This window comes from Carassius carassius, chromosome 21 (genome assembly GCF_963082965.1).
Source record: "Carassius carassius chromosome 21, fCarCar2.1, whole genome shotgun sequence".
Classification (NCBI taxonomy): domain Eukaryota; kingdom Metazoa; phylum Chordata; class Actinopteri; order Cypriniformes; family Cyprinidae; genus Carassius; species Carassius carassius.
The window spans coordinates 30,960,806-31,032,894 of record NC_081775.1 but is presented as its reverse complement, the minus strand read 5'-3'; the positions used below and the strand labels follow the sequence as shown (position 1 = coordinate 31,032,894).

Below are 72,089 nucleotides of genomic sequence, written 5' to 3'. Positions count from 1 at the left end.
CGGTCTCGAGGCCCACGGAGGAGATGGAAGGATATAAAACTGGAGCGACGACACCAGTCGTCCGTGAGGGGCTGGTGCGCTGTTTTGTTTATTTTGTGATTATTAAAGTTTCATTTGATTGTCCGCCGGTTCCCTCCTCCTTCTTCCCGATGATTATTAGAGTTCATTACAATATATATATATATATATATATATATATATATATATATATATATACAGCCCGAATTCCGGAAAAGTTGGGACGTTTTTTAAATTTTAATAAAATGAAAACTAAAGGAATTTCAAATCACATGAGCCAATATTTTATTCACAATAGAACATAGATAACGTAGCAAATGTTTAAACTGAGAAATTTTACACTTTTATCCACTTAATTAGCTCATTTAAAATTTAATGCCTGCTACAGGTCTCAAAAAAGTTGGCACGGGGGCAACAAATGGCTAAAAAAGCAAGCAGTTTTGAAAAGATTCAGCTGGGAGAACATCTAGTGATTAATTAAGTTAATTGATATCAGGTCTGTAACATGATTAGCTATAAAAGCTTTGTCTTAGAGAAGCAGAGTCTCTCAGAAGTAAAGATGGGCAGAGGCTCTCCAATCTGTGAAAGACTGCATAAAAAAATTGTGGAAAACTTTAAAAACAATGTTCCTCAACGTCAAATTGCAAAGGCTTTGCAAATCTCATCATCTACAGTGCATAACATCATCAAAAGATTCAGAGGAACTGGAGAAATCTCTGTGCGTAAGGGACAAGGCCGGAGACCTTTATTGGATGCCCGTGGTCTTCGGGCTCTCAGACGACACTGCATCACTCATCGGCATGATTGTGTCAATGACATTACTAAATGGGCCCAGGAATACTTTCAGAAACCACTGTCGGTAAACACAATCCGCCGTGCCATCAGCAGATGCCAACTAAAGCTCTATCATGCAAAAAGGAAGCCATATGTGAACATGGTCCAGAAGCGCCGTCGTGTCCTGTGGGCCAAGGCTCATTTAAAATGGACTATTTCAAAGTGGAATAGTGTTTTATGGTCAGACGAGTCCAAATTTGACATTCTTGTTGGAAATCACGGACGCCGTGTCCTCCGGGCTAAAGAGGAGGGAGACCTTCCAGCATGTTATCAGCGTTCAGTTCAAAAGCCAGCATCTCTGATGGTGTGGGGGTGCATAAGTGCATACGGTATGGGCAGCTTGCATGTTTTGGAAGGCTCTGTGAATGCTGAAAGGTATATAAAGGTTTTAGAGCAACATATGCTTCCCTCCAAACAACGTCTATTTCAGGGAAGGCCTTGTTTATTTCAGCAGGACAATGCAAAACCACATACTGCAGCTATAACAACAGCATGGCTTCGTCGTAGAAGAGTCCGGGTGCTAACCTGGCCTGCCTGCAGTCCAGATCTTTCACCTATAGAGAACATTTGGCGCATCATTAAACGAAAAATACGTCAAAGACGACCACGAACTCTTCAGCAGCTGGAAATCTATATAAGGCAAGAATGGGACCAAATTCCAACAGCAAAACTCCAGCAACTCATAGCCTCAATGCCCAGACGTCTTCAAACTGTTTTGAAAAGAAAAGGAGATGCTACACCATGGTAAACATGCCCCGTCTCAACTATTTTGAGACCTGTAGCAGAAATCAAAATTGAAATGAGCTCATTTTGTGCATAAAATTGTAAACTTTCTCAGTTTAAACATTTGCTACGTTATCTATGTTCTATTGTGAATAAAATATTGGCTCATGTGATTTGAAAGTCTTTTAGTTTTCATTTTATTAAAATTTAAAAAACGTCCCAACTTTTCCGGAATTCGGGTTGTATATATATATCATTGCCAGGGTGAATGTCATGAAAAGCAGTTTGTTTCATATTTATTTAACATTAAAATAATCAGAATTTGTGGATTTAATATTTGAATTTCCATAATGCAAATGCAATGCTTAATTTTTCTAAAATCAGGTTTAATTTTCTTTGAGCCAAATATAGTTTATTTATTTTTAATTAATTTTATTATTTATTTATTTTTCTATTTACTCTTTATTTATTAATTATTATTATTATTATTATTAACCTTAAAATGTAATGTAAATCCCTTTGGATATAAGCATCTGCCAAAAGTATGAGTGTAAATATTAATTAATATTATTATTATTTGTTATAAATCAAATACCATGCGATTTTAATTGTTATAAAATCAGTGTTATTTTAATAGTATTAATATTATGGTATAGCATTCATTTCCATTATCGTTATTAAAGTACTAAATTAAATTAAAATGTGACTTTTTGCCTTTGCAACTATAGTTAAAATAAAATACGATTAAAATATGTTTTCTATTAAATTTTAAAAATCTCAGTTAACATTTTAAGTATACATGAAATAATTTTTCATGGTTTTAGTTAATGATGATAACCTTGAGGTATTATTTTCTATGTGCAAAATATTTATTTATTTATTGAACAACCAATGTTTTGGACAATCATCATGAAATTCACCATTTTGCTACAGTCTTGCTACCACCATCACGAGCAAACAATCCCATATTAATTCAGATTTTACGGTATGAACAATAACTACAGTAACTCAGGTAAATGTCTATAGGTTAGAAATCCTTGCTGTACTTTTTGGGGAAGTCGTGGCCTAATGGTTAGAGAGTCGGACTCCCAATCGAAAGGTTGTGAGTTCGAGTCCCGGGCTGGCAGGAATTGTGGGTGGGGGGAGTGCATGTACAGTTCTCTCTCCACCTTCAATACCACGACTTAGGTGCCCTTGAGCAAGGCAACTGCTCCCCGGGTGCCGCAGCATAAATGGCTGCCCACTGCTCCGGGTGTGTGTTCACAGTGTGTGTGTGTGTTCACTGCTCTGTGTGTGTGCACTTCGGATGGGTTAAATGCAGAGCACAAATTCTGAGTATGGGTCACCATACTTGGCTGAATGTCACTTCACTTTTTTTTTACTTTTTTTACTCCATTTCTGACTCTGCTGATGTTTGGGACACAGGAAGCAGTACCTGGAGACACAGGAAGTGGAGGCAGAGGAACAGGAAGTGCCGCTGAAGGCCAGTCAGCCGTCATCAGGTCAGAAACACACTTGAGTTCATCTGTAGATCAGATGTGAGAGCCAGCACAGAGCATGTGTTAAAGTGTCTCCTCTCTCTCTCTCTCTCTCTCTCTCTGTGTGTGTGTGTGTGTCAGTGTCTGCCCAGGGCCGATCTCAGCGCGCTCGAGCCCTCGCCGCTCGTCTGCTGGACGCTGTGCTGGATTTAGAGCGAGCGCATTCGTCCTTCCAGAGCCGAGAAGCAGACGAGAGCCTGAGCTCATAGAGACCTCGAACTCACTCGAACTGGAAAATCAGATTATGCAGTGTTTTCCAATCAAACTCCAGATATTGATGGATGTCAATGGAACGTATTTGTACTTTAAAGTGTCTTTATTATCTTGATGCTCTGGGATAATTGTATGTATTTAAAAATATATGTATATATCAATTTTATTATTTAAAATAACTGCTTTCTATTGAGATGTATTTTAAAATCTAAAATGTATGTGATTATTTTTGCTCAAGAAACATTTCTGATCATTATCAATGTTGAAAAGATTTGAAATTATGTTGTTCTTTTGAACTTTCTGTTCATCTGCGAGTCCTAAAAAATAAAATGCATCAGTTTCCACAAAAATATTGTGCAGCACGACTGTTTTCAGCATTGATAATAATCAGAAATGTTTCCTGAGCAGCAAATCATCATATTTTCATGATTTCTGAAGATCATGTGACACTGAAGACTGGAGGAATGATGCTGAAAATACAGCGGAGCATCACAGGAATAAATTAAACTTTAACACAGATTCACACAGAAAACAGATGTTTTGAATAGTAATAATATTTCTTTATTTTCTACTATATTTTTGATCAAATAAAAGCAGTCTTGGTGAGCAGAAAAGTGCATCCAGTGTATATATATATTTTAAGTAATAATAAAAACAAAAATGACAGAAACACAAAACATAATAACAAACTATTGATATGAAAGTGCAAAATACTATATATATATATAGGTGTGTGTATGTGTGTGTGTGTGTGTGTGTGTGTGTATATATATGCAGGTGAACTAGTTCTTGACCAAATGCATTCGATTAATATAGTAATTGTAATATTTAGCTGTCTTTAAACAGCTATTTTCTAAATGTTCTAGAAGTCTCACTGCTGAATCAGGTCAGCAGTGTGAAACTGAAACAAGGCCAGCCGCTGCTCGTGAGTTTGTGTTTGCTTCAGATGTTTTTATCAGTTCTCCGGTTGTGGCATTTGGTTCATTTAGGCTGGTTTATTTATATCTGTGGTTGTGTGAGCATGTATGTGCTGGAAAACAGCCGAACAGAGTTGATTTGTTGTGTTTTTGGCCAGATATATATTTAAAACATTTGTGCAGTAATTTGCATTTTTTGGTTTAACGCTCATTTTATTTGAGCATCTGCTGTGCCTGTTGACCATAAAACACATCTGCATCAAACTACTGTCGTATCTTTCTGTCAATCCAGTCTGACCTCAAATAATTCATACTGCATTACATTTATGATTGCATGAGCTCTGTGCTGTTCGTCTCCAGGGCTGGATGACAAAATCAATTTTTTAATTGACAGGAAATATTATTATTACCCGCTGGGAGTGAGAATGAAAAACGAAAGGAATCAGACGCAAACGGTTCATAACCAGTAACAAAGCAAGCTTCCAGCGACGAGTGAAAATACTGCATGACACAATCGCAAACAATCAGAGCAGATTTCATGCGGAATATACTCCTGCGATATTAACCCCTGAGTGACCATAAATCAAAACACTTAACAACTGACGGAACCAACCATATTTTGTTCAATATTTGTGAATAAATATTTGACTCTTATGTATAGGTCTGGTAACATTTTACTATAAGGTTCCATTTGTTAACTACATTTAACACTGAAAATACTTCTAAAGCAATTATTGATCGTAGGTCACATTAATTTGTGTGTGTTAATGTTTTAATGGACCCGAGATAACAAGACCTATCAATGAACAGTCAACAGAAAATTAATAAATGCTGTAACAAATGTATTGTAGTTTGTAACTATAATATGTATATATATATATAAGACTTTTCAGTTGCACATATATTTTTTGCTTTTATAAGCACTACCATTCAAAAGTTAGAGGTCAGTAAGATTTTTATGTATTTATTAATAACTTAGTTGCTTATTTGATTAAAAATGCAGTAAAAACAGTAATATTGTGCAATATTTGCAATATATGTTATTTATCTCCGTGATCAAAGCTGAATTTTCAGCATCTCCAGTGATCTTCATCCTAATATGCTCATTTCTGTTCAAGAAAACATTTCTGATTATTATCAATGTTGAACGCAGTTGTGCTACATAATATTTTTGTGGAAACTGTGATGCATTTTATTTTTCTTTTAGGATTCTTTGATGAAGTGTAAGTTCAAGAGAACAACATTTATTTGAAATAGAAATCTTTTGTAACATGATAAATGTCTTTAATGACACTTTTAATCATTTTAATGTGTCCTTGATGAATAAAAGCATTACAGTCTTTAAGCTTTGGAACAAATAACTGCTGATGAAACAGAAGAAATAAAGAGGCACTTAATTAACTAAAAGTCCAGTGAATTAAATCTGCTGCCTCACACAATCACTGGACATTAATAATGCCAACAACAGCCATACATCCCAGACCCAGACAAAAGAGATGAGAAGAAATACGAGCAGAAAGACCAAAGTCAAATCAATCTCCCTTTGTTGAAGGAGAGGGTTTATTTCACTGGAAACATGGAACAAGATCACAACAGATTCATTAAGACACGTATCATAAAAGCCCTTGTATTGTTTGATCAAACAATAATTCGTCTGATATTTGAAACCAATTCTCTTAATGTTCATGTTAATTCTATGATATGAGGAACGAATCCATGCTCTTTTATATGACTTCATACGAGAGGCCAAATGAAGAAAAAAATTAAAATAACATAACTCTGCCCCCAGAAACATACATTAACATCAACTGCTTCACCATTTACCGATGTCCTCTACATACAGTACACACCAAACGTTTGGAAACATTACTATTTTTAATGTTTTTGAAAGAAGTTTCTTCTGCTCATCAAGCCTGCATTTATTTGATCAAAAATACAGAAAAAAAATGTAATATTGTGATATATTATTACAATTTAAAATAATTGTTTTTAAATGTATTATACTTTAAATGATCCTTTATTTCTGTGATGCAAAGCTGAATTTTTAGGATCATTATCACATGATCCTTTAGAAATCATTCTAATATGATGATTGATTATCAAAGTTGGAAACAGTTCTGCTGCTTAATATTTTTTTTTCAGAACATGTGATACTTTTTTAGGATACTTTGATGAATAAAAAAAAAAGAAGAAGCTATGTTTTTAAAATATAAATATTTTGTAATAACAATATACACTACTGGTCAGTAGTTTTTTTTTTCTTTCTTCTTTTTAAATAAAATCAATACTTTTATTCAGCAAGGATGTGTTAAATTGATAAAAAGTGATAGTAAAGAAAATATATTATTTGAATATATATTATTAGAATTTTTTTTATTTTGAATAAATGCAGTTCTTTTTAACCTTTTATTGATCAAATATATGAGACAGCAGAACTGTTTCCAACACTCATAATAAATCAGAATATTAGAATGATTTCTAAATGATCATGTGATCGACTGATGTTACATGTGACACTGAAGGCTGGAGGAATGATGCTGAAAATTCAGCTTTGCATCACAGAAATAAATTATTTTTTTAAAGTATATTCAAATAGAAAACTATTATTTTAAGTTGTAATAATATTTCACAATATTAATGTTTTTTATGTATTTTTAATCAAATAAATGCAGGCTTGATGAGCAGAAGAAACTTCTTTCAAAAACATTAAAAATAGTAATGTTTCCAAACTTTTGGTCTGTACTGTATATATTCAGAAAGGTCTCTGAGAAGAGCAGGTTTGAGGTTGTGACACACTTAAATGTGTGCCAGCTACAAAATTATTCTCCTCAGAAAGCGTATTTCCTTCTGGGAAACAGCTTTTCTCGATCGTGCTATTTCAGTTCCATCAAATGCATTTCATTATAAAACGCTAATGAATCTGGGATGACTCGGATCAGCTCGTCAGTGGCTCTTTTTAGGTGCCATACGGTCTGAAATCACCTGACTGATTCGCTGTCTTCATGTGAGTCTCTTTCCTTATACTGCGATTCACGACCAAAGCCAAAAGCCACTTTAAACATAAACACAGACATGCATCTATTATGGCAAGCCGTTTTAACATTTAATCTGTAAAACATATTTTCTCACGCTTCTAGTATCTAATCCTTTAGGTGCTAGTTCTTATTCTTTAGCTGTTAGCACTTATTATTTAGGTACTAGTACCTTTTTAAAGGAAACTGATACTTATTCATTTGGTATTAAGCTTTTATTAATTAGATACTGGTAGTCATTTTAAGGCGTTTTAACACTTCATTTATAAAACATACTAGTATCGATTTTCATGCTACTAGTACCTTTTTTAGCTACTAGTATCCAATTCATTAGCTAACAGTACTTAATCTTTAGGTACTAGTACCTTTTTGAAAAAAACATACTGGTAGTCATTAAATAGATACTACTATCAATAATGGAATGCATTTTAACATTTAATTTTCTAAAACATACTAGTATCTATTTGACTGATACTTGTAACTATTTTGTTAGCTACTAGTATATATTCTATTAAGTATTATTACTTCTTTATTAGATACTAGCTCTTATGTATCAGATACTAATACTTATTTCATCAGTGACTAGTAACTATTCTTCTGTAGTGACACATTTTTACCACTGGCTTCTATAGGAATCTTTCCGAACTATTCAGTTCTGACTAGTATGTGTATAGTATTAATAAATAGTCATTAGATTATTATTAAGAATACATTAAAGTATTAATAAATACTGTTATTTTTCTTTAGGTACTAGTACCCTTTCAATAGATACCAGTAGTTATTCATTAGGTATTAGTTCTTATTTATTAGACACTAGTATTTTTTGTAATCATTACTAAAACAACTTTTATTATACTAGTTACAACTGATTTTTACTTGTCGTATATTATGATTAGTACTACTATCTAAAAATAAGTACTAGTATTTAATAAGTACTAGTACCTGATGAATAATTTCTAGTATCGAAAAATATTTAATAGTCACAATTGGAATATATTCTGCATTAAACAGAACTGAACAGTTGATATCTGAATGACAGATCCCATAGAATTTAATGGAAAAATCCAAAAACACAAAATGTGTTACTAGAAACAATAGAATAGTTACTAGTCAAAACTGAAAAAAGTACTAATATCTAATGAATAAGTACTAGTATCTTTTAAAAAGAGGTACAAGTATACATGTAAATGCAATTGCAGTTAGTGAAAATTACACAATGACAAAATATTGCACTAAATTAAAAGTTCAAATGATACAATAACGAAAAATCCAATATTGATGTTTAATTGATAATAGGGATGTCCAGATCCGATCACGTGATCGGAAATCGGGCCCGATCGTGTGGTTTCAGACTCGATCGGAATCGGACGTTACCTCCCGATCAGGACTTGGATATATATATATATATATTCTCATTAATTTTTAACACATCTTTTGTTATGCGGTGGCACAGAGTTAGACCCTTTTGACTCCACACAGAAACAGCAACGCGTGCGGCATGACATCACTTTGTTTTCAAGAGCTGGTGTGAATAAATATAGATTCAAACTCAAAGAGACATGATAGTTTGCGCATGACCTGATATTTCATTCGGACTCAGGATACAGCGAGATGAACATCACAGAGCGCTAAACTCTCCTGCAGTGTGTGTTTCATTCATACTCGAAGCCGGAGCGCGCTCTCGTGCTGATATCAGGAAACTCCTAATATGGACAAAAGCGTCCAGCTATGCTGTGGTGCTAACAGGAAAACAGAAACTTATGCAAACACGAAGACGTTAATATACGATCACGACAATAAATTGTTCTTCAAGTCATCTCCAGCAGGTGATAAATAAAGTATGAACAATGCAGTGCTGATTGACATAGTATTTATTACAGTATAGAAACTATTCTGCATTATTATGTGATAAACAGTGTTTGTAGTATATAAACAAATCATTATTATTTGTTATTGTCCAGCATTTATAGATTTCTAAGCCAATTAAAAGCTAGAAATTAGAGAAAAAATAAAGTTGCCTATACTACCAGTCAGAAGTTTTTGAACAGTAAGCTTGTTAATGTTTTTTTTTTTTTTTTTTTTTTTAAGAAGTCCCTTGTATTCACCAAGCCTGCATTTATTTGATCCAAAGTACAGCAAAACAGTAAGATTTTGAAATATTTTTACTAGCCTATTTAAAATAGCTGTTTTATATTTGAATATATTTCAAAATGTAATTTATTGAAGATCCTGGATCTGTTTTTTCGCTCTTCTTTATTCTTTTTTTATGTGTTATAGAAGTATCGGATCGGGACTCGGTATCGGCAGATACTCAAAATCAAATGACTCGGACTCGGACTCGAGGACAAAAAAACCTGATCGGGACATCCCTAATTGATAATGTATTTGACAAAAAAAGCAACAATTTTGAAAAACGTTGATGGTTTGTCTCTTATCTCAGTATTCCTATCAATGTTGTATAAGGGTTTTTTTATGCATAATAGTAACCCTATAAAGTTTAAAATAGATGGGCTAAGATATATATATATTAAAAAAAATTATGACTGCAGAAATGTGTTGATTCAGTACACACATTATCCCACCGGTCACGGCCATAAAACAACATTTTTCACTCTTTTACCAAAAATTTTTAAAAAATGATTGATTATTTCAAAGGGATTCTAATGACACCTCATTTGGATATTTTCGTGTGTGGGAAAAAACTGGGATTAAACTTGTTAAAATAGCTTGCCATACAACTATTTCAAATCAATCTTTCACCTGAAAGCATTTCTAATGTCCTAAAAGCTCATAATCAACATGAAGCTGAGAAGACGAAGCTCCGCCTCTATAAAACAGCCCATTGGCAGAAATATTATGAATATAGTCAAACTGAGTTATTTTGGGATGAAGCATATGGACAGGTGATAAATGATCTAATTAGGTCTAATGAGGGGGGTCTAATTAGTCACCTTTGAAAAGAGCGCACAAAGCATGCTGGGTAAAAACACAACATCTGCTCAGATGAAAACAATGTTGAACGCATCTCTACAGATTTGCATAATCGGTCCAAGTCTCTCATAAAGCTCTCACAGGATATTTTCAACTAAAATCCATTTTATCCTTTTTCTTTCTACCATATCTTTCGGAAAGTGCACATAGACTATGAAAAAGATGAAGAACAACAATGCATTAAAGCTACAATGCCTGTACAAACCCAGTTTAAATTCATATCTCAAACATGCCATTCAATTTACCTTCACAAACGTTGCTTAATGTCTGGTAGTATTTTGGTTTTTGACATGTCAAACAGTGGCAGCAGTGTCGTAAGATACCACAAAATTTGTATAATTTCTATGAGGGTCATTCTTTTGAGCTTTATATTGAGAAACTACATGGATCGTTCTTTTCTTACACTACAAAATGATTGAAGTGAACTGTAAAAAAGCTAAAATGAGGTTATAAATGTTTTTAAATTTGGTTAACATGGTTATAAAATGTAACCTAAAAAGCCATTAAAGTCAAGATTTATTTTTGGATACAAATAGCTTCAGAACTGCATTAATGGTTTATCAACCAAACACATTTATGAGGTTTATTATTTATTAACTAAAACTACTGAAAAACATTTTTGTTAATTAAAAAATAAATATTTTATTTCAGCTAGTTGCCAAAGCAACCTTTTTATTCGTTTTTTAGTTGAACTGAAAAATTTTAAACTACATAGACATTAGTAATAATAAAAAGGTTACATTTAAATGTCAATGTTAAATTTGGTTAAACAAAGTAACCTTAAAAGGGTCAAGTGAAAATAAAAGAAATGACAAATAATAAACACAAAAATTGCAAAAATACACAATGCAATTACGAACACAAAAAAATTAAATAAAAAAAATCTAAAATATTAAAAAAACTTTCATTCTCCAATCTCAAAGATTTACACTGAAATTTGTACAGGCTCAAACAATGCAAAGGCATTATTAAGGAAGACGATGCATATAGAGCAGTGGTTATATGAATGATGAATGAAATATTCCCTGCAGATATATATAAAGGTACTCGACCCATTTGGGTGGGCAAGTCAAAAAACAAACCCTTCCCACCGACCGACATCAGCGACAGCAATCATTTCTTAAATGGCACGACTAATATACAGTAAGACGCTCAGAAAACAGTAACAGTCCCTGACGTTATACTGACAAACTGTCAGATTCGACAAAAAAAGCATGTATCAAATATGTACACGTGTATATGTGTGTGTCATGTGTAAGTATAAAAATAATTTAAACACTTCAAAGATATATCACACTCTTAAATGCATGTGTTTATATGTTGACCTCTATATATTGTACTCTATTGAGTTCTTCTAAGCATTACAAGACACGAGAGTAACTAAAGATGCATACAGACATTTCAAGACACAGTCAGAGAGATTCTGCGTTTGGAGGAAGACTGCAGATCTGTGGCCTGTTCAATCATCCACAGCGTTAAAAACAACTTAATCTGAGTCCGAAAAGCCGTTCACACTGACAGCTAACATGTCATGTAATACATAGTTAGATTTTTTTATTTGCCTTTTTTGTGGAAGAAATCAAACACACAAAATTGATTAAATTTTTGATGTTTTTAAAAGATTACGATTTCAAATAAATGCTGTTCTTTCGAACTTTCTATTCATCAGTGAAGCCTAAAAATGACGGCTTCTGCAAAAACAATCAGAAATGTTTCTTGATCAGTGAATTATAATGATTTCTGATGATCATGTGACACTGAAGACTGGAGGAATGATGCTGAAAATACAGCTTTTATCAAAGGAATAAATCACATTTGATTATATATTCACATAGAAAACAATTAAAATAACATTTCACAATTTTACATTTTGACATTTTTGAGTAAACTAATGCAGAAGAGACTTATGTCCAAAACATTTTAACTTTAAAACTGTGATTTATATAATATGTGCAAAAAAAGAAGAAAAAGATTCAGAAGGCACAGATATTTCCGAAAGGCTGTAAAGTGAGAAAAACGATGGTTATGAAGCCCAAAAGCTTGGTTTGTTGCTGTAAAACGCTGTCAGAGTGAACGGCCCTTCAGAGACTGTACGATGGCGTCACGATCTTTGGCTTCCAGATGAGACATGTATCAGAGTCACCGCAGAAATACATCACCGTTCACAGACCAAAACATCTCTGAACGTCACAAACTAAATGACTTTAACGTAGAAAGGAGTTTGAGTTGTGATTTATCTGCTGCGGGCTCAGAAACGCTCTGTCACCAAACACATGAGGGCTGTGTTCAGAACATACTGCTGTTTCTACATCATCTAGTAAGTTTACATGTCAATGTTCTGTGCATGACCCAATGCATTTGACAGAATGTGCAAGTGGAGCACACTGTATGAAATACTCGAAATGCACTATGCCAGTGTTTCTCAACCTTCAGGGCCCTCATTTATCCACAACCATATTTAAAAACCATAAAGCCCTAGTTTTGTTTTACAAAATGCATTTTAATTTTCTGAAAATAAAAAAGTACCTAAAATACTCCTAATTAAACTTTTAAATAATTACATTTCAGGATTGCAGATGCTTTAGGAGCTGAAGTGTCCTTCTCCTTTTAAGATTTTATTAATTATTACAGAAATCACACTTTCTCATCCAGGTTTTGAAGACCGAAGTTTTTAAATGATCATTTATATTATATTTTATTATTTAACCAATAATTTGTTTATTTTCTCATTTTCATTTTTGGTTTAAAGGTTTATGATGCGTGTCGTGCACTAGTTATTGTTTTTTATATGCCTATATAGTTTTATAAATTTTAGCATCAGTTTTTGTTTTAGTTATTTTAGTACTTCAGGTTAAACTAAATGAAAATGAGAAATTTGGTTTTGCCAATAGCTGAAATAAAATATCTCTCTTTTTTTAATTTTATTTTAGTATATGGTTTTTGTAGTTTTTTTTTTTTATTAGCAATTTTTAGTTACTTTTGTTGCGAGTTTTAGTCACTCAAAATTAGATTGATTTATAATTATTATTTATTTATTTATTTTGCTTATTTTAAATATTTTAAATTTTACAATTTTTATTTTAAATGTTTGTATTTTTGAGGCCCAGACCCCTGGTTGAGAACCACTGCAAACTTTATATCCAGTGTGACAAATAAACTAGAAATGTCCGCAACAATTTTGACTATTTTAATTCATTAGTTGATCAGTTGACTGCCTTGAATTCTCACTTCATTGCACAAAATTGATTATAAAATGGGCATCAATCGTATTTCTTCAACATCATAACTGGACGCCACTTACACGCAATTCAAAAGGACAATTATTTAAAGTATTCATCATGAAATAAGGTCTGCATTTTAAAAATAGTACTGTATACCGTGTGCAGTATTGTAGTAAAGTAGTATGCCAGTATTCCAATCCAAACACAGCACAGACAAACCCGTCTGCAGCCAGAAAGCCACGCTCTCAGATCAATGACATAAAACAGAAACAAAGCAAGATAGGATATGAATCATTGCATATTTCAAAAGACATCCTATTCATCTTATTCACTCTAAAAGTTAAAATGCACACAGAAGGATCCTCAAATCTCAGCGTTCGTTCTGAGCTTCGCTAATTGCTCTGAAGTTCAAAAGTAGCACACGAGCCGGAGATAGTGCAGATATTTTATGCATCGCTTGCACAAACATCAAAAGCAGCCCCAAAAAATCTGCGTATATATCCATCTATACCGATATCCCTAAAAACGCATGATTCTTTAATCAGTTACATATACGTAGGCCAAACTAATGCTGTTTCAGGCCCGAAAACATCATGAAAACTGTCTGAAAGAGTTGCAGTTTAAAAAAATCAACATGGAAACAAAACTTCCCCATGTTATACATGGAATGCACCAATATTGGATGCAGTGATCGAAAAATATATCAAGAAATGGAATGAATCATCTGATATTTGGTGATTTTGAGATCATCAGCATCAGCTACTAACTGGCAGATTAACAGAGGTGTTCATTTAGCTTACAATTGCCAACATTATCTAGTAAATAATTGGTAAAATAGGTGTTTTTTTTAATTTTTCCAAGACTCTTCTGCATTAAGCACAGCAAACAACACAGTGTTTTGTTACTGAATGAATCCATGATTTTGAACTAATCGAGTGAGCCAATGATTCAGTGAATGATACATAAAGAAAGTCCCTTTCTTTGTTTCTGAAAGAATCAGCCATTTGAATGAATCAAGTGAACCAATGATTCAGTGACTCGTTCATAAAGAAAGTCCCTTTCTTTGTTTCTGAAAGAATCAGCCATTTGAATGAATCAAGTGAACCAACGATTCAGTGACTCGTTCATAAAGAAAGTCCCTTTCTTAGTTTCTGAAAGAATCAACCATTTGAATGAATCAAGTGAACCAATGATTCAGTGACTCGTTCATAAAGAAAGTCCCTTTCTTAGTTTCTGAAAGAATCAGCCATTTGAATGAATCAAGTGAACCAATGATTCAGTGACTCGTTCATAAAGACAGTCCCTTTCTTAATTTCTGAAAGAATCAGCTGTTTGAATGAATCAAGTGAACCAATGATTCAGTGACTCGTTCATAAAGACAGTCACTTTCTTAATTTCTGAAAGAATCAGCTTTTTGAATGAATCAAGTGAACCAATGATTCAGTGACTCGTTCATAAAGACAGTCACTTTCTTAATTTCTGAAAGAATCAGCTTTTTGAATGAATCAAGTGAACCATTGATTCAGTGACTCGTTCATAAAGACAGTCACTTTCTTAATTTCTGAAAGAATCAGCTGTTTGAATGAATCAAGTGAACCATTGATTCAGTGACTCGTTCATAAAGACAGTCACTTTCTTAATTTCTGAAAGAATCAGCTGTTTGAATGAATCAAGTGAACCAATGATTCAGTGACTCGTTCATAAAGACAGTCACTTTCTTAATTTCTGAAAGAATCAGCTGTTTGAATGAATCAAGTGAACCAATGATTCAGTGACTCGTTCATAAAGACAGTCACTTTCTTAATTTCTGAAAGAATCAGCTGTTTGAATGAATCAAGTGAGCCAATTATTTATTAAAACAGTCGCTAGCGATATTTCTCATTTGAATTAATCAGTGACTCCTTTCTGACTGAATCATTGGCTTGAATTATCGGTTGGATGAATAATTCAACGAATCACTCATTAAGACCGTGACTTGCTTCTGCCTCCTACAAGTTTTACTTTCAAATTAATTTCCTTTTTTAAAAACCATTTCATATTCCAATACTAAATAAATACTTAAAAGAAAAACATTTAGCAATATTTACGCAATACTGGATCAAAATATTTCTTTCTAAAGCTACTTTTCATAATGTTTATTCAAAGCCTTTTTTCATATAACACAATGAATAATCTTTTGGGGGGAATTTCTCTGATTAATCTGCAGATCATGTAATTAATTAGATTTGTTTTTATTATTATTATCACTTGACAGCCCTAGATATGATTTATTATATCTGTAAAGGCATCGCCACTGAAAAACCCATGTCGGTCAACCACTAATGTGAGTGTATATACAACTACCACATGCACCGGTCTGAGCCAAGATGCATTCTGGGTAGCCTAGGAAAAAGAGTGTCGCTACTGTAGAGAGGGAGAAAGAGAGCTGAGAAAGTAAATGAGAAACAGATTAGAGTAATTTCTATTGATTTCATCACTCCATCATCCACATCTCCTCGTCTCTCACTTGGGGTAAGTGAGGACCGTTGTTCCCAGAGAGGTCAAAGGTCTCTCTGGTGGTGAGTGTGTGTGTGGACCGAGCCTCAGTCCTTCAGGTTGTCCTCTCCGACGCCCTGGGCGGCCAGTTCTCTCATCACGTTGTCCAGATAGTTGGGGTCGGGGAAGCCGTGGCCCGTGAGGTTGGAGCCGAACTCGGTCTTGTGGTGAATCTCGTTCCACACGACTGTGTCCGTCTCTCCCGTCGTGCTGGACGTCCCGATGGTGAAGATCAAACGACGATCCCACGCCATGATTAACAACTTCAACACCTGAAATGAGCCACAAATACAATGTGAACCTGCATTCAGAGCACTCATATATGTATTTATATATATATATATATATATATATATATATATTAGGGGTGTAACGCTATGTGTATTCGTACCGGACCGTTTCGGTACAGGGCTTTCGGTACGGTGCAGGTGTGTACCAAATTACGGAATACAATATTTTGTGTGCGGAACATGGGCACATTTTCGTGTTTCCAAACGAACATATTAAGTAGCGTTAGTCTCCGCGTTCAGCACAAATCCCGCCCTGCAGCTGATTCTAAGGCCGGTGACACACTGGCTGCATGTCGTGAGCGTGGCGTTTCTGCTGCGTGTCAGTTGCGTGTCAGCTGCTTCGCGTTTTCTGTGTCTTTACACACCAGAATCGGTCCTGACGCGGTGCTGGCGTGCTGCTGCTACTGTAGGTGACATAGAGGGAGACCGCCGACAGACCAGGATCTTGTCTTCACGACAACAATATCTATACTTCATGTTGAGCATAAATATAAAGCCTACTGATAAAGGACACCGTCAACAGTATTGATAGCAAAATAGACTATGTTTGACAGGTGCAATATGCCAGTGTGTCACCGGCCTAATGTTTTCAAAAGGCATCACGCAAGTGTGAACATCACTACAACTAGGAAAACAACGATTGTAATTCAAACGCAGCTCCCGTCGGCATTTAAACAGACCTTTGCTCTTAATTCAGATCGGTCCAACGCAATAACGAAATCTGAGCAGGTCTAAAAACTGAAACTGTTGATGCTTTACACTTTGGAAAAGTTATATATATATATATATATATATATATATATATATATATATATGTGTATATATTTTTTTTTTTTTTTTTTTTTTTTTAAATATGAGCAGGCCTACAAGCTGGGATTGGTAATGCTGCACTGTAATCATATTTATTTATTTATATTTTATTATATGATATTGGTTTGAGACTGAGAGTATTTTATTTAGTGGAGAACTTAGCAGCAGTATTTTATTTCTTATTCTTTTTTATTTGATATATACTTTATTAAAAAGTATTTTAAACAAATTGTTAAAAAAAGTTTATAGTAATAAACAACCTGCAGTTTAATGTTTGCATCTCTTTCCCTTACTGTACCGAAAATGAACCGAACCGTGAATATACATATAGTATAGTCTACATATACTTTTTGTTAATATTTAATTCAGTTTTTGTTTTTTTCAGCACATCACGTTAATGACAACATAATGAAAATGAGACATTTAGAAATAGCTGAAATAATAATTCAGTACAAATTTTATTTTATTTTGAATTAGATTTTATATATAGTTTTAGTTTACTATAACAACCCTAGTATATTCAATATTTAATTTATTCCAAGTTTTCTATTTTCTTATAAACAACACTGGATGGACGCCAGAACATGTCAAAATAACGAAAACAAGTATTTTATTATTTAGAATAATTTATACAATTCTTAATTAAATAAACAATATATGAAAAAATTAAAGATCCATTGTTTTTCATCAGATATTTTCTCACCTTCCGTCCTTTCTCATTGTCTGGTAAGTAGCAGTGTCGAGGAAATCCACGTGCGCTGTACTTTTTCCCAGGATTTGGGTGTTCTGAGGTCTGGACAAAACACACACAACACACGCGGTCACACTTCACACATCGCTTGCTCAATTAGCACACAGCGGAGAGAAAACACTAACGACGGCCAGCTGTTATTCACAGCCATCGCTGATCACATCACAGCTTCACACACAGATCAAAATCAGACAAGAACAGCATTTCTGCAGAAAATGAAGCTTTTGACATCCCTTTCATTTAATAACACACACACACAGACACACACACACACATACACACACACCTCACACACACACACACACACACACACACACACACACACACTCTCTCTCTCTCACACACACACACACACACACTCACACACACACACACACACACACACACAGACACACACACACACAGACAGACACACACACACACACAGACACACACACTCACACACACACAGACACAGACACACAGACACACACACACACACACACACAGACACAGACACAGACACACACACTCACACACACACAGACACACACACACACACACACACACACACACACACACACACAGACACACAGACACACACACACACAGACAAAGACACACACAGACACAGACACACACACTCACACACACACACACACACACTCACACACACACACACACACACACACACAGACACAGGCACACACACAGACACACACAAACACACACACAGACACACAGACACAGGCACACACACAGGCACACACACAGACACACACACACACACACACACAGACACACTCACTCACACACACACACGCACACACACAGACACACAGGCACAGGCACACACACAGACACACACACACACACACTCACTCACTCACTCTCACACTCTCACACACACACACACACACACACACACACACACACACACACAGAGAGACACACACTCAACTGATATATATTTAAATATTATGAAATATATACAAACCGAAATGTATAGAATAGTAGCATATATAAATAAAAAGTAAGTTCATAAAATATTAACACCTATATAATGTTTCGATTCTAGATTGCTTAAAATTACTAAACTACAATTATATTTTTAAAACTCCAACGAACTAGAACTACACAGAACTGCATTTCTCGGCACGTCGAGGGTGTTAGTGATAATGGGATATTTGTGATGGGAGTGAGTGGGTGGCTGATGGTGTAAAACATGAGAGACAATGACCCAGAATGAGCAGGAAATCCCCACGCAGCCACTTCCTGTCTCACGTATGGTGAAACACAGTGAGAACACGGTGAACAGAAGCCACAAGCCCACGGTCATTCTGCAGCAACACCCTGACATATTAAATATGAGTGCAAAACCTTTCTCTGTGAAAACTGGGCCGCCTGAAGCGAACAACAGATGCTCCGGTGCACATGCCTCTTCATACAAACAAACTTTTGTCAACCTCATTAACGTCTGTGTAAATAATGATAGTAATATTCATTTTAATAATATAAAAATAATTAAGTAACTATTGCATTGGTTTTTTTTTCTTCTTTATGACAGCATCTTTTTTAGCCTGTTGTGTTTCCAACGCCTCATAGCTGTATTTGCAAACACGCATAAAGAAAATAAGATATAAATAAAGTCAAATAGGCATTTTTTTACTACCAAGTAGTATTTACATGGTTATTTTTATCATTGCTTATATATTGAAAATTAAGTTAAGTTAAAAATATTGAAACACATTTATTGCAAACGCACAAAAAAAATATATAAATAATATATATATATATATATAAATATATATTAATAAATCAAATAACCATTTTTTTTATACACCTTTGTACAGTTACATGCTACTACTGCAGAAATATCAATGTTAAAATTATTACTTCAAAACTGTCATTTTTATCATTGCTTGTATATTGAAAATTAAGTTATGTTAAAAATATTATAACATTTATTGCAAACACGCACAAATCTGTACAAATAACCAATTTTTATACACAAGTATTTCCTTGGTTGTAAAAAAAAAATCTATTCATTTCTGTACAGAGATAAGCAGTTTACTAAACTAAACTAAACTAAAATAAAATAAAATAAAATAAATAAAAACCTTTCTACAGAGTTAAACTATTTATAAAATAAATAAAAAAATTATTATATTATTATTATTATTAAATCTTAAAAATATTAAAACTTCAAGACATTTTTTTCCCAATGAAGTTCATATTTACTTATTATTTAGAAATGTAATCATTTCTGAAGAAATGTTAAAAAAATGTATTTATTTGTTGTACTTCTATTAATTGAATATACCTGTATCCCAGCGGGAATGTCGTAGATGATCCGTATGGTCTTGGTGTCGGAGCATCCAGGCAGAGAATGAGGAATCACGTGGTACTCCATCTTCCCAGGAGGCTGTGTGCCGGTCTTCTCTCCATAGATGGCTTTACAGGTGGGACACTGCAGACTGCCGTCCTGAGAACAACATCATTAAACACTCACTAAACACCCGAGGAAACAGAACTGGGACGGCTGGGACACTCACAGCCATCGGAGACATGCACCGAGGTTTGTGTGCAATGTTTCATGCTTAGATGCACTTCATTAAAGACGAGCAAAATAATGCAGCACGGACACAAAAGCTAATATTTTCAGATGCACAAACATTCGAATACTCGAGCTGTAATTATTATTCGAAAAATAAACACACTACTCAAATTTTACTACATATAAATATATTTGTTTAAATACCTTTTTAATCAAAAGAAAGCCTGATGTTTAAAATGCCTCATCATAAGCTTGTTCAGAAATCATCACAAAAAATACGTCTTTCTCATTAAATCTCATCATATATAAGCAAATATTCTAATATCCTTTTGTAATGAGCCCAAATATCCGGATACAATATATATTTTTTGAAATGCCCATCTCTAGTCAGAAAGCTTTTGGATTGCATCAAAAACATCTTTTTTGTTCTGAAGCTGATCAAAGGTCGTACAGGGCAATTAATTAATTAATTAAAGACAGCATTTTTAATTTGGGGTGAGATATATGAACTAATGAAGATGAAGCTTTCCAAAATATACTTTGGGCTTAAGATACTCTTTTTATCCCCGATCATCTTACTGACTCATTGCTAATTAACCTTATTATCTGCCCATTTTCTTTTTTAATTGTTTGTTTGTTTGTTTGTTTTTGCATGTAACAACTTTTTTAAGAAATGTTACAGCCTTCTGTAATATAATTAATACAATATGGATTTATATGATTTACAAATCATTGCATTGTCATTTTATTTACATTTTCCGCAAAAATCTTCGGGTGGTATTGTTCTGTTTTTTTTTTTTATGGGTTTAACTATAATAACCCTATAATAAGGTTTTTATGCGTTTGCATGAATCTTCAGTGTTTTCAGTAGCGTTGATTTTTGATGAACTGCATAGAAACCAATGTATATTTTTTAAATCCCATTATTTTTCTCCTATGAGAAAACAAACTTTAAAACAGATCATAACATCAGTTTTGCAATTAAATGTTCTTCTATTATGACAGTCCATTCAAATGCACCAGATTTTTCAGTGCTTTCTGGCTGTGAACACAATGTCATGAAGTTGTGTGATCGATCCTGAAACTGGTCGGTTTGGTTAAATACTATACAGAAAATGAAGTCAAAACAGACTGATATGATCACAGTCTTCAAGTGATGTGTTCTGACCTTATTGCCGTTGTTGTACATGGCCACCAGACACAGAAGATGGTACATGTGGCCACACTTTCCCAGTTTTCCAACCAGCTCGGGCTTTGAGCCTTTGTAGCTCAGCACTCCCTCGTATCCGGACGCGGTGCTCAGTCGCTCCATGCAGATGGTGCAGTCCTGACGGATATCAACAGTGAGTAACACGCACACACATCTGCTGCCTCACTCATTAACACAACCCTCATCAATCACCTCATCAGGAGCCGTCTTGATCTTCTCTGTGTAGCGCCGAACCACGTCCTCCGGGTTTTTACCTGGAAAAACAGACAAAACTAGAATTACGTATCAGACAGTGGAGCTTTAGTCATGTGTTTGTGCAGAATTTATTTTTGATGTGAACTCTTATTTAAATCATTCTCAGTATATGCTTTTTTTGTTCAAATCTTACATACTTAGCTTATATGCATGTTAAATATATATATATATACACACACACATAAATAATAAAACGTTTCTATACAGCTCTTTACAGTGTTAAAACTAAATAAAATATAGGAAAATAAAAAATACAATAAATATACAAAAATAAATAATATATATAAAATATAAAATAAAACCATTTTACCTTTGTACAGATATAAGCTGTTAAATGTAAATAAAATAAAATATACAAAATAAAATTAGAAATATAAATTAAAATGAAATGCAATATTTTCTATATTGCTCTTATAGAATTCAGCTGTTTACTCAAATTGTGAAAAAAATAAAATATACAAAAATTAAATTAAATAAAAATTCTATACACCTTTATACAGAGTTAAGTTAATAAAATGAAATAAAATATACGAAAATCAAAAATACAGTAAATATACAAAAATAAATAATATATATATAAAATATAAAATAAAACCATTTTACCTTTGTACAGATGTATAATAACATAAAATATACAAAAAGAAAAAGAAAATCTTCTATATACAGTTTACTCAAATGGAAATAAAATATAAAACATAAAATTAAAATATAAATTAAAATAATAGTAAATATGAATTGAGCGGTTTACTCAAATTGTAAATAAAATAAAATATACAAAAATTAAATTAAATATAAATTTAAAAAATAATTGTAATACGCATTTTATAGAATTCAGCTCTTTACTTGAAGTTAAACAAAATAAAATGTAACATACAATAACATTTAAAATTTAAATAAAATCGTTATACACCTTTTATAGAATAAAGCCGTTTACTTAAATGTAAATAAAATAAAAGGACCCAAGATATATATAAATAAAAAATATAAGATTGCAGCTGGTTTGTTTATTAAGCTTCATACAACCACAAAAGACAAATCCCAGATTTTTAGAGCTCTTAAATTTGCACATCCATCAGCGTTGATGCTTTATTTATAACCTTCTTTTTACACCGAATGAGGCTAAAGAGAGGATGTGTCAAATGCACTCTTCAGAACACAGATATTCAGTGTTTGTTTCTCAAAGCGTCTTTACTCTGGTGACCTTTAACACACGTCTGGACTTTTAATACACGATTGATTCCTGCAGGAACGGAGGCACAGAAACAAATCTATAAGTGTTGAGCAGATCTATGGTAACACGCTTGAGGAGCTGTAATGTAAGAGCAAACTTGTCACTTTCTGTTGTTGCTCGATTCACACAAAGTCTGCTCTGCTCAGATCAGCAAAAAAAGTCAGACAGAGAATCAATGGCTAGATAAACACACACACACACACACACCTTTTCGGAGGTGCTTTGTCTTGGTCTTGCGCCGGATGCTGTTGATCCCTGGCACAGGTTTCAGGTCACTCTTGCTGACCGGCGGTGGATGCAGGACGGGTTTAGGAGCACGAGTCAAACACACGGGGAGCCCGGCGGCACACATGAGGATCCCAGTCATCCCTGACACAGACAGACACTAATATCAGCTCAAGATGTAGATCATGGCACTGTGAGGACAAGGGTTCGATTCCTGGGAGATGCATGAACTGATCAACTCTATGCCTTCAATGCAATTTTAACAATAATAATTACTATATCTTTAAACACGGTTAAGCGGTTTACATGCATGGAAAAGTAATACTAGATAAAACCATTTCTGTACTCCTACATACAGAGCTCACTTTCGTGTTAAAATAGAACGAAAAATTAAATACACTTTTGTACAGAGTTAAGCTAAAATAAATTAAAAATAAAATAAAATAAAATAAAATAAAATAAAATAAAATAAAATAAAAATAACATAACATAACATAACATAACATAACATAACATAACATAAAATAAAATAAAAAATAATAAAATAAAATAAAAATAATAATAAAATAAAATAAAAAAAAATAAAAAAAAATAAAATAAAATAAAATAAAATAAAATAAATCACTGATATACGTCTTTGGACACAGTTCAGCTGTTTACTTGCATGTTAAAATAAAACAATTAAAAATTTATTTCTATAAACTTTTGTACAAAGTTAAGCTATTTACTTGCAAATTAAAATATATGTTAATTTATTATCCTAAATTCTTAATTTAAGTCTTTTGTTAAAATTATTTGTTGGTACATTACTGGTCTTTTCATGAAAATAAAATAAAATAAAATAAAATATCACTGATATACATCTTTGGACTTTAAAATTAAACAATTAAAAATGATTTCTATAATATTTCTTCCCATTTTTGTACAGAGTTAAGATGTTCTTAATTCTAAATTAACTTGTCTTTTTGATCAAATCTTTCATTATTACCTGTAGGTTACTTGTATATAAAAAAATAAACATTTCTATAAACTTTCATACAGAATTAAGCGGTAAACACAAACTAACTGTAGTGTCTGTAATGCCAGTAAAGTTCTTTACGCTGAAGTGAATCTGATTTGGTGCTGTACTGTACCTGCTAATGCAGGATGAACCTGTCCAGACCCAGTGAGGTTCTTCACAGGAAGTGCAGGAACCCTAAAGATGACAGGAAACAGACAATGATCCATATGAAGTGAGTCAGTTACAGCTCATAACCTGTACGAGACCGTCCAAACCTCTGATGATGAGAAATAAACCTCCCAAAACAGTTCATCAAGACTCTAACGCACACAACCTTCCTCATCTGCTGAAGCCAGCGGAACCGTCCAATCACAATGAAGCTCTTAACGGACCAATCAGCATCCAGTGACAAACACTGATCACACATGTAAACAAAGCTGAAGTTACATCCTCCAGCAGATCACATGAGGAACAAAAACGAATCAATAAATCAGAAAATGAGCCTCTCCAGCATGAGAACGTGCATTAATCTCAATCTGGAGAATCACATTCAGATCCTATCAGCGTGAACAAGAGAAATGAAACCAGATGATGGTGCTGATAATAGATGCTGCATTGTTAGAAAGTGAAACTATTTATTATTATTATTATTATTATTATAACTGCATAAAGAAAATGTGATTCTAGGATGCAGGGTTATCTATTATAGTACTGTATTATAATTAACTGAAACCAAAACCTTTTTTTATTTTACTTTTTGTTTCTTGAAATAATCTTAAAATCTAAAATTAACTGAAATAAAATATAAAACTTAAATATAAAAACTAGATACCAAGGCTACATTTGTATTTTTTTTATATTAGTTTAACTTAATAAATAACTATAAAATAACTAAAACTGAAATAAAAAATGTATTTAAATACTGTAAAAAAACAAAAAAAATTATATATATATATAATGTTATTATGTAAAATATATATATATGTTATTATGCAAAATATATATATATATATATATATATATATATATTAAATAAAAACATTAAAACAAAATATCAATAAAACTATAATGGTATGTCAAATGATAATAAAATAGCACGACTAGAAGGATGCTGTAGGTTGCCTAGGGGTTGTTATGTGGTTGCCAGGTGCATAAGTATGCTAATTATTTATGATAAAATTAAATTATAATTATATAATTATATAATTATAATTATAATTAATAAAATGTAAAAAAAAAAAAAAAAATCATAGTAAAACAAATAATAAATAATTAAATAGAAAGAAACAAGGGAGTAGAATAATAAAAATAATACATTCAGTATAAATAAATAAATAAAATACATATAATATAATACATTCATAAATAATAATAAAACAAATAAATAAAACATAAGTAAATATTAAAAATACAATAATTATTTTATAAAATAAAATAAATATTAATAATTAATACATAATAAATCCAAACAATCAATCAGTCAAAGAGACAGAATGCTACAATAAAATGAAAAAAAAAATGAATGAGAATCAAATAATAAATACATATAAAAATAATTATTTTAAATTAAACGTAATGTAAGAAATCATTTCTATACAACTTTGCACAGTAATAAATAAAAATAAAAAGCATCTCCATACACCTTCACACAGAGTTGAGCGAAACAGAGCGTCTTGCGTCGATACGGATCAGGAAACGATTGCTCATGGCTCAGATCGTGTTTTATCTCATATTTCTGATGCAGCGAGGTAAAGCCCTGCTGCTGATGGAGATGAGAGCAAGTTCCTACCGTATGTCCTCGTCTGAGTCTCCATCCGTATCCATCATCTCTCCTGATCTCAAGAAACTCCAAACACACACAACACAAACTTCCTCCTTTGATCACACACACTCACTCACACCAGCTGTGACAGGAAGTCAAACAGGAAGTCAGAGTCAGTTTTAGAGATCATTTGAACTCTGTTAGTGTTCAGTGACTCCAGACTCATGTTTACATGCATTTACTGAAGGACACGAGCCACAAACAAGATAACAGTGAATCTGCCTCACATACAGTTATAAAAGTACTGTACCACGGTACAATAAGACATCACAGACATCAAGACGTCAATGCACAGATGAGTGACAAAAAACAATAGTAATCTAACCTCAAAACTGTTCAGATGTATTTAATCTCACAAATGTTAATGTTCAGATGAAAAGTGAAGATTAATAAGAGCACAAGTCTTGAATAGATGAGTTGCAGTGAGATTAAACTATGGGATTATGGTGGAAACTAGTGTGTGTAACGGTTTGGGGCATCAGGATCTGTCAGACTCTGCCCTCTAGTGGAGGAGCTGAAAATCACATGTAATGTGCTCAGACTTAGTAGAGCAATACAAGCTCCGTCCGTATTGAATTGTCATTACCTGCTTTAGAAATGCATGTACAATAAAGATCCGCTATATCAATGCATGAGTGAAGTATCCGAAAGAATCAAACTGAATCACAAATAAAATAAAATAAAAAAAAAAATATTTAAAATTCTAAAATAAATAAATGGAAATATATAAAAATAAAATAAAATAAAATAAAATAAAATAAAATAAAATTAAATTAAATTAAAAATAAAATATTAAAAAATCTAACATAAATAAATGGAAATATATAAAAAAATAAAATAAAATAAAATAAAATAAAATATTTAAAAATCTAAAATAAATAAATGGAAATATATAAAAATAAAATAAAATAAAATAAAACAAAATAAAATAAAAAATTATTTTATTTAATTTAAAATAAAATAAAATAAAATAAAATAAAATAAAATAAAATAAAATAAAATAAAATAAAATAAAATAAAATAAAATAAAATATTTAAAATCTAAAATAAATAAATGGAAATATATACAAATAAAATAAAATAAAATAAAATAAAATAAAATAAAATAAAATAAAATAAAATAAAATTGAAAAGTAAATAAATAGCCCATGGTCCAGTCAAAAGGGTCAAAACTATTTTATACAGATATTTATGGTAAACTTTTTAACCAGCCAATTTTGGCTCTGGACCACAAAACCAGTGGGGTCCATTTTCTTTTAATTGAGATTTATACATCATATGAAAAAAAAATTAATAAACTAGGATAATATTTGGTCGAGATGCAGCTATTTGAAAATCTGGAATCTGAGCGTTCAAAAAAAATTCTAAATATTGAGAAAATCATCTTTAAAGTTGTCCGAATTAAGTTCTTAGCAATGCATAAAAAAATTTAGTTCCCTTTCGAGAGTACTCTCGTACTGCGTAAGCTAGCTTACGCTATGGGAAAAGGTCCCCTTTTCTCGAGAATATGAAGCCAAAAATTATCCTTAATTTTTAAATAATGTAAAACGCAGTGCTGCAGCACAGCAGACCCAAGCGAAGCGGCTCGCACGCTTATTGGCTGTGCTGCGGCAACTGCAGCAACCTATGGTGAGGCGGCGGAGAGTAACGAACCAATGGGGGCGCTTCGCGCCCATTGGACGTCAGAGCGCGCCAAAATAGGCGTGGCTGGAACTATATAAGCCACCGCTTCACCATAGGGATCAGATTTCATCTCCTTCAGCGATCTCACCTGCACTTCGCTGTCTTCTCCGGAGAAGCCTCTACACGCCGTCGAAAAGCCTCTCAGCGGGATAGCACTGCAACGCAGATCTGAGGACGCCGGCTCGTGCTTCATCTCGACGCCGCCTTCAGCACTCGCTTCCTGCTGCGCCATCCGGCGTGACTATATCCTTTTCAAAGCTAGTGTGTTTGCCGCTGCATCACACTTTTTTCCTCCAGAATTCGAGGCGTTGTTTCAAATGCCTCGGGCCTGCGCTTCCTGCCGAGGCCCTCTGCCCAGCGAGGACCGCCACATTATCTGTGTCTCCTGCCTGGGCCGCGAGCATGCTGAGAGCGCACTCTTCAAGGGCGGCTGCCCTGAGTGCGACGACATGGCTATATCGACCCTGCGGGCTCGATTAGCTCAAAACAGCCACGATGCTCCACCCGCTCCGCCTCTTCTCTCTCAAGTGCCGCGTAAGAAACGCCGCGATCAGAGAATGCCTGAGCATACTGCTACACGCGAGCTCACGCCGGAACACTCCCCGCGTGCCTCGCCCGCTCTCTCTCCTTCGCCTGTCCTCTTCGTGGACGAGCAGCGCCAGTCCCTGCTCACCAGCGCCCCCTTCTCCTTCGGAGCGCCTGAGGCGGAAGAGGACAGACACGACAGCCTTTCTCTCGCCGCGTCCAGTAGTGAGGAATGGTCGGGCTCCATTGCGGACCCCCCCCCCCCTCTACAGCACCCAGCTGCACCGGACAACGCGCCGATATCGACGCGGAGCTTACTCGCGTGCTTACAAGGGCTGTCAGCGACCTTCAGCTCGACTGGTCTCCTCCAGACGAGCCCGCTAAAAGCAGGCTGGATGAATGGTTCCTGCAGGGGCGCCCTTCGGCCCCTCCGCAAAGAAACGCCCCCTTCTTCCCGGAAGTTCACAATGAACTCACGAAGTCGTGGAAAGCCCCATTCTCCGCACGCTTGAAGACTTCTGTCTCGTCAGCGCTCTCTTCTGTCGACGGCGCCCGAGACCACGGTTACGAGAGCCTCCCCCCTCTCGAGGAGGCTATTGCTGCACACCTCTGCCCGCCCTCAGCCGCTGGATGGCGGTCGAAGCCTGTGCATCCATCCAAGCCGTGCCGCACCACCTCAGCTCTCGCTGGCCGAGCTTACACCTCCGCTGGTCAAGCTGCTTCGGCTCTACACACCATGGCTGTGCTGCAGGTTTTTCAGGCCAGACTTCTCCGTAACCTGGACGAGTCTGCCCCAGATACCTATGACTTTAAAGATCTCCGCAGCGCTACTGATCTAGCCCTGCGTGCGACAAAGACCACAGCACAAGCGATCGGCCGAAGCATGGCAAGCCTCGCTGTTTTAGAGCGACACCTCTGGCTCACGCTCACGGAGATGAAAGACGCCGACAAATCCGCCTTTCTCGACTCTCCTATCTCGCCTTCCGGCCTCTTTGGCCAGTCGGTTAAGGGTTTCGCTGAACGCTTCACTGAGGCTCAGAAAACGTCACAGGCAATGAGACACTTCCTGCCGAAACGCTCTAGCTCTGCTGCGGGACGCCGTAGAAATGCGCCGCCCCCTCAGACCTCGAAGCCATCGCAGCCAGACTTACAGTCTCGCCCAGCGACCAAAACCCAGCACCGCTCTCGCTCTACGAGCCGCAAACCGCCAGAGAGACGGGGACCTCGGCCCAGGATTGTGCTGAACCCCGAGCCTCCGAAGCCCTCCTGACCTTCGGGCTGAAAAGACCGTGGTTAAGTCCCGCTGCGGCCGGACCACCACACAAGAAACCTCACATGCTTCCTCCAATCCCCTCACTAAAGGCGGTTGGAGATGTCTATACTGCAGTAAACGAGCCTGTTACAATGCACGCACGCCTGCACACAAACGCCGTTTTCACGGCGACCTCAATAAAGCACAAAAAGAGCTTTTTCTATGTAGGCAGTGTGCCCACTACACAGTACGCACCCCTACATGTATACACACTCCCCCAAGTGTCACAAAGACTCACTCGGGTCTCCTTTCATGCCCACCTTCCCGCTCGCGCCGGAGGTGCTCTAAATGTAGCGCGCGTGCCCACTTCTCAGTGCGCAACCCTACAAATAAGCGCTGTCACCACAGTGTCACAAGCACAGCATACTCGAGCTACTGGTCCCCTCATAACAGGCGGCCAGTGCCCGAAGCACATTCAACCCATAGCCGCACGAGCCGCTGCATGGCAGGCCATCCCCGGCATATCAAATTGGGTTTTGAATATAATAAAACGAGGTTACTCGCTCCAGTTCGCTCGCAGACCGCCGCGCTTTCGCGCCGTGGTCGAAACGAAAGTGAAACGCGAAATGACACACGTCCTTCGCGCCGAACTGATAAACCTTCTTGCAAAAGGGGCGATAGAAACTGTCCCCCCTGCGCAGCGCGAGTCAGGCTTTTACAGCCGCTACTTCCTCGTACCAAAAAAGGATGGCGGTCTCAGACCCATCCTAGATCTCAGACGTTTGAACAAAGCGCTTATGACGCGATCGTTCAAAATGTTAACTACCAAACAAATACTCGCGCAAATTCGCCCGAGGGATTGGTTTTTCTCAGTGGATCTGAAAGACGCTTACTTTCACATTCAAATAGCACCCCATCACAGGCCATTCTTGAGATTCGCCTTCGAGGGGCAGACTTATCAGTACATGGTTCTTCCATTCGGCCTCTCCGTAGCGCCCCGTACGTTTACACGGTGCATGGATGCCGCTCTCGCACCCCTGAGAATGCGGGGAGTGCGAGTATTGAACTACCTCGACGACTGGCTAGTTTTAGCCCATTCCGAGGAACTACTGATGACACACAGATCCTGGATCCTCAGCCATTTAGAATGCCTGGGTCTCACGATCAACACTGTCAAGAGCGCTCTGTCTCCCAGCCAGAGGATTTCCTTTTTGGGGATAGACATAGACTCTGTGACATGTACAGCGCGTCTGACGTCACAGCGCGCTCTCACTATTCAGCATTTAGCCGTGTCGTTCAAAGCCGGGTCTCTTTACCCGCTCAAACGATTTCAGGAAATGCTAGGTCTGATGGCATCAGCCTCTGCGGTTCTCAAACTGGGCCTGCTGCGCATGCGCCCACTACAGCGCTGGCTGAGAGACCGTGTTCCAGCGCGTGCCTGGATTTCCGGCCGCGCGCGCATCAGGGTGACCCACGGCTGCATCACAGCTCTGGCCCCTTGGAAAATAGCCAACTGGTATCAGTTAGGCGTAAGCACGGGCGCTGTCTCGAAATGGAAAGTAGTCTCGACAGATGCATCCAACCTCGGTTGGGGCGCCCTGTACGAGGGCAGGTCTGCCTCCGGCCTCTGGTCGAGCACGGAGCGACTGTTACACATAAACTGTCTGGAGATGATAGCGGTCGAACTATCCCTGAAAGCTTTCCTCCCATTTTTAAAGGGCCACCACGTTCTGGTCAGATCAGACAGCATGTCAGTGGTGGCCTACATAAATCGCCAGGGTGGTGTCAGGTCAGAAACCTTGCACACCCTGACCGAGCGTCTTCTGACATGGGCACATTACAATCTGCGCTCGCTAAAGGCAGCGCATGTACCTGGCATCCTGAACCGGGGCCCGGACATGCTTTCCAGGGCGAATGTTCCCCCTGGGGAGTGGTCTCTTCACCCACAGACGGTTCAGTTGATGTGGAGCATCTTCGGCAGGGCAGAGGTCGACCTCTTCGCCTCAGAAGACAACGCTCATTGCCCAATATATTTTTCAAAGAGCAGGGACGCGCTGGCCCTCGATTGGCCCAGACGCCCGCTTTATGCCTTCCCACCGGTCGCGATGCTACCGCAGGTCATCGATCGGGTCAGGAAGAGCAGATGTGCTATGCTGCTAGTAGCCCCACTCTGGACGACCCAACCTTGGTTCTCCGAGCTGATGCAGCTGTCCAGTACAGCCCCATGGCCAATACCGCTGCGGAAAGATCTCCTCACGCAGCTGAAGGGTGCGCTCTGGCATCCCCACCCCGAACTTTGGGCCCTTCATGTATGGCCCCTCAACGGGTACCCGGGAACCTCCCTGAGGGAGTGTTAAAGACCATTACGGAAGCCAGAGCGCCCTCAACCAGGCGCCTATACGCGCAGAAATGGTCAGTGTTCTCCACCTGGTGCGGGACACGGAACCTAGACCCTCACTTATGTGACGTGACGGAGATACTCTCCTTCCTACAGGAGCGTTTAGATGCGGGCAGATCCCCGTCTACGCTCAAAGTGTATGTGGCAGCCATTGCAGCTTCTCATGCTCCGGTGGCCGGCCTATCACTGGGAAAAAACGAACTGGTCATTCGTTTCCTTAAGGGAGCTCGTCGGAAGAACCCTCCCCGACCCCCTTCAATCCCTTCCTGGGACCTGTCTACGGTCCTAGAGGCCTTAAAGGGCCCCCCTTTTGAACCGCTTCAGTCTGTCGATATGAAGCTTCTTTCGTTCAAAACCGCTTTTCTACTGGCTCTGGCCTCAGTCAAGCGAGTGGGGGATTTACATGCGCTATCTGTAAGCGCTGACTGTCTCGAGTTTGGGCCTAATGACTCCAGAGTCATTCTCAGACCAAAACACGGCTATGTCCCCAAGGTGCTCTCAACACCGTTCAGAGCGCAGGTCATCTCGCTGTCAGCCCTTTCCTCGCAAAGCGACGAAAGCAACGCGAGCTTCATCTGCCCCGTCAGGGCTCTTAAAACCTATATTGCGCGCTCCGCCTTATTCAGGAGGTCGGACCAGCTCTTCATATGCTTTGGTGGGCGCACCCGAGGTCTCGCCACCACGAAGCAAAGCCTATCGCGATGGATAGTAGACACTATCTCGCTGGCTTACAAATCTAAGGGCCTTCACTGCCTGTTCGGCATCAGAGCCCATTCCACCCGAGGTATGGCCTCGTCATGGGCGTGGTCCTGCGGGATACCACTGGATGATATCTGTGCGGCGGCAGGCTGGGCCTCTCCGTCCACATTTATTAGATTCTATAATCTGCAAGTCCCTGCCCTGCAGGCCAGGGTACTTTCTATATAGACGTGCTAAGCCTTATCACGTCCCCCTTTTTTCGTTCCCTATATAAAGCTCACTAAGGTTGGCTGTTGGGACTGGGATTTTTCCTGCTATAAAGCCCCGAGCTCTCGCCTCGGGCTGTGACAGGTCGAAGTTCCCGAGCACGCACGGCGTTTTACATTGTGTTCCCATAGCGTAAGCTAGCTTACGCAGTACGAGAGTACTCTCGAAAGGGAACGTACTCGGTTACTAACGTAACCTCGGTTCCCTGAGATGAGGGAACGAGTACTGCGTAACCTGCCGTGCTATGTGCTCGGACCGGGTGATCGCTTCAGTCGATTTAAAACCTGATCCCTATGGTGAAGCGGTGGCTTATATAGTTCCAGCCACGCCTATTTTGGCGCGCTCTGACGTCCAATGGGCGCGAAGCGCCCCCATTGGTTCGTTACTCTCCGCCGCCTCACCATAGGTTGCTGCAGTTGCCGCAGCACAGCCAATAAGCGCGCGAGCCGCTTCGCTTGGGTCTGCTGTGCTGCAGCACTGCGTTTTACATTATTTAAAAATTAAGGATAATTTTTGGCTTCATATTCTCGAGAAAAGGGGACCTTTTCCCATAGCGTAAGCTAGCTTACGCAGTACTCGTTCCCTCATCTCAGGGAACCGAGGTTACGTTAGTAACCGAGTACGTTTCCATATATTTATGGCGGGAAATTTACAAAATATCTTCATGGAACCTGATCTTTACTTAATATCCTAATGATTTTTGGCATAAAAGAAAAATCTGTAATATTTTTTTTCTGGGGTATATTGCTACAAATTGAAGATTAATAAGAGCAATAACCGGCGACTTAAGACTGGTTATGTTAACTGAAACTCAATATATAATTGATAAGAAAAAAAATGTCGGTGCATTAATGTGAAAATCACAGCGTCTATGACAGATCTTCACTGAAGCTGTTCTCACTTTCTAGTTTGTTCATGTGATAATTCATATAACACTGCTGTGTCGTGCATGTGTGATGCTTGTTTACACCACATTATCTGCTGGAGTGTGTTTGTGTTTATGCACATGCACAAGTAGTGTGATACACGTGTGTGTGTGTGTGTGTGTGTGTGTGTGTGTGTGTGTGTGTGTGTGTGTGTGTGTGTGTGTGTGTGTGTGTGTTAACCACACTCATCCTGTGTGTGTGAACCGCTCGCCTGGGAACAAAGCGAACTCATCTGTCTTCACAATATCTCTTTCTGTGTCTGTTCGTCTCTGCTCTGCTCTCTGTGTTTCTGCTGAAGTGTGTTTGTGGTTTCAGAAAACATCTCCACTTCACATTTACTATGATTTACACCCCTTCATTAATTACTTTACTCTGTGTGTGTGTGTGTGTGTGTGTGTGTGTGTGTGTGTGTGTCTGCTGAGGCTCCTTTTTTTCTTGATCCATTATTCATCTTTTCCCCTGTGTAGGCTATCACAGGCTGGATGGCAAACAATTTACACACACACACACACACACACACACACACACACACACACACAGAGAGTACAGCACTTAATGAAGGGATGTGGTTTAACTTGACCAGAGACACTCTCAAACAATGATTTTCACACGCTCACAGGAAAGGACAAGATTTATAGATGTTTTTACAGTATCACTGCGCGCGTGTGTGTGTGTGTGTGTGTGTGTGTGTGTGTGTGTGTGTGTGTGTTTGACTGATTCAGTGTCACAGCACAAAAGGACACTATTGACGATTTCCTTGTTCAAGATGATTAATCTCTACCAAACTGAAATAATCAATAAAAAAAGGATGAGAATGATGCAATGAAGCGGGTCAAAATAAAGATCAATCCTATATACAGTGCAGATAGATGGATGGATGGATGGATGGATGGATGGATGGATGGATGGATGGATGGATGGATGGATGGATGGATGGATGGATGGATGGATGGATGGATAGATAGATAGATAGATAGATAGATAGATAGATGGATAGATGGATAGATGGATAGATGGATAGATGGATAGATAGATAGATACATAGATAGATACATAGATACATAGATAGATAGATAGATAGATAGATAGATAGATAGATAGATAGATAGATAGATAGATAGATAGATAGATAGATAGATACATAGATGAACAGTGCTCTCAAAACCAACAAATCTACCATCAACAAATCTAAATCTAAATCAACAAAACAAACCTATCATCTATGAAAACCCATAGATATGAAACTGGACGATGCTAGCATTCAAAAGCAAAATTTTTAAATCTCCCAGCATATTAAAATGGTTTTTAAGTTATAATATAATATGCTTCAGGCAACTGTGTGAAAATTACGCTTTATTAATCGAAACTCTGTAAACTTGTGTGAAAAGGAATAAAAGGTGTCTGAGTTTTCTCTTTTAGAAACTGCAGTGATATGTACTTATTGGTACGTATTTGGCAACTTACGAAGAAGTGCCCTAAGGTATGTTTTTGCCACGAGACCAGGATATTTTATTATTTGAATATTTCGCCAACCATTATTACATATTCAGGTCTTTAGTGATACGGACCTCTCTGTCCTGCACTGATGGATCTCTAACTGCTGCAATAGCAAAAAACTGTCTTGATACTTGAAGAACAGTTACAGAAGAATAAAATAAAGCATATTTCATTACCTTTCGAAACTTAGAAGAGTTCAACTTGAGCAGCACTTCCACACTACATTCAGCATCTTTGCTCATATTTGTGATTTTAACCATATTCACCAAACTATTGTTTTTAATTTTCAATACTTTGATCACTGGCAACTTATTCACTTATATTTGATTGCGTACAGTTATGGCTCTACAGTAAATTCAAATCCATTCAAATCCATTCAAACCAGAGAAACATCTAAAGAGGCATTGCATGTATTGAGTCATCAGATATGTAAATATAGTTGTGTAGAAAAAAAACCCATGTGGAAAACAGCAGAAATAGTGTCACATGATCTCAAATCATCTCTTACCCAGGAGGGATGGACCCTCGGCTGGCCGTCACCGTGATCCTCTGTGTTCCCGGCCGGTTCAGATTATTCTGTCCGTTAATAGTAAGCGCGTGTTTTGGCGGCAGCGTCACGATCGCAGGGGTGCATGGGAAGTTCACCCCGTTCATCTCCACCTTCCCGCCTCCTGCTCTGCCTCCCACTGATATGTTGTTATGGTGTCCCCTGACAACAGTCGTCGTGGGCGACCAGAGGGAGGAGCCAGTGAAGGTGTTGCTCTGCCTGACGATGGCGGTGGCTCCGCCCTCCGTTCCATAGAGCTTCCTCTTCTGCTGCAGCGCCAGGATGGCGTTGGATACGGCCCGTGTGCTGTGGACCAGCATGCACTGCTGGCAGGTGCAAGGCAGTCCCGAGCTGGTGCCCACCGGCCAGGACTGGGATTTGGGGATGGATCCGGCGATGAGAGGGTACGCCAGGTCCATCCGTCGTCGGATGCGACGCTTCCTCTGGCTCTGCCGGTTGGTTTGGGACATCCCGTCGAAGTCCACCACATAGCTGAAGCCCAGCGAGCTCAGATCCAGCCAGGGGTGCTGCTTCTCGTAGGCGTTCTGGATGCTGACGCACAGCTCCATATCGTATGCCGTCCAGGAGCCGCAGTCATTCTCCCATTCCCACACGATGCCCTTGCCTGGAGCCGAGGACGGGTCGTAGAAATTGCGCTGCACAGGACGCATTGTGCCTGTGGCGAGAGAGAGAGAGAGAGAGAGAGAGAGAGAGAGAGGACTAATAAAGAACTAATACAAAGCAATGTTATTGTTCCTTTTCATTTCTGAAAAGTCATGCATGGTGCAAAAATTAAGTAAAGATCATTTAAAGAAAATTGCATTTGGTGCATCATGCTTTTATCCAAATTGACTTACGCCACATTAAGGTAAAAAAAAAAAATTCCATGGTGCAAGACTAAGTTACGTTCATTTACTTTTTTTTTTTTGCATTAGACCATATCATAGTACTGAGACTGCTCTCCTTAGAGTTACAAATGATCTGCTCTTATCATCTGATCGTGGGTGTATCTCTCTATTAGTTTAATTGGATCTTAGTGCTGCGTTTGACGCAGTTGACCACAACATTCTTTTGCATAGACTTGAACACTTTGTTGGCATCAGTGGAAGTGCATTAGCATGGTTTAAATCGTACTTATATGACCGCCATCAGTTCGTAGCAGTGAATGAAGATGTATCCTATCGATCACAAGTGTAGTATGGAGTACCTCAAGGCTCAGTACTAGGGCCGCTACTCTTCACGCTTTATATGTTACCCTTGGGAGATATCATCAGGAAACATGGTGTTAGCTTTCACTGTTATGCTGATGATACGCAGCTCTATATCTCTTTGCAGCCCGGTGAAACACACCAATTTGAAAAACTAATGGATTGCATAGTCGATATAAAAAACTGGATGACGAGTAATTTCTTACTGCTAAATTCTGAAAAAACAGAGGTGTTAATTATAGGACCCATAGTATTTGAATGAGCTCCTTTTACATTATAATCCTCTACGTCCGCTACGTTCTCAAAACTCAGGCAATTTGATAATACCTAGAATATCAAAATCAACTGCAGGCGGCAGATCCTTTTCCTATTTGGCGCCCAAACTCTGGAATAACCTACCTAACATTGTTCGGGAGGCAGACACACTCTTGCAGTTTAAATCTAGATTAAAGACCCATCTCTTTAACCTGGCATACACATAACATACTAATATGCTTTTAATATCCAAATCCGTTAAAGGATTTTTAGGCTGCATTAATTAGGTAAACCGGAACCGGAAACACTTCCCATAACACCTGATGTACTTGCTACAACATTAGAAGAATGGCATCTACGCTAATATTTGTCTGTTTCTCTCTTGTTCCGAGGTCACCGTGGCCACCAGATCCAGTCTGTATCCAGATCAGAGGGTCACTGCAGTCACCCGGATCCAGTACGTATCCAGACCAGATGCTGGATCAGCACCTAGAAAGGACCTCTACATCCCTGAAAGACAGCGGAGACCAGGACAACTAGAGCCCCAGATACAGATCCCCTGTAAAGACCTTGTCTCAGAGGAGCACCAGGACAAGACCACAGGAAACAGATGATTCTTCTGCACAATCTGACTTTGCTGCAGCCTGGAATTGAACTACTGGTTTCGACTGGTCAGAGGAGAACTGGCCCCCCAACTGAGCCTGGTTTCTCCCAAGGTTTTTTTCTCCATTCTGTCACCGATGGAGTTTCGGTTCCTTGCCGCTGTCGCCTCTGGCTTGATTAGTTGGGGACACTTCATCTACAGCGATATCGTTGACTTGATTGCAAATAAATGCACAGACACTATTTAACTGAACAGAGATGACATAACTGAATTGAATGATGAACTGCCTTTAACAATTATTTTTGCATTATTGACACTGTTTTCCTAATAAATGTTGTTCAGTTGCTTTGACGCAATGTATTTTGTTTAAAGCGCTATATAAATAAAGGTGACTTTGACTTTGATCATGCTTTTATCCAAAGTGACTTACGTCACATTAAAGTTATGCTTCTAACTCAGTATTTCTGTCTTGTTTTCCAGAACAAATACCTAAACATTCTTAAATCAAAATGCGTTTTCTTGTGATGCAAAACAACAAGATATTAAATCTCATTTTCTCAAAAAATCATTAAAGCAACCGAAAGTTGCCGAAGCAACATTTCACATTTTCATTTAGTTTAACTTGCACTAAAATAACTAAAACTGTAATAATTATAAAACACTAATATAAATTACAAAAATACAACAAAATTATTAAAACCTAAAAATATTTTTTTAAATAAGAAAACAATATAAGATAACAATATTGAAATGAAAACCAAATTAGGAACATTAGAATTATACTTATTTTATTTAAAACAATATTTCCAAGAAAATGTTTTTTTAGAGAGAAAATATATATATATAATTCACTTATTATTCATTTAAATATTTTGATAAAAGAAAACCAAGTTTATTATTATTATTGAGTTTATTATTACAGTATATCTAACAAATTAGGATCAGAAAAATAAAAGGACTTTTTCTGACCCCACTAGCAGATATTTTGTTCTTGTTTTAAGCAAAAACTCACTTCACTTTGATCTTTTTTTTTCAGAAATAAAAATCTTAATATCTTGAGTCACACTGCTTTCACACTGCTGTGTATTGATTTTGAAATGTTCTTATACCTGAGCTGGAAAACAAGACAAAAATACTAAGTAAGATGCATAACATTAATGAAACATAAGTCACTTTGGATAAAAGTGTAACGCACCAAATGCATAAAAACTTAAAAGATCTTGTTCATGCACCATGACACACTGCAGATTTAAATCGAGAATCAAGTGCAATTAAAAACTGAATTAATAGTTCCACTGAATCCTAAGATCAAGACGGTCGCTTTCTCAGATGAGCATTCGATGTGAAGCTCCAGACGGGAGGAAGATGGATGGAGGAAGAGGAAGAGGTGAAGGAGAGCAGCACTGCTCTGTTTTTCGGCTCATTAAAGAGCAATTACAGTCACACACATGAGCTCATCCATACACACAGACACAGGACTGACTTTGAGTTTCCACAGCCCAGCCCTGACTTCCCCAGCCGAGGCGGATCGTAACTTCATTACTGAGCCCAGTTCAGACCACAATGTGTCACATCCTTAAACTCAATCTGAAGCGTTTCGTTAAAGCGGCCAATCTTTAACCTACAACCTCCATATTCTCCCAGTTCCTCAAAGTGTTGCTGCTGGTTAGGTTACAGGTGAAGTTTCATATGCTTGCTTTCTACTGCATGAACATTTTATACAAAAACAATGTGTTTGTATGACTAAAGATCAATTACTGCTGCATTACAAGCTCTTAATGCAGTTTTCCACGTGAGATGATTTATAAAAGCATAATATAATCTGATCAAACTCTTCAAAATGAACAGGATGAGCATTACTGAATGTATCAAATTTATTGCTACCGTAAATATTTCTATTTTAAATAAATGCTCTTCTTTTTAACTTTTATTCATCAAATAATCCTGAAAGAGGTCTCACAAAAATATGAAGCAGCTTTCCATAACAAATCATCATATTTTCATGATTTCTGAAGATCATGTGACACTGAAGACTGGAGGAATGATGCTGAAAATACAGCAGAGCATCACAGAAATAAATAATATTTCAATGTGCATTAAAAGATAAAAACACTATTTTACATTGTAATAATATTTCACAATATTGCATTTTCCCTATATTTATGATAAAATAAATGCAGCCTTAATGAGCAGAATAACTCCTGTAAAAACATTAAAATCATTCTGGTCCCAAAACAGCATGTTCTGTACTCAGACTGAGATAAACACTTGAACGCAGAGTTAAGGAAAACACACACACACACACACACACACACACACACACAGTTTCTCCATGTTTCTTCCTGTATGCGCTGGTCACATCCTGCCGGATCCTCCGATGATTTTCTCCTCATCTGTCCTCTTTTCTGAACCCAAACCTCACACTTTCCCTCAAACCGGTTTCCGTTCTCTCTTCCTGTCAGTCTGTCTGGACCGCGGCTCGCTTTCTCTCAAAGCATCAGACTTTTGACAAACAACATGAAGTCTGGACCAGTTATAGGAGCTTTTTCTGGTCGTTTACACAGAAAGAGACCTGATTATTATATTATATTATAATATTGTAGTGCGCAACATTATGCTGCCATATTCAAATAAAGGTTTTAAAATAAAAATGTTAATTGCCACATTCAAATAAATATTTTAAAATGCAACCTAAGTGTCACTAATTAAACAAGTAGGCTATATATTCAACTAATTGTCAGTTTCTTATGTGCATGCTTCTTATAAACAATTAGTCAATATGCATTAGGGCTATCTGGTCGACTAGAAGTCGTTCATTTTAAGCATTAGTTGACTATTAGTGGCATGTTTATTAATAAACCATAAAAACCATCATAATGAGCCTTTAATTGCCTACACAGCCTAATAAGCGCTCAAGAGCATGCACAAAAAGCTTCGACAGCGCATCGGCAAATATAATAATTATGAATTAGTTAGGGAAAAACAGCAAGTTCACTGCGTTAACATTTTAATTTATTGTAACTTCGTAATTTGTTGTTACGCTAGTGCTTTCTGTTTTCTGTTTAAGAGATGAAGTCTGTGACAGTGACTCATCTCCGCAGCACCTGTATGCATGTTTTATACGGATTACGTAATGCGAGAATATTTGTTTTCTATTTGAATTGGTTCATTTAAAAGTTTCACTATCTATAGATATAATTTTCATGTCTGTAATAAGAGAAGCTTAATAAACAAAGTTTTGAAGTGACGTGCTCGGGTTCACAGAGTCCGAAACAGCAGAAAGCGCATCATGTTTGCTATCATTATTTTACAAAAGCACAACATTTCATTGCTATACTGTGTGCACATGAATAAACGTAGAATCTTGAAAGATATAAAATTCTGTATGCATTACTCTTATCTGCAGTAACCAAAGCGCGCTACTGTTCAGCTTCCACACTATGCACAAACATGCACACTTTTTATTTAGGCTAACATTAGATTGAGCTGCCATGTAAAGTTACTACTACAGCCTTTTAATTAGCAGAATAGTCATGACTGATTGTAAGACATGCAAACAAAAGAAAACCAAACTGGACGCGATAACAGCTATATATTAAGGATATAATCAAGCGTTTGGATTTGGGATAATCTCTAAGACAAAGTCTTTTTAAAAGCGGATTATCATTAAAAATGTTTCAAAAACATTTCAAAAACTACTCTGAATGTTTCACAGATTTAGGATCAAATTTTTGCGCTAAAACGCTTTGTGAAATACTCTTAGAACAAAAATGAGGGAGTCCTAAATTTAGGACTGACACGCATATTATTTTTAAGATTTTCTACTAAATCGGTGCGTTATCATCTACTTTTATCCTTAAGATATTTTGTGAATACCGGCCCTGGAAAATAATAAAATGATTAAATAAATAAATCATTAAAAGCAATGGACATTTTTATACATTTTGAGTTATGCCAAATACTACAATATTTTATTGGGTATAAATTAAGAGTAAAAACAACCCTTTTTTCATTCATAAATTACCCAGGGTCTACAAATATGGTTGTATTCTAATATATATATATATATATATATATATATATTGTGCATTTATAAATTTCTTTAGTTATTCCAAGCCCCCCAAAAATATTGAGAGTAAAAACTAAGAGTAAAAAAATAGATTTTTTAATTTCCTTATAAATCACTAACGACTGGAATATTGTTGTAAACGATGGTGGGCCTTCAGAAAGGTTTAGAACAACTGCTGTTTTATCCTAAAACAGACACAGATACATGTCACTTTGCCATTGCAACAGATCCACACATTGGCTTCACAGCACTAGTGTGAATCTTGTGAAGCTGCTAATTAGCAGAGAGTTAATGCAGAACTCGCAGTTTAGCTGCAACACAAAAAGACTTAAAAGACTGTAGCTGTAAGCCGTAACAGCAGAACACACACACACACACGTCACACACAGGGGCATCGCGACCGTCTGTGCCAAAGGCAGCTGGTAAAACACAGTGTCCGCTGTCCCTGTGAACGCCCAGCATGTGAGCATCAGCGCCTGTTATGCCCACATCACTAAACACACACACACATACTATATGATGTACTACTGTAAACTCTGAGGTACAGTAGATGCTTTGCAGTGTTTCAGATAAGACCACTGTATTTCCTGTAAGAGAAAACCAAAACGCATTATCTCACACACGCTCATGAACATATTCGCTGGAAAACCCCGTCATAAACCAGAGCACTTTAACACCTCCACTTTTCTCACAAACTATCTGTGGGCGGAGCCTTCAATCAAACTATCTGGGGGCGGAGCTTATCATCTAGCGGTCTTCAAAACATGCCAGAAGGGTTTTTAATCTAACATGAGATTATTATCCACATTGTAGAAAATTGTGTCTGGTTTCACAGTACATCACCAACACACACACACACACACATATATATACACACACATCAGTCACTTGCATTTAAGATTTTGACAGCAGTGGGCACAAAAGATAATTGGCAAACTTTCCCTGTCGCTCATGGCATGCCTACGGCAAGTCAAAGAATTATGTGAAACAGGGGTAAAATACTTAGCTTTAACTAAAACCATTAAAAAAAAGTTACTTGAAATAAAAGATTTATTATTTTATTATTTTTCTATTATTTTCATTTAGCTTGGCTTTAAGTACAAAAATAAGTAAAACTGAAATAAACCTAATTAAAATCTATATAGACATTAAAAACAAACTGTTCAAAATTACTAAATTACCAAAACTTTAAGTAACATGGAAACGAAAACAGGATATATAAAAACAAACTATTTAAAACTATTAAAAAATGCTCGATGATACTAACACTGGGTGCTATTAACCCTGGAGAATTTGCTTTGTCTTTAAAAAATGTACAAAATAAAAGCTAAAAAAAATCTGGTTTGTTTTCTGGTCGCTGTATTGCCAAGAAGAACAAGCTACAAACCAGTTTTATTTAATCATCATTACTATAATAAGTACAAAAATAGAATAAAATGCACATAATAAATGTAATAAAAAATAAGAAGAAATATTGTATTATAATTTATTTTGTATTCATAGTTTATTTAATTTTAACTTTAGTAAGTTATAGTATTGATTGTTCATTATAATATATAACAAAATAGCATACACTCAATGTTTATTAATATTTAGAATGACTTTTTCTTTATATTTTCCGTTTTAATAAAAGTTTGTGTTTGTGTCATTTTTATTCATTTTAAATGTCATTTCAGTTTACATTTATTTTAAGTAACAGAAGACTTTTTAGATTTTATTTAACAATAATAATCCTGTTTAAAACTTTGTGTCAGAGAGTAAAATACAGTAAGCGAAGAACTAAAGGACGTGGCATGTTCTGTCTGATTAAAATTCACCTTGAGACTGCAGTTCCTTCTAAGAGCCCCTTTGGCTGTCATTCCTAATGAGCAAAGTGGAAACTGTGGCCGTACGCTACTCCATTCTGGATCGGCCGCATGGGGAGCTGCTGCCAAAAAGCATCTGGCTAATATTATTCATCTCAAAAGTCAAGACAAGACAAGTGCTGACAAGTGCTGACCAGAGAGAGAGAGAGAGAGAGAGAGACTTGGATCTTCTGCATGTTAATTGTTTTAAAATGCTTCAAATGTGCAAACTTTAAGCGCAATATTAATACAGAAAAGGTTACAGTAATGAACTGCCCTGCAAGTAAATACACACATGACACCTAAACCTGCTGTGTCTGATGTTTAGTTTCTGGTGTGTTCTGACTCAACCAATGACGTGAGTTTGGAGGCGGGGCTATATGTGAGCCCGGCGAATAGAAGATGAGGGGAGGAGCACAAGGAAACCTGTTTGGAAACAATAATATATTTTTTACAATAGAGTGTGTTTTATTAATGGTGCAGAAATTAATTAGCGGCTCCAACATAAACTAGTATTCAAAAGTTTAGAGTTTTAATGATTTTGTCTCTTCTACTCATCAAGGCAGCATTTATTTGATTAGAAATGCTGAGAAAATGTTAAATATTATTAGAATCTAAAATAGCTGTTTTCTGTGTGAATCTGTGTTAAAGTGTAATTTATTTCTGTGACGCTCCGCTGTATTTTCAGCATCATTCCTCCAGTCTTCAGTGTCACATGATCTTCAGAAATCATGAAAATATGATGATTTACTGCTTAATAAACATTTCTGATTATTATCAATGTTGAAAACAGTTGTGCTGCCCAGTAAAATCTTTTGCAACACTATAAATGTCTTTATTATCACTTTTCTTCCATTTTTAATGCATCCTTGATGGATAAAAGTATTTCTTTCTATAAAAAGACCCCAAACTTTTGAACCCTTGATTTGTTTTCTGGGAAACTGCTCTCTTCACGTTACCTGTTCACACAGTCACACTCGTAAGTTTCACTCTCAGTAAGAATACATAGGTATGAGAATCTATGCATGTAAATGTCCTACAAAAAAACACTTATACAACACAAACCTGCATTCAGAGAAGACACTCACACATTCGTGACCACACACCACACACATCAGTTTCCCACGGTCAAAGCAGATCTGTGAAATTCTTAACATGCCAACTATACGTCTCTGAGATAAACCGAAACATCACAGCCAATCACACTCACACAAAACACGATCAATCATGACATGACAACCATCTACAGACACCTTTGGCTATATATATATATATATATATATATATATATATATATATATATATATATATATATATATAAAGTTGTGCCATTTTACAAAAGGGTTGCTTAAAAAAATAACATTACTTTGTGTATTTGGAGTAATAAAAAGTTTTTACGCGGTTTAAGGTTAAAAAAATATTATTTTCCACATACTGTACATCATTGTTTCTCCTCTATGCCCCGCCTTCTGAAACGCACCGATTTTTACGAAGCTCATCGGTCTGAAAAGCGAGGTGTGCTCTGATTGGCCAGCTTTCTAGTGCCTTGTGATTGGCTGAAAACCTCATGCGTGTGACGGAAATGTTATGACCCTCTCACTATACTGTGATGATGTGTCTCGGTGCGATGAGACAAAACCAATAAAACCCTTTACAAATGACACATTTGTTGCATCCAGTGGGGACATAATTACTGATCATAATGACGTATACTGTGCTTTTACACGTTGCGTTGCATGTCTGCATTTGTGATCTGAGAAATGACAAACAACAAGCGCTGCTCTACAATGCTCAAAACTCACGTTTGAATCATCAGTGATAAATGCTTTAAATATGAAAATGTACTTACAGACTGTGAGTCAGAAGCGCCAGACTGTCCTTGCAAAGTTGGAACTGCCCCACTTTAGAGAAATAGACACCGGCATTGTAGGCTACTTTTCCAGGGAACAGTCCTTGTCCTCCATAAAATGCACTGCACACATCTGTGCGCTATGTAAATATTCCCACACAGTTACGTAGAGATGTGGGGGTGTGTTTAAATGAGGCGTGTTAGGAGGAGCGTGGACGAGTCTTAACTTTTATAAATAATATCTCTTTAGGTTTGAGTATTTAGTCAATATTGGAAATATTGGAAAAAACTAACAATAATAAAGATAATATTATTATTATTATTATTATTATTTTACGAATTCTACTCATGAGAACAATATAAAACACACCAAGGATTAACAAGATGCTGGATTCATGAATATTAATCAGGTTGTGTGCATTCGCTCAAACTGATTCGCTGAAATCAAAACAGGAACGATAATAGGTGAGCGCCAGCCAATAAGATTGTTGTTTGTGCATTAGCTCCGCCCACTACCAGAGAAGCTGGCAGTTCTTTAAAGCTGAAGAATTCCAAAGGAACTCTGTTATTTTGACAGGAATATACAACAATGAATATCGTTTACATGTAGTGCATCAATTCTACATGTTATGTAAGACTCTCTTGCTCAATTTCTCTCACTTCACACTAGAGTTTATGATAGCCAAATACACAAAGATAGATGTGCTGTGCATCTATTGAGATGACCTGAAAAATAGCACAGATCACTTGACAGAGAGTGAAACTCTGAAGTGCTCAGGCAGAGTTTTTGGCAAATGAAAACATATCTGTGCTAAACTATACTTAGCCTCCAACTCACACACTGGTGAATAAAATCTGAGAATTTATAAGCCATTGGCTAATATTACACATTATTTAGTCACCCAGAGTGAAGATTGAGTTGCATATGCAAGCAATGTAGAAGGTTGCCTGACCCCTCACTTCTAGAAACACATCCCATTTACTTTCTGGCAGATTAACTATTTGGCAACAGCATGAAGCGCAAAAAGTAGTCAGATACATAAAACAAACTTTAGGTGTTTCATGCAGAAACACCTGTCGACCAGCTGCTTTGGCACTGGACTGAAATAAAGCTCTATGCTCTTGGCCAGAGCTCACAGCCAATCAGATATCACATAGCCAAATTAATATTCATGACCTAAGAGTGGCTGGCCAACCAGGGACCACATGCTATTATGACTGAATTAGAGACACAAAAAATGAGTCACACTAATTTCAATATGTTTGCCATGGAATATTATTTTATTGCATTTGTTATGAAATATAAATAAATTACTGAATTTATCTCAATTTATCTTATTAAGTCATGACATCATGGTTTGTCAGGTCAGTTTATAATGATTTTCAAAGATTTGAGTGACAGCGATTGTCCTGATATTAAAAACAATTATGCAAATTAGCAGCTATGTGACACCTACTGCAGTTACGATCTCGTTATCAAGCAAAATATTTAGCCTATTCTTAGCTATTTTTTTAGCCGTTTCCTTTTCAAAACATTCTTAAAAAATCTTTAGAATTTTTATTTTCTATTTGGAATCTGATTTGCTTTATTTTCTTTCTTTTTTTAAATAAAGATTCTTCTTTTTTAAGAATTATTAAGGTCAACATGTTTTCTTAAAATAAGCGGAATAAGAAATAAGATCCCAATCCAAAATCTAAAAAATCTTTAAATAATAATAATAATAATAAAACTGTACATTTTAAAATAATAATAATAATGTAGTATGACAGACAAGCTTAGAGTTAAAAGAACAAAAATATGTAACAAACAAATAAATGATTCCTTTAAAATGAATGGATAAAAATAACAAATAAATACAAATAAATATTCATAATAATAAAGAGAAACATTAAAAATAAGAAAAACATTAATTAATTTGAGATATAATAATAATAACAATAATAATCAGATTTCCTACAGTTATTACCAGTTATGCAGCCCATCATTTATATGTTACATGTTGTATACATATATATATATATTTTATTGATTGGCTGATACTTAACATTAATTTTAATATTGATTTAACATTGACTGGCGGATCCTGCATGCCCTTCAATACTGCATATTTCTGGTCTGCTGTAAAGTACACACTTCACACCAGTCAACTGAACAAAACAAATGATTGCAGAGTCACTTTTCAAATCTGTGAGACGTGTAAGAGAAGACGTCTACAGAGCTGCAGAAAACCACAGGCTCTCTCCTGAGACAAACAGATCAATTCAGTCTGGCCAGCGATCAAACCTCATTCCAACACACACAATCACATCCTGCACTGCAATTCACACACACACACACACACACACACTCACTCACACACTCACAGAGCAGTCATTCTCTGACAGTGATTAATAAAGTTGAAAAAAAAAATTATAATAATAATGAGAAATCCCTAACAACTACATAAAAACATGCTAAAAAAACATCTTAGAAACCCCATATCAACACCCTGGCAACCAGTCACAACACTCACATCAAACTCTTTTCCAAATGTACTGCATCCCACATGAAATAAGGCTGAGGAAACCAGGAATTCTGGTCTTGTTATTTTCTCTGCAGGGCTGAGTGATGTCAAGTATGACCTTAGTGACCAGCTGCAGTTTACTAGACTCAGTCCCACACTGCATACTTACTGCACACGAGGAAACCTCAGAGAATATCACTCATATCCAAGCAGTAAGGGAGGGACACCAGCACCACACACACACACACACACACACACACACAGACAGACAAATCTCAGAACTCTAGTCTATTAAGAGAGCTCCATCTGGAAGAACCAGGACAGCTAAAAAAAGCATGCATACATACATATAATCCAGAATATTACACAAGCGCTCCAAACCGTTACACACACACAAACACATGTGGGCCTTTAAAGGCTATATACAGTACACTCTCAGAAAAAAAGGTACAAAAGCTGTCACTGGGGAAGTATCGTTTCTAAAAGTACTGTTATGTACCATTTTAAATACTTCGATATTAACGCTTTTGGTACAAATATGCACTGTTAAGATCTTTATAAGCACTCTTTAAGGCTAAATAAGGTCCAAAGGTTTTTTTTTTAAAGGGTCCCGTCCCAGTTACAACTTTTGTACCTTTTTATCTGAGAGTGTAGCTACAATTAGTCTAAAAGAACTGATTTTACTCATAACTAGGCCTGCAAGTAACATTATTTGTACATTCAATAAGTTGTCCGGTTATTTATATGATTAACCGGAGCCTTTCTTTTTTTACTGACAAAATACACACAAATTCCACGTGTTGCCCAATGCTGTCCTTCAAACAGACTTGCTAGTTGAATGCTATAAGCATACTGTATGGTGAATATACAGTATCTATAGCTTTGCTACACATTATGTGCAAAAAGAGTTATAAAGCAAAGTTTAAATGGAGAGTTTAATGGACAAAGGCAGTTTAAAAAAGGGAGATAATAATGTTAACGATAAAGAAAAACACAAACTCAGTGTTAATAGATGAGAGGAACACACATTCACTCAGACTTTAAACCCTAAATTTAACATCCAATAACAGATTTCAGCAAAATGAATATTTTACATATTAATTTCTCCCTCTGTACTGCATTCAGTCTTTCTGAAACGCTGCTGTTCTTTCAGTAAATTCGGTTTAACGCTGACTGTCAGGATGGGCCTTCATGCAAAATAGAAACACATGCATGCAACACATCTGTCAAAGTGCTTGACAGGACAAGCCATGTTAAACATTTTGCTAATGCATTAGTTTGAAGTTTAAAATAATGCATTTGCATGTTTTGAGCAAATATATCTAAATATATATATATATATTTATTTATTTATGCAGACATATTTCGTCCATAGAAATGCGTTATTCAGTGGTATAATTTGACAAGTTGTGGAAGATTTCATTTGTGGGAAGATGCGACTGATCGATAATGACATCCATTGTCAATGATTTTCATTATCGATTATTATCAATTAGTTGTTGCAGCCCTACTCATAATTCAATTTTGACAACTTTCGGCATGCGTCTCTATATTTATAAGGTTACTGAAAAAATTCCAAGTACAACCTAAATCTATTCTACACATACACACACACACCCCTAAATAGTCTGAATCGGCCATGTTTTACAGTTCCAGAAAAATGTTTTCTGTGCAGAAGAAGATTTGCTTTCAGAGTGGACTTTGAGCTTTGTAAACTTGCAGATCTTTTTATGCTAAAAAACAGCAACATTACACACTAACTAAAGATGAAAAATAGAAAAGGCATAATTTGCTTGCCATTTGTTGTATTGTTTTTAGATGATGCTCATTAAAATGACTTCTAACCAACTACCATAAAATAAAAACCTTCTGCATGGTTAGAATTTTGAAAACTCCCAAAAGGAAGGTTCTGTCAGATTTAGCTCATGCCTGGGGATAATTTATGTCCCACAAGTATTACTGCAGTACAGTGAGTAAACCCACACACACACACACACACACAGAGTCATCTGGAAGCTGGTGGAGCCGTAAAACCACAGAATCAGGGATCATCATCCAATGAGAGACGTTGATTTCTCATTTTAGGTTTAGCCTGGTTTTACAGATTACCCAGAAGGCCAAAAATCCAGAAGAGCCTTAAAGAGTTTCTCTTTTAAATTCACAGAGGAAGTACTTCCATTTAAACAACCTTCCTGCTGAAAAGTGCAGTTTTGAACAGTTTATAATTAACATGTTGGTCCAAGCTGTTTTTTCTACTCAGTTCTAGCACTATGTTGTTTTCCAGTAAAATGTAATGAAAGTCCTGCTGGTTAAATGAACTGATGCACACTTCAATGTAATGGATAAAAGTGTCTGCCAAAGATTTAAATGGAAATGAAATTGTATAATTATATATTCTATTAAAATTCAAGATCTTAAACTAGTTTAAAAGTCAATGCTGAAAACAAAGAAAGAAAGAGAGAAAGAAAAAAAGATTACTTAGCATTTTTGTCTTGTTTTAAGTAAAATGTAAAAAAAAGAAAAGAAAAAAAACTACAAAATTACTTAACTAAAAGTAAGATGAAAGCAGAAAATATATAAAGTCTCATTAAAAAAGTATTAATAAAAACTACAATGGTAGCTGAACATTTAATCAAGAAACATTCAGGAGGTAATAAGTCTTTTTTGGGTTGAATAAACTTAATTCAAAGGAAAACTAGTTTTGTTTTTATTAAATATTTGTTACTGTTTTAAGAATTAGTTCATTTTAATCTTTTGTTTTTTAAATACTAGGACTTTGCTTCTTTAATTCTCAAGTATCTTGATTAAAGAATGTTTAGCTAATTTACTGAAATGACTAAAATACTCTTTTGCTGTGTAATATTGGGGTTTCAAAGCAACCAGCATCCAGATCACATGACAGCAACATCAAAGCTATGCGTGCCATCTTTATAGCACTCTCTCTTTGATCTAGTTTGATACAGGAATGTTTACTCAACCCATGAAAGTTTGAGGTCGGGACTACTGTTTGTCCGACCAAACTCTGAAGGAAAACATGAATTTTGAAATACTTTTTAGTGATGTTACTGCCACAGAAATGGACATTTTCACACTCAGAAGTGAACAAAAACATGTGCCAAAATTACACGAAGCTCGGTTTTCCATGGAGCATCCCATGTGTCCTAATTTAACCCTGAACCGTTCTACTTTAGGTCATTTGTTCTCTCATGAGGGAAAACAGTGGCCTGCGGCAATGGCATCATACGAAGAGAGAGCCCTGGGGACACAGCGATCGGTGTGTGTGTGTGTGTGTGAGGAGTCTTTAGAGAGTAGCTGCTTTTGGTAGGAACTGCACAGATTTTCCAAACAGTCCAAAAACCCTATCTAAACCCTATCTAGTTGACTTCAAATGCAACATAGCACAAACATACACATGCATTCATGCATGATCACACGAGTGCATCTCTCAAACGATCCATTCAGTTTCTCCTCTGATGCACTTTTGCTGAACGTTTAACCTTTTGAAGGTGTGCTTTTGATATTTGGGAACTGTCTCCACATTAACTGTGCTCAAGCCCTCTGGGGAAGTTCATATTTACAAGTTGGGATGTCGTAATTATGACATCAGATGTGAGTCACTTTAATCAGAACAAGATTGCAATTGAACATTTCTACAAAAAATCTGAAAAAATATATTTTTTGTAGAGTACGTCTTCAAAATGATTAATAAAGAAAGCACTCACTTAAGTGTGTTTTTGCCTTTTGATGCATTTATTCTATATCTGAAGGTGCTCTAAATGTAATTATTATATAAAAGCTAGCTAAGGTCAAAGTAAAGGTCAAAGGTTATTTATATAGGGCCTTAAAACAACACAAATGTTTACCAAACTGCTATCAAGCTGAGCAAAAAACACACATAGTAAAACCGAACATGTTAAGTAATTAATACAATAAGTTAACAGAAAAAAAAAAAAAAAAACTTTATAATGTTCAAAAACCAGTCATAACCTTGTACATCATAACCTTGTACATCACAACCCCTAGCCTTAAAGAGAGGCATACAAAATAAAACCAAGTTATGAGTAAACCTGAGAAAAAAAGGTAGGTTTTAATTGTTGCTTTAAAATCGCTTAATGTAGGAGAAGCTTAAGTCATTAAGGGAAGAGTGTTCCAAAGTTTTGAACCACATACTGAAAAAGACCTGTCTCCGAAACGAGATTTCGGGACATTCATGTGAAATTAGTGGTGCTGCAGTTAAGTTGCATGTATAAAATAGATGCACAATAATTACAATAAAATATGCATAATGATTCAATTTTAACAATAACTGACAAACATTCAAACACAGAGGTTAATCGATTGTCCATGATAATTCAACTTTTTTTTTAATAATCATGTTAAATAGCAAAACTTTTATGTGAAAAACCACATTATGATGCTGTGCAGAAAACTCCTCTAATCAAACAGTCTCATAAAGCAAAGTGCAAGAGATATTTAGCTCCGCCCACTCTCATTAAACGCTGTGTAATCAAGCCAATCAGAAAATATTACAACCACAAACAACCAAAAAACGTTAAATTAATAGTTTTTTTTTTTTCTCCGATCATATTAAATTCAACTATATAATTCGCAATGCTTCATGGGATTGTAGTTCTTTCCCTCATTTAACCAGTGGTTAAGTTCACAGACTTGTATCTTTGCCATTTTTTTCTTTCTTTTTTTTTTACTGTTTTTTAAATGCCCATGGGAAAAATGTATTGAAATGCCCATGGGAAGAATAATTTCGGAACTGCAGCACCAATAAAAAAAAGTGGGCAGGCACTAATGCAGTCTCTTGGCGATTGGTTCTTTATTTAGAAGGTGGGGCTTTTTCTATGTTGCAATTTCTCCCATTCATAATAAAAGTATGCTGTCTTAGTATTCCTTAAGACTTTGCTGGCATGCACTTGAAATTATAATCACGAACTTCCTGAGAAGGCTTGAATGCACCGAAATTTGTGGAGGCTTTCACGTGCATTCAACGTTTGCAACGTGACTTGAATGCATCGATTAAAATTTCCAATTTTCACATTTCACAATTCAAATCCACTTTACATAAGTTAACAGCATGCCTCTGTGACCCACCTGTGTCTTGTCTGAACTGATGCATGGACTGCAGGTCTATGACGTAGGGCGTGAGCTGCGGATCCACCTGCCCCAGTATGACTGTCCCTCGTGCATCTCCCTTCAGGACGTTTTCGATGTGATGACAAACAGCTGCGCTGTATGGCCTCCAGCGGCCGTGTTCATTCAACCATTCCCAAACCACCACCCTAGCCATGCTCTGAGACGAGTATCCGCCTCCCAGCGAAACCAGAACCCCAGATCCGGGTCGAGCCATTTGATTCAACTCCACACCAACAGCAAACACAATAGACTTTGTCCCAATATACACAGGGGAAAACTGTTCCAAGAGAATGTTCCTATTGAAAACACATCGTGAAGATCCAAAACTCTTAATTTTGCTTAAGAACGAGCACACAAACTGCAGAAGTCAATGCACATCCTCCAGCAAAACGAATTAGACGCTGCTCTGTTCACATGAGGGATCCGCCGCTGTAATTGAGTTTGCCCACATAAACTAGATTAGTCTCTAGTATTCCAGCTCTGGAAGTAATCATGTCGAGTAACTCCTCCTCAGCAGAATAATCCAAAATAGATGATCTGAGACGGAGTCCAGTCACTGCTAGTGATGCTCAGATAATCCTACAGTCCTGAAGTCCAGTTTTCTGGTCTAGACTCAGTTGAAGGAGAACACGCTGCTCTTGGACAGGACTGCCAGGTTTTGCATCCACATGATCTGCAATGCTATTGCGTATGAAATGAAACAGACAGAAAAAGAGAGTGAAAAATAAGGCCAAAAATATATGATCAAACTTCATTTTTTTTGGAGGTCCCATTATAAATTATCATTAAAAATAATTAATTTATCATTGGCTGCTGTGTCCTTTCATCAGGTGTTCTATATATTTTTTTTCTTCACATTTTTATTTTGCAGTAACACCATTTACATTAAACTCTATGATTGCTTTAATGCAAAAATAGTACATTAATAACTTTATTTTAAATTAAATCTAATTCATATAATACATTTTATTTTTAACATTTTAAAATTATGCATTATGAAACATCTGCATGCCTGTCAATATTTTTTTTTTTTTAAATGCTTTTACAGATTAATTATAAAGTCATATATTAAGTGGCTTAGCACTTTTTTTTAACAATAGTTTTACAGGAATTGCAATTTGAATTTTGCCATCAGTAGATAATACTGTGAACTGCATGCAAATCCTGTAGCAAATCATGTCAGGCATGCATGATATACTGAAAACACACATATGCATACAGAGAGAGAGAGAGAGAGAGAGAGAGAGAGAGAGAGAGAGAGAGAGAGAGAGAGAGATCCCTCTCCTCCTGGTACCCAAGAGCCCTTTAACAACCCCTAAGGAAAGATCCTGTATCAGTGATCAATAACTGCAGACCTCTCATGATTTACATGATAAACTTATCATAAATCCAGTGTTCTTCTAAGTGCAACCCAATCCCGAATGAATCGCATGTGGCCTCGAATCTGGTCAATTAGAAGCCAGTTTTCTAGCCAAACATCCGTCTGAGGTCCGTGTGAACGTGCATGCACAAATGATCTCGTTCTTCTCCATATGTGCTCCAGCTCCTCGTCTCCTCCGGATTTGATCATCAGAATCTCATCAGCGCATCACACCGAAGCAAACGGGACGATTTTGTCCACTAACGCGTGAATTCATTACTAGATTATGAAATCGGGGAATATGCGCGATTACGGATCTCTAGGAATAAACGGGACGCACTTGAGTCGTGGTGAATTCATTTATCCAGGATCATTCTGAATACGACATCTCACATGGAAAGGAAATTCGTGTTATTTCGAATCAGGTAGAGCGTGTTTTACATCAGCACAGACACAGAAATGAGGAAAAAAGGAATCAGTCACCTGTGATGTGAAGCGTCTCTGCAGAGCCTGAGGTCTGATCCAGAATAACAGACGAGAAAATAAAAGACTGGATAAGCGAAGTGTTTCTAGATCACATTCCCGACGCTAAACGAGCAGAAGAGAGACGGAATCCACCGTCTTCTGCTGTCTATGAGCTCTATTGGCTGTTGATCCTGGTGTGCGCATCCTCCGCCGCTCGACTGTTGCTCGTGTGTGTGTGTGTGTGTGTGTGTGTGTGTGTGTGTGTGTGTGTGTGGCTCTGTTTACCTCAGCCTGGAAAGAAGCAGCAGTTTCAGCATGAGAAAATCAGATTTTCCTTCCAGATGACCTCGTGTGCGACTACCACCGCTCAGAAATCCCATTCAGAGAAGTGTATAGTCATGCTTATATAGAAATATAAGATATGTATTATGTGTAATAAATTACAAAGCATCACAAAAAATAATGCATTACAAAACATTATTTAAACAAAAGTGATAATAATAAATAATTTGAGACATTTACATTAACCTTTCAGTTTCATACAGTACAGTAAGGTTTCATTTAACATTAGTTAACTATATAAGAAAACATGAATATTGCATCTATTGCACTCAATGTTAATTTCAACATTTATGAATTCAATGCACTAAAAAAAAACTAAAATAATAAATGCTGTAAACATCATCTTTTGAAAACAAATGAGAACTTATTTTAAAGTTATTTTTTTATAATTAAATAATTATATTTTTAAGCAATATGACAACATCATGCTTGTTAGTGTGATATTGCATTATATTAGAAGTTGTAAATGGTCAGTGGTTAAGAAGATAGTTTACTTTTCTGTCAAAAATGGCTGGTTAGTTCCAATATTTCTTCTACACCAATGAAAATGCCGAAGCATCAAGCTTTGTGTCTAAAAGCCGGTCTGAAACAGCGCATGTGAGTGGTTTTCCATGAGAAACACTGACGTCTCTCGCTCTGCTTGCGTTCAGCATCACTCACACACTGATGTGAATCACTGTAAGCACAGATGACTGAAGAGATACCAACAGAGAAACATCCCAGTGCTGTTATACTGGACCCTCCTCCTCCAAGAAGCTTCAAGGTTCATTTAAAGTCATTATGATAGCAACAGGACGTTACGTTTGTATGGATGTCAATGGTGAAGATGCATCATGCTAATGGTCAGCATTTAGATGAGTCTGCTATCAAAACAATCTTAACATGTATATATTTTATATTTAAATTTGTGTTATTTTTGATGAAGATAAATAAATCAAGCAATCAATCAATCCAGGGATTAATTAAAAATGCTATTTTTTCTTGATGTGTAATCTACGACATATAAAATGTAGCATTATTGCAATTTCAAGCATTACTGAACCAATATAGCAGCTATACAGAAAGTCTTACTGTATTCTCTAATTCCTTTGAGCGTCAGCATAACGCATGTTTTATGGCTGATTGTTATAAGTGATCTTCCATTCAGATAGGTTAATATGAAATGATATCATATATGCATTTGATATGTGCTAGACAACACTAAAACTACAATATAATTACAGGCATCAGTCATGGTTTTGATTTGACTGGCTTCATCCACTAGCTGAAGTTTTTAGGGTGAATACAGTGAGTCACAGCGTCCTCTAGTGTCTGAGGATGTTTAATGTACTTCTAAAACACACACATGACAATAAACACATCTCTGGGTGTGTGAAATACCTTTGAACTCTGCAAACTTAAATTCAGTTTTTAAGCAGCATTTAATTACAGTATTACAGCACTACTAAACACTCGTTTCTGACTATTTACTTCCTGACTGTACCATTGAAACACTTTTTGTGAAGCTGCTTTGAAACAATATGCATTGTGAAAAGAGCTATTCAAATAAATCTCAAATCAAAGCACATTTCTACATACTTTCAGCAATATACAGTATACTGGTCTGACTCAGACACTTGTGTGTGTGGGTGCTGTTGTTTTCTTTTGAGATGTTTTCCCACATTTTCTCTCAGTGAGATGTGAAACAGATGTCTGTATGTCAATGCACTGTGTGTCTATTGTCTGTCTCAGTGTCTGATGTTCTGTAATTCCTGTTTAGTGGCAAAACTTAAATGTAAACTTTTCAGGTCATGAATATGATGGTTTAACTGACTGAAGTTATGATTACTGTTTTTCAGAGATGTATAAAGTACTAGAGACCCAGACTTGAGTAAAAGTACAAGTGCCCTTATGAAAATTAACCATGGTTTTACTACAAATAAAACCAAAAAACCATGGTTACTATAGTTAAACCATGGTAACCACAAATTAACCATGGTTTTGCTAAATTAACCATAGTTTAACCATGGTATTTGTAGTAAATCTGTGGTTATACAAATGGTAGTCAACACGCCAAAAAACCATGGGTTACTACAGTTTTACTATAATAAAACCATGGTTATTTTGACAAAAAATGACTTGAGTAGAAGTTGAAGTGCTCTTTAAGCACCACACTTAAGTAGAAGTACTAAAGTATTCAACATTTTTTGTACTTAAGTATTGCAAGTAGTCTATTTGAAAATTTACTACTCAAGTACTGAAAGTAAAAGTACAAGTATTGTGTTATGTAGTTATTAAAGAAAGTAGTCAAAAGTTTGAACATATTGTTTTTACTATTTCAAATGATTAACCTAAAGGACAATCACAATTCCTTTGACTGTAACTTTTTGTAAACAAAAAACAGATTAAAGGGTTAGTTCGCCCAATTTGCAAAATTATGTCATTAATAACTTACCCTCATGTTGTTTCAAACCCGTAAGACCTCAGTTTATTTTTGGAACACAGTTTAAGAAATTTTAGATTTAGTCCGAGAGCTCTCAGTCCCTCCATGTAACGTTAACCGGATCTTTTTGAACCAGTTCACCAAATCGAACTGAATCGTTTTAAACGGTTCGCGTCTCCAATACGCATTAATCCACAAATGACTTAAGCTGTTAACTTTTTTAATGTGGCTGACACTTCCTCTGAGTTCAAACAAACCAATATCCCGGAGTAATTCATTTACTCAAACAGTACACTGACTGAACTGCTGTGAAGAGAGAACTGAAGATGAACACCGAGCCGAGACAGATAACGAACAACAGACTGACTCGTTCACGAGTCAAGAACACTGATCTATATATCTATATAACTTATATTATAGATCAGTGGTCAAGAACCGTTTCTGTCAGACTCGTCCGATTCGAGAACCGAGGAGCTGATGATACTGCGCATGTGTGATTCAGCGTGAAAGCAAACCGACACACAGAGCGTCTGAACCGAACTGATTCTTTTGGTGATTGATTCTGAACTGATTCTGTGCTAATAGGCTTGTTTGAGATGAGCAAAATCTGCGCAGAATCGATCACCGGTGATCAGCGCGAGATGCATGCCGGTTAGAAATGTGTCCGAGTGCGGTCCGCCTTGCTCTGATGTCATGCTGACGTATGTCAAAAATCTCTCGCGAGCGCAAGGCGCACCTGTCGGATTCTGCAGTCGCGCGCAGTTGCTCTCCACCGACTGCGCTGATCAAAAGCATGATGGGAAACGACTTGCTGACGACACAGCTTAATGGTCATTGGCAGCGAATGTCAGCTGATATTTTTTTTCCCTTAATTCCAAGAAGTCCATTAGCATAATACTATAAGTATTTAGGACATGTGCTTTATATACCCTTTTATTTTCTTGGTTTAAAGTTCTGTTTGTTGTCATTTTCTCTTTATTGTATTGCATGCTTGTGTTAATTTTGTACATTGAGATTTTTGAACAACAGTAATCCATTAAATAAATTAGTCAATCAAACATGCATATCTAATGTGACGGTTTTACAATAAGGCCTCATGTTTGTGTTTTTATCTAAGATCTTTATCTAGGTATGTCTTATTCCAGGAGTGCAGTAAACAAAACCCACAAATGCATGCTAATTTCTTAATTTAGAATGTGTTTTTGTTTTATATAATTTTTGAATATTAATTAGCTGTACACACTTTTATTGGTCATTAAACATGAAATCCAAACTTACATTAAGGTGACACACAATTGTGTAATATATTTATATGGAATATTTTTCATGTAAAAAAGGGATAGTTCACCCAAAGATTTTTTTTCTTTGGGTAAACTATCCCTTAAGTAGGATATACATCAAGTTAATCAGCTGTGCCATGTCCCACTCTTAAATGTTTAACCCATAATTAGGGATAACAATGTAAATTTAATGCAGCATCTGTTTGCTCATCATTTCTCATTATGGCTTTGATTATAAAAGGCATCCACAAAGTTTACAATTGTAGCAAGATGGAGAATATGTTACTAAAACTATCAGACTCCCAGGGAGCAATCACATTAACAGTAAGCAAAGAAATTGCTGAGAGAATAAAGAATGGTAAGTAAAAAAATAAATAAAAAATTGGTTGCTTGATGATGTAAAAATAATGAATTTTATTTTTATTGATTGAAATTCGTTTTTTATAGACAAAAAATATGCAGCATATATAATGCAACAAGTGAGATCTGCAGAACAGAAACAAGGTAAGGCATTTTTCTTTTAACCATAATAACATTATAACGTTTAGAATGATCATGGGGATTTTTTATTATTGTGTTCTCTTTAGCAGATACTACCCACTGTCCAGCATCTCTGTCTCAGTGTCCCCCTCCTGTTACTACTCTGTCTCAACTTCCCCCTCCACGTCCAGCATCTCTGTCTCAGTGTCCCCCTCTTGTTACTACTCTGTCTCAACTTCCACCTCCACGTCCAGCATCTCTGTCTCAGTGTCCCCCTCTTGTTACTACTCTGTCTCAACTTCCCCCTCCACGTCCAGCATCTCTGTCTCAGTGTCCCCCTCCTGTTACTACTCTGTCTCAACTTCCACCTCCACGTCCAGCATCTCTGTCTCAGTGTCCCCCTCCTGTTACTACTCTGTCTCAACTTCCACCTCCACGTCCAGCATCTCTGTCTCAGTGTCCCCCTCTTGTTACTACTCTGTCTCAACTTCCCCCTCCACGTCCAGCATCTCTGTCTCAGTGTCCCCCTCCTGTTACTACTCTGTCTCAACTTCCCCCTCCACGTCCAGCATCTCTGTCTCAGTGTCCCCCTCCAGTGATTGATCATCCAGTATCCCTTGTCGAGTGCCCTGTTGAAACAAGGAAAATAAATCTCACACAAACACACAATCTTCAATCCCCTTCCATGCAGTCAGAATGTGAAGAAACCCAACAAGGTATGCACTGTTTCTAATATGTATAAAGTTAACTAATATCCAATATGTATAAAGTTGATCTTTCACAATTTTAAACGGCTGTTTTCATAGAATTCACACACAGGACCACGCTGCTGCTGCTTGACCTCACACAAATGTATCTGCATTTGTACTACAGAAATAAAATAGCATTTTACAAAAAGCTGGAGCAAGCCTTCAAAGAAAAAGGTTACAACATCAGCAATGAAAAATTGCGCAAAAAACTTGGCAACATGATCACTACTTACAAAAGGGCTAAAGACCGGTGTCGGTCAACAGGAGAGGGAAAAGTTACATGGGAGTATTACAAGGTTGGTGTGCTTTTTGTATTGAAATTACTGCAAATCACTGGGTTTACATAAAAAATAATTTCTAAAGCATCTCTATTTACATTGTTTTACATGTTTTCTCAAAGGAAATGGAAGACTTATTTGGGAAATCTGGAGTTGGGAGTGCACCATCAGGCACAATCTGCTCGACTCCTCTGTTCAACACTACCTCATCCCAGACCAAGTCCTCAATTGCACAGGCCACAGGCTCCCAAGAACAGCCTCTCCCAGAAGAACAACCAGGTCCCTCCACTGCTATGCCCTCCAAAGAAATGCACAGAAGGAGACAAACAGCATCAACATTCTGTGAAGTTTATGAAGCGCATTCAGAGAGGAGAACAGCTGCTCTAGAGTCACTAGTGCGGCCTGACTTGGAACGCAGAAGAAGGCTTAAAGAGAGGCGGAGAAGGATGTTTGAAAAAAAATCTCTTACCTGCCTTGGAGAAATCATTGAACAACTAAAAAAAATCAGTAAATCCCAGGAAATGATAATCGATCTATTAAAAAATAAAGTTTAACCATATAATCCATTCCCATGTGTATCATCATTTTATTGCTTATCACATCATTATTATAGAGAACACAAACATTCCTCCCTAGAGAGGGGACAGTGGTTGACTAGCAGAATATATGTCAATCATTTGATAGTAAGTGCTTAAAATAATCCTGTACAATCCCATCCACCACCTCACAAAACAGTTAAATCAAAAACCTTCTTAAGATAAGTTTAATGGAGGGAATTGTTGAAGGTAGAACAAGTAAATGTGATGTTCACAGGCGGCCACAGATTGCATCTCTATAATGTGAAGCATTATTGTGAATGTGGGCTTCTGGTGGGTATGGCTCATCCTCCATAACATCTGCCTGCTGATCCTCGTCAATTTGGTCATTGGATTTCAGGCAGATGTTATGAAGAATGCAACAGGCTGTGACTGCAGAAGAAATGTTCTTTACTTTTTTCATGTGAAGACATCTGAGTCTCCTGAATTTTGATTTTAAAATTCCAAATGCATGCTCAATAACTACACGAGCAGAATTCAGTTTCCTATTGAAGCATCTCTGCCTGAAAGTCAAGTGGCCATTGTCTCTGTATGGCTTCATAAGCTGAAGCGAGAGAGGGTATGCAGAATCTCCAATTATATGCATGCCCTCAGGAACCAGGGAATGTGGATCTTCCTCAAGAAGTCGGCCTACCTCTGACAACCGAAATGCCCTTGAATCATGCCAACTACCAGGGTGACCCACACTGACATGACAGAACCGCCGCTGACTGTCACAGAATCCTGTAAGAATTACAGAATAGAACTGTTTCCTATTGATATAGGCCACAGGATTCTCACAGTGCGGTTTTACTATTGGAATGTGGCATCCATCAACTGCACAGACAGTGTTAGGAAACCCAGCTGTTTCAAATTCTAACTGTGATATGTGCAGGGCTTGTCCTCTGGGCCAGGAGATGTAATGTGACAAATGTGTTATTACAAGAGAACAGAAATCATGCAGGTGTGTTGAAACTGTAGATTTGGTTATGTTAAATCTGTCTGCCACTCCTCTATAGGACTCTTGGTTGGAAAGAGTCCATAGAGAGGCAAGTATACTGTTTGTCAGCGGCACCTTAGTCTGCTGTTTATTCATGTAAAAAGGACCAAGTGTATTAATTAAATCCTGCATTAGGAAGAGAAAAAAAATAGTTATCATATAATAAAACCATGGACACATGAATTTGCATGGGGGGAGCATATGCCTAACATGATGTTTTGTTTGCCTACATACCTCCACATGACCTCTAGAAAGTCTGAAATGACTTTGAAACTCAGAAGGACTGTACAAATGGACCACATTCTCAACAAAGTGAGGAATTTTAGGGACATTCCTAGGAGAGAGAAAACATTTATTTTACGTTTTAATTAAATCCTTTAAACCTTTATTTTATTTAGTGCTGAATTATCTGCAGTCTGGACTGTTTATTTTCATTAGATCTATTCAACTTGCAACATACCAAGACCAGATAGATTTATATCCCTACTATTTACTGAAAAAGCCATTTTAAGTAATGAGCACTTCACCTTAAGTGATTCTCCTCATCATAACCATCTTCGTGCAAAAGCAGTGGTATTTCAATTGCATCCACTTCGTCTGCGATAAAGAACGCGAACGCGATCTCTTCCATTGCTGACGTTTGCAGTCCACAACACAGCGAGATTCAGGAAGTGTCCGGCTTGCCTGCACTTTTTTAACTCCTCCCCTTACTGCAGCCGCCTACTCTCGCTTACAATTCAGGCGAGGCAAGGCGCATCTCAAACAAGCCTAATGTTATGAGCATGGGTAAACCGAAGGGGAATCATCACCAATGACGTCATTAGGTCGAGCGCAAAAGAACCGGTGAACCGTTTTCTTCAACCGGTTTATTGAATCGAACTGTCAGAAAGAACTACTGGTGATCCGAAAACCGATGCAACCGGTTCTTGACTCGTGAACGAGTCATTATCTGGCTCGGCTCGGTGTTCATCTCTCTCTTCACAGCAGTTCGGTCAGCACGCGCAGTCTTCTTAATCGCTTGATTCGCTCAATGATGTGCCAGCTTTATCAAACCTGCCATCTACAGTTCTGTTTGTAATGGAATGATTCGTAACATTTTTATAATTGTAACGAGTAACGATGCAGCACATTAAAAAAAATATCGGAGTAAAAGTATTAAACTCATCGAAAATATGTACTGAAGTAAAAGTGGAAGTAGGAGAAAAAAATAATACTCTAGTAAAGTACAGATACCGCCTTTTAGTACTTAAGTACAGTAGTGAAGTAGTTCCCCTTGTCAAAAAATCCTAAAGGATTCCAATAAGAAAACTGTACAGGATTCTAATTGGAATTTCTATCATATTTTGGAACCATTCCTATAGGATTCTGATAGGAATAGTCTTGTAGGACAAGACATAATTATCCTGTAGGATCAGTCCTATAGGATTTTAATGGGATCCAGTTGAGTGACTGTTTATATGGAATTTCTATTTTTTTATTATTATTATTATTATTATTATTATTCTAAAGGTACACTTTTCCATTGTATTTGTTTTATGAACAAATAGTACTTGCAGTTTGCTTAAACTCACCCTGATGTAGACATTGTTTATTGTATGTTGCACAACCTTTAGTAACATTGTAAAAATCATGAGAGGTGATTTGTGCAGCAATACAGCATTAGTGCAAAAATTTCTAAGGCACTGATAATGTATTGATCATACACACACGCACATACACACACACACACACACACACACACACACACACACACAGCAATGTAGCACTTGTGTCCTCCAATGTAAATATCCACTGGACCAGTTCTAGACTCGAAAGGAGTGAGGAAAACCATATAAAAGTGTACACAGGAAACCAAAAGTTGAATATAAAAATAACACTTTACTGTAACAATAATAATAGCAAATACAATCACAACAAAGAACAATAAAACATCAAACAATATGTAGAATTTGATATTGTAACTCAATTAAAGTAAATGTAATGTAAAAAGAGAAAAAAAACTGAAAAAATATTGTATCAAATATATTCCAAAGCAATCACTTATGCTCTATCAATTGAACATATGCACAATTACTTCCTGTTTTAGATAAGCCAGCTCAGCCATTTCCGGTCAATTGTACTGTGCTTTAATGGGAGTTACCTTTGCTCAGTTTCTCTACAAAATATATTCACAATTTAAAGAAAATGTTTGTTTATCTAAGAGGACCAAACGTCCACATTTACCATTTCAGGAATGACAAACGCGGGTGTTAAATATTAAGCAGGTAAATCTCATAAATTGTTCTGGACTCGTTGCTACGATTGACAGTAATAATGGACAAGCCAATGTCAAAATAGAGCGGTCCATTAAGTGATTCAGAATAAATTCAGAGTAACAAAACTACAACAGTAACAAGTCTGTGTTGACAATATATTTAGCAGCTTTTACAGTTAAAGATAAAACTTTAAAAATGTAGTTACTAAATTAAATATAAAAATATAAAAAAATTTGTAATGCATTATTTAATTGTTAAACCATTAATATTTAAATTTAATTTGTAGTTAACTAGTTAAGTATTTAAATTATTCTCCCTTACACTGTTGAAGTTGGGACATATTTTTGTTCTTATTAAATGTCATGAGACTTTGTGATTCTAGCACTTTTTTTTTTTTAATTCTGACAAGAACTAGGCAGGAGAGGTTTCTGTACCTATGTTAACCACCACAATCAGCTTTAACGGAAGTTTACGAGCTGGCTTATGTTTATGCGGAAGTTATAAAGATCTCCGTGCATATGGTCAATTGTTTACAGGTCCTCGCTGACAAAGGCCCATCATCTTATTCCCTTGTCATGCATGTCTTGCATGTAACTTAGACACACACACACACACACACACACACACACACACACACACATCACAGGAGAATTGCTGTCCCATGTGTCAAACTTTTTAACTGGAACATAAAACCTGACCTGGACAACAGCCCATAAGAACATATAACTCCATAAATACAAATAATTAAATTGTGCTAAACAAAACCGTAAAGCACAATTCAAAACAGCTCAAAGTGGCAGAACAGGCATTTTGTACTCACTGCTCCAGTGTTTTATACAATTAAATGTTATTATAAACTGCATACAATAATATTTCAATATCAGTTGTTAAACAGCTTTTGCTATGTAATGGCAGACTCCTGTACTAATCAGAAAACGAGATCAACAACTCACCAACAGATATAGTTAATTAACTCAAAAATGTTTGTTTAGGATGCAGCCCAGATAAGTATCATTATTTCTTCCCTTTTAGCGTCTATAAATAATCTTTTAACAAGTTTAACAACGTTAATAATCGATTTCTCAGCGTCCTCTCCTCTTTGACCGTCACTGTTTAAAGTATGCGCGCTACAGTTGCACTCGCACTACATTTGGATTTCTTAAAGGGGAAGCGTCACGACAATACCATTATAGATGTTTGTGTTTCTATGAATTTTTAGTCACATGTAAGACATTTTAACTTATTCGGATATTATGAAATAACTTATTTATTATTTTTGCCTTACTGTATAATGAATTTCACTTTTTCTATTTGTGTATACTCATGTAGGCTGCATTTTTATGGTTACAAGTACACATACACACACACACACACACAAAAACACACACACAGTGTTACTCTAAAAATTTTAAGTTACTCTTAAAAGTAATTAACATAATCAAATAAGATCCTACAAGACAAAGTGAATTTCCATTTAAAAATCACAATGTCCAATATGATACAAATCAATAAAAGATCCTACATGAAAAATTTAAATCCTATTAAATAAAACACAATGTCCAATAGGATTCTAAGCATCAAATAAAATCCTACAGGACACAGTTAAATTCCATTAAAATCAATCAGAATGTCCAATAGGATTCTAAAAATCAAATAAAATCCAATAGGACAAAGTGAAATTCCAATAGGATTTTTTGACAAGGGTCTACTTCGTTACTATACATCTCTGCTGTTTTTATATATTTGAATGTGTATTTTCATCCCGGCCCGAGTCGATAGACTTATCGTGACGTAATCGCGTATGTCGTCATTACATCTGGGCGTAAAAGAACCGATGAACCGGTTGATTGAAACGAACAGCCCGAAAGAACCGGTTCGCGGAAAAGAACAGAACAGATTTCCCGTCACTTTCTTTGTGTTGTGTTCTTCAAGCTGTGGGTGGGTATACATATGCTCCATTGTCTCAATTTAGTTATATATATAATCGATTAAAAGGCAAAATAAGTTGAGTTTTCAAGTATTTGATGTTTATGATTTAGTTAGAAATACTATTTTGACCATTTTATTTTAGAAGTTATTTGGCCGTTTGTAAACTCTTGTTAGCAAGGCCACGAAGTTTTTATTTATTTATTTATTTTGACATTTTATTCAGGTCACTTATGCCTGCATCAATACACACACTAAAAGGGTGATTTATGTCAATTTACAGGGATGTCTTTTCGTATGTTTTTGTTTGTTATTAACATTGTTATATGTAAAGTATGGTCGCGTGTTGCGGTGTTGTTAATGCTGTTATGAGGGCAATGTTGTTTTTGTTGTTACACAGAAAAAAAGGGCATAAATCGCACCTTTTGGCAGTAGGGGTAAAATTTTTGGGGTAGGGGAGAGCGGGATCGAAATTAACGTGGGAGGAAAGTAACAAAGCGATTTTCTCAGAGACTTTTTCGTGCCCCTTCGGCTTCAAGTGAAGCTATTACTTCACTTACGGACCTTCTCCATAACTGGACTAAATCAGAGCTTATTTTACTCGGGGATTTAAACTGGGATTGGTTATCACAAATGTCTGACCCACTCAAGGGTAATTGCGACTCTCTTTGTTTGGATCAATTGATAAATTTACCCACCTGGTTAAATCATAAAGATCTAGTTAAATCCACGCTACTTGATGTTATTTTAATACACGCACGAATTAATGGAGACCTTGAAGAGTTTTCTTGAATCGTGCCTCTTATCTGTCCTTCACGTGCTCCACTGTCACAGGATTGAGCTCGCGCGCCGTTCGTCTCTGACGCAGCTGACGTGTGATCTATAGGACTCGTGAAGTAGTTTTATACTTTTCTGTAGTTTGTCAATGGCTCTCTGCATCTTACCGACGGAGTTACCGGAGCCGTCGACAGCTGTATTTATTGCATGGTCGGAGCAGAAATGTAAGTGTCTAAATCATACGCACAGTTCCACTGAATGATAAATGTGTTTAAACAATGCGGATGAACCGAATATACGAAGGAAACTTTTAAAATTAACCACAGCATTAACAACGACCTTGAAATAAGAGCACGAGATTTATCTGATAATACGCATGAAAGTAGCCTAGCGTTTGTTTCATTAGCAAACAGACATCTGGCGCGTTTTCTCTCAGAATCATTGAGTAGTATGAAGCTGCAGACTCGGAGCCTGCTGCATCTACAGTCCCGCACCCAGAGTCCCGCATTCTCAGACCCCTCGTTTTTCGAGACAGCGCCACCTATCAAATTGGATCGGATAAACACATGGATAAACACGTGAAGAACCGAAACACGGTGAGTATCGTCAATTTTATTCAATGATTTCTTTTTTAATCAAACTGCTTTATAGCTCATCGATACACCAACATATGAACAGTCTATTTAATATTTGTGGAGGGGAAATTGTGTCTCATTAGAGAGGAGTTTTGGAGCTTGGGTTTGCTGAGGGATATGGATTCACACGTAAGCAGTCTGCATTTGGAAAGCTATATTTGTATTTAAACATTCACTAATGGATGACTAATTTAATTATTTATTGCAGATTGGAAACGCCTGCATGCAGCTTATTATTGAAAAGGCTCGGAATATTGTATGTATATAAAATATTACAATGTAAACTCTCAAAGAGTATACATGTGTCTGAATTAACCTACATTTTTGCTTGCTTTCTTTTTCCATAGGGCAAAGATATATGCATAGAGCACTTTTATGTTGTTCCTACTTGGAAGGAAACCCCAAACATTGTTACAGCATTACCGGTGAGTGTATATAGTGAGTGGGAGGTAAAAACTATAAAAAGGCATAAATTCTTATTTAAAAAATTTCTTAATTTCTGAAATCAATTTTAGGAGGATGCAGATATGAAAGACTTGATAGTCTTTCCAGCATGGACAAAAGCTAATGGCCCTGACCACTACATTGTCTGTGTAAGGAATTATTTCTTACTAGATATTGAGTGTCTCATAGATATGTTGATTACAGCGTAATTGTTGTGTTTCTAAAACTAAATTTATCATCAATGCTTCTTCCAAGAACTTTAGAAATAAATCTTGTTACACCTTAACACATTATAGATTATGAGGCCACTTCGAAGGGAGATAGTCTTTTTAGACTCTCAGTATGCAGAGCACGAATCCGGCTTTGGAGATGTGGAATACAGAGCAATTTTTAGGTCCACCTATGAATTTAGACCTGCAGTTTCAGGCTCTAATTTTGGCTATGTTCCTTTAGCCATTTCTAGCTTTTGTTCTACTATACAATTAGCTTTGTTCAAAGTTTAAAGGCCATGTTCTATTGCCTTAACTCTAATTTTTGGCTATGTTCTCCTAGCCATTTCTTGCATGTTTTGGCTACGTTCATTTAGCCTGTTTTGCATGGTGTGTCTGACACTGTTCTCAGGTTACAGATGAGCTGTCATTTAAATTTGATCAGTCATATTCATGTTTTTTTGTCTACAGACAAATTGCCAACCAAATTGATCCAGGGATCTGGACAGAAATGACTGGAAAGAATTTTTCGGTGATAATTCTACTGCACAAATTATTATTTTGCATCCGTACCTTTTATCTATTATTAATTTCTAAACTGACTTTCTCTTTTTCTCAATCATAGGCTTTGCCACGTCAGACAAGAGGGAATGACTGTGGTGTTTTTGTGCTGATGGTAGGGTCTTTCATTTGTTTATAAGTAAGGTCTAGTGAACAGTGTTAACAACAGCTTGTCTCCTGTATTTCAGTACACCCTCTCAATGGTCTGTGACATCGAGTTCGATTTCCAAGAGGTAAGTTAAAAAAAGGAAATTTATGTTTATTTTATTTACTTTAAGTTTATTTGGTAAAAGTAGAAAACAGTATGACCTTTAACTGGGCATTTCTTTCAGGTTGACATGCCCATGATTAGAAAATGGTGGTGCCTTATGCTAATGGAACGATTTCAAATTGACGGGTATGTCAAAAAGTATTGTACATTTTGGTAAAATATTATTCAGAGGTCCCATATATGAGTTAAATTTATTTAAAATTAATTTACTTTTGAATATTTTTTCAATACAACATTTTATTTAGCATGAGTAACTAAACCCTTAATACACCCTTAATAACTCTCTTAAGCGACAATTTATTTTATTTTCTTTTTATTATTATTCCTATAATTTTTTATTTATTATTGTTTGCAAGCTATGGGCGCAGGTTTGCCTTCTGGACAGACGAGGCAAAATGCTTATTGGAGGCAAAAACTCAACCTCTGTATAGGCTAAAAAGAAGCAGAAGCACCACACAAGATGTCCCACAGCACGTCCAAGCAGTCCAAGATCGGACAAGAACTGAAGAAGCACTGGTGGACTGCATTGTGTCTTCAAAGGGAACAGAGCGGCATTTAGTGGTACTGAAATGCTCATTTTTCACCATTTAAAGATTAGCATTCCTAAATGACTCACCCAGGGCTGTGATCATTGTCAACTACAACATTGTCAATTGATTATCCAATATGCTCTTTAGCTATATTTTTAATGGTTATGCCAATTATTCATTGATGGCTTGTGTATATATAAAACAACACTTTTTGTTTGCACCGCAGGATGTTCTCAATGGGAAACCATCAAAGTGGTTCCCCCTAAAGCCACGTGTGCCAATCTTCATGGACAGTGAGCAGCAGTGTGCCATTCTTTTTGAACACCTCAAAGCTCTGCTACACAATTGTAAAACTCAACTTCATTTGTAGTTTTCTTTTTCCTGAGGTAGGCCCGCACATGTTTGTCAATTGGATTGTTTCTAATATTGCCATAAGTTGAAATGTTTTATACATTAATTAATTAATTTTTCATTAAAACAGATTGCCCGGTTTTAATTTTAGAAGGGGACTGTATAGAAAGAGTAAATTGTTATAAATACTTAGGCATATGGCTAGATGAAAAATTAGGTTTTAATGTACGGTACATATTGAAAATCTCTTGAAAAAGCTTAGACCAAAACTGGGTTTTCTCTTTCGTTTAAAGAATGTTTTCCTTTAGAAGCAATAAAGAGAATTATTCAAAGTTTTTTCCTCTCCGTATTAGATTAGGGTGATGTGATTTATATGCATGCAAGTTCATCTTCTCTAAAAAGGTTAGATTGTGTATACCATGCTGCCTTGCGCTTTGTGACGAGTGCCTCTTCACAGACTCATCATTGTACCTTGTACGAACTGGTGGGTTGGACTTCTTTGTTTCAAAGGAGAAAAATACACATGCTGATGTTTATTGCTATTGGTGAAGTAGTTTTTGTTGTTATTTTGAGTGCTGGACAAAATTTTATGAAAGATTCTGAGTTTCATGTTTGTATGTTGTTTATGTGAAACTTTCTCCCTGGAAGAAGATATTTTATATCTCAATGGGACTATCCTGGTAAAATAAAGGATAAATAAATAAAATAAATTTACCTTCCAAGCTATGACAGCATGTTCAACATGCAACCCTTGATGGAGCTGATAAATATCACGTGATTCCCTCATCGTTTCCCGCAGTTATGTCCGTAAAGCTGTTTTCGTGGACAAAAGGTAAATTATTGAAGCATTAGTTGTGTTGTTTTTCTTGTTTCATGTGTCATAGTGATGATCAATCTACAGGTTATTTAGTGCTTTAACACATCCTAAAGTTTGCATTTTCAGAGTTTTTTAGTATAAAAGTAAATAGAGTTTAAATGTCAGGAATTCCTGTCGGGACGAAAGTAACAATTGTGACAAGAAGTATTTATTTTGTTCCGGTACATGCTATACTGTGAATTTCTGTCATGCATCGCTTATTAAAAATTTTTGTCATATTATACCAAAAGAATAATGTTTAGCTTGAGTGTCAGACAGACAGAGGTCAGGTTTTATCCAGATGTTTATGAGAGGGCTTTGAGTTCGGAGAAGTACGCTCACCCGGAAGAAAACTACCATCCAGCCGGGAACGAGAGGGGGGTGCTGGTGTAGACCACTCGAGGCCGAGGCTCGTCGCGGCCAGCGTGAGCACTCGCATCAGCTCCTTCTCGATGTCAGCTCGTCTGCTGGGCTTCTGAGCAGAAAGCGCGAGATCCCCGGAGCTCGCCCAGCCTTCGCTGCCCGAAGCTAGCAGAGAGCACGTGTCCTCTTCCCCCGACGCGGCCCTGAGATCAACTTCCTCGGAAGACGCTGCGGCAGACAGCGGGCGCTGACCATCGGGAAGCGATGCAGGGGTGGCCAGTGAAGCAGGGCAAACCGGCGAGCTCGGTCGAGCTGGAGACGGTTCAGGAATCCGCTGGGAGCGGCGCTTTTTACGGCGCTGCAGCGCAGCGGGGAATGCAGGCTCGGAGAAAAATGCCAAGCGAGTCCTCAGAGTCACCATTGGCAACAGCTCGCAGTGAGGGCAGCCGCCGTCAGCGAGCGCGAGCGCTGCATGATCCTCACCCAGGCAGGAGACACAGATGACGTGACGGTCTCCCTCGCTGAGTGAGGCTATG

The 72,089-nt window shown here is 36.8% G+C and overlaps 2 protein-coding genes across 2 annotated transcripts in view; one reads left to right on the top strand and one right to left on the bottom strand.

Moving 5' to 3' along the window:
- Positions 1-3,400, top strand: part of LOC132098145 (rasGAP-activating-like protein 1) — a 38,608-nt gene extending 35,208 nt beyond the window's left edge. The window contains exons 20-21 of the mRNA XM_059504309.1: positions 3,001-3,077; positions 3,195-3,400. Of these exons, the coding sequence (XP_059360292.1) occupies positions 3,001-3,077; positions 3,195-3,322 (205 nt within the window). The 3' untranslated portion in view covers positions 3,323-3,400. The remainder of the gene's footprint in view (positions 1-3,000; positions 3,078-3,194) is intronic.
- Positions 3,401-14,392: 10,992 nt separating this feature from the next.
- On the bottom strand, positions 14,393-55,438 carry LOC132098146 (E3 ubiquitin-protein ligase DTX1-like). Its single transcript, XM_059504310.1, has 10 exons — positions 55,268-55,438; positions 53,383-54,105; positions 35,908-36,622; positions 24,464-24,525; positions 23,313-23,474; positions 21,812-21,873; positions 21,578-21,736; positions 20,176-20,337; positions 17,826-17,915; positions 14,393-16,294 (listed from the first exon to the last, which is right to left on the bottom strand). The coding sequence occupies exons 2-10, from the start codon at positions 53,636-53,638 to the stop codon at positions 16,070-16,072; spliced, it is 1,893 nt and encodes a 630-aa protein (XP_059360293.1). The 5' UTR covers positions 53,639-54,105; positions 55,268-55,438; the 3' UTR covers positions 14,393-16,069.
- Between the last annotated feature and the right edge of the window lie 16,651 nt (positions 55,439-72,089).

Excerpts from the sequence above, each read along its gene's own strand:
- LOC132098146 (XM_059504310.1), bottom strand. The coding sequence starts at position 53,638 with ATGGCTCGACCCGGATCTGGGGTTCTGGTTTCGCTGGGAGGCGGATAC. Across the intron at positions 23,475-24,463 it reads GGTTCATCCTGCATTAGCAG|GGATGACTGGGATCCTCATG; the intron begins GTACAGTACAGC and ends TGTCTGTGTCAG. Across the intron at positions 21,737-21,811 it reads TCAAGACGGCTCCTGATGAG|GACTGCACCATCTGCATGGA; the intron begins GTGATTGATGAG and ends GATATCCGTCAG.